The 60,948-nt window shown below is 35.9% G+C and overlaps 1 protein-coding gene and 1 long non-coding RNA gene across 2 annotated transcripts; both read left to right on the forward strand.

Annotated features, from left to right (window-relative positions):
• The first annotated feature begins 21,870 nt into the window (after positions 1-21,870).
• Positions 21,871-22,553, forward strand: LOC129788180 (uncharacterized). The gene is made up of 2 exons (XR_008750316.1): positions 21,871-22,115; positions 22,186-22,553. It is a non-coding gene; the product is annotated as an uncharacterized LOC129788180 (long non-coding RNA).
• A 6,515-nt stretch (positions 22,554-29,068) lies between these two features.
• On the forward strand, positions 29,069-59,230 carry LOC129788171 (uncharacterized). The gene is made up of 5 exons (XM_055824218.1): positions 29,069-29,848; positions 44,222-44,375; positions 47,933-48,144; positions 55,008-55,141; positions 55,423-59,230. Exons 1-5 carry the CDS (start codon positions 29,782-29,784, stop codon positions 55,759-55,761), a joined length of 906 nt encoding a protein of 301 aa, XP_055680193.1. The 5' UTR covers positions 29,069-29,781; the 3' UTR covers positions 55,762-59,230.
• The last annotated feature ends 1,718 nt before the right edge of the window (positions 59,231-60,948 follow it).

Genomic DNA, 60,948 nt, shown 5'->3' on the forward strand with positions numbered 1-60,948 from the left:
TCAGTTGATAAGTTGTCGAGTAAAAAATAATTTTCAAGACGAAAAATATCGCTTAAAGGGTACAATCTTAGAAAGTTTTAATGTTTAAGTCAATCTGTATGACTCAATTAATCTTAAAAAAGTCAAGAAATAATAAAAGAAGCATTGAATATTTTAGTTCGTTTTAGCGAATCACATGAATTTCTCTGAAGATCTACATATTTAACTTCACATTAATGTTTTACTAAATTAATGTTTTGCTTAAAGTCAAACAACTCAAAACTGAAAAAAAAATCGAAAAACGACTTTAGGACTTTTCGGCTTAAATTTGCTAATTTTTTACTTTAATTTACTACTTTTCGTTTTGAATTTAGTCCTGTTTAAAGACTTCAATTATTCTTTTTTTATTAAAGTTTTGTGCCTCAATCAGTTTTGTTTTAGAACTGAAAACTAAATATTTTTCAGCTTGAATTTAGTCATTTTTAGGATATTTTAGGATAGAATTTACTACTTTTCGGTTTGATTTAAGTGTTTTTTATGCTTGAATTAGACATTTTCAGTCTTAGACTTAATATTTATTTTTCCTTAGAGAATCATTCGAATATTTCCGAAAATACGAATAATTTCTTTCAGATTTTTTTTTCTATTAAAGTGGAAAGCTTTTGAGGTAAAATTGCAAATAAATATTCAGCTATATGTTTTTAGGTCTCTTAAATGGTGCACGTGGTGCACCAACTAATTAAAAGTACCTATCTCAATTTTATTCTTAACTTTCTCAATAAAAAAATGTTTTCTTTTAACTTTTATAGATTAGTAAAAGTTTGGCTTTAAAAGCTCCCTTTCTATTATTATTATTATTATTATTTATAAAATATGTAGAAAAACTACCACGATTTATCAATAAATTAATTAACTACATATTAAACGAATAAATTTTGTAGTTAAAATGAATGGGAGATAAAGAGCGATCATTCGAAAATTACAGATAAATATTTTTGGTATGGTATTTAGTGATGCATTAAAATTTTCCTTAATTAGATAGATTTTGGAAAATTGAGAGCTTTGCATTACCTACCTACATATATAATCTATTAATTTTGATAGATAGGCACTACCCTATTATTATGCAAATGCAGTTAACTCTTTTTCCCACCACGACGCGCCCGAAGATTATGAACCATACTCCTGTGTTAAAAGATAGGAATATGGTTCATAATCTTCGGGCACGTCGACCATCAGCTGGTGCAAATCATTTGAATGAAGATGAATATCGCGTGGAATTTTGTGATTTTGGGGACGAATAAATAGACAAGGTTCAGTGATTAGTAAATTATTGATTTGATATAACTGATAACATGCGCTTAGAGAGTTCAATTTATCTACCGGGAGGAGGCCGAGTGATTGTAATGGGAAAATTCCGCGGGGTTAAAATTGCGGTTCACTTCATTGGCAAAAGCACAGGCTAAATATTTGTTGGGTACGTGTACAAAAATATTGACTAGTACCCCAAGAGTTGAATGCTATGTTGGATTCATCAGTTGTTTACCCCTTGGGTAGTTTTGATTCATGCGCCCACCCCCCAACATGCAAAATATCAAACACAAAAAGCACCACGAACGATGTTTGTTTTTCATTTTGGGTGAAGAGAGAAGCACACACACACAAAAAAGTCGGCTATATTGGGGTCAATTTCGTGAAAAAGGGAAACGCGAATGCGAAATTTATGGAAAAGTTTTTAATGAGCTTTTTATTGGCGACAAGATGGGAGCTTTGTATGTTTGCAAAAGAAGAAAAAAATTCAATAGTAGTTTCAAAATTTATTTCTTGGAATCAGATCAAAAACGGCCAAAAAGGAGCTGTTGACAAACGTTCCGCATCCCCTCCCTATATTTATTTCATGCCTCCTTCATCCCCACCACCCCCTTTGCTTTTCCCCCATGGAAGGCATCATATTTGAATTTGTGACGGTTTTCTTTTTAGAAATTTCCATGAATTTTCCATTACACTATTTCTCAATCACATCCAACTATGTATATATGAGAGGGAGGGTGCGGGAAATGGGGGTGGCTGTATGTGACAAAGGGAAATACAATCTTATCATCATGCCACATCGTCTTGGAATTGTTTCTCACTGTGTGGTGGCTCGTTGAAAGCCAATTTCTGACTCAATGCAGCTCCGGGTGGGATACTATGTATGTCTAGAGAGAGAGAGAGAGGGATCTGGGGGATGGCGGAAGGCGCACAAACCGACAATTCCACCCCCCCTGAGAAGCAAGAGAATTTCGCTATCAATCGTAATCCGGCATTGAACGACATGAAAGAGAACATGACAGCGTATACTCTGGCGACATGGAAAAATTCTCTTATGTTTGGGGATGGCTTTGGGGGGTGGTTGAAGGAAATCCCAGAATTGGGGCCATCTCATTCCACCCCCTCCCATAAACTTGTGCTGGGGAGTGAGACCAATCTTACTGCCATGCAAAATTGAATGGAGTCAAAGAATTCTTCTCTTGTCTTCCATCCCCATCCATACACACCATGCCCAAAGAACTTATGTGCGGGGGTGAAAGAATATCATGCTGTTATTTATATGCGAGTCTACGCACGAAAGCTGGGTTCAGGCTATTCAGTGCGTTAACTCGAAAATTGAGGTTATCCCTCTGTGTGATCCCCCAAAGTACACTTCATCTGTCCCCCTCCCGGCTCAGGCGTAAGACTAAAAGAAGTAAAAATGTTGGCAATCATTGGCGTATTAAATGGTCAGAAGAAAAGGGTGCTCAATACCACTTTTGGTGCCTTTTGTACCGAGCTGAGATTCTTGGCGCTAATGGACGATGCTTTAATGATTAAGGTGGTCAAAAAGGGTATCCTTTTGCACCCCTTTCCTCTCTTCTACGACGATAAGAAAAATATTTTCATTTGGAAAAGGTTTGTAGAAAATATTCGCAAAAATCATTGAAATTCATCCAAAAATTAGACTTGAAAGTAATTTCGATTTAATTTAAAAAAAAATATCAATACATTGATTTTATCGATTTTATTAATTTTAAATCCTTTTTATTAAACAACTAAGGGTGAAATAATATTTAATTTGATAAAAATTAATAAACTTCCGCTACTTCGCAATAAATGTACCTACATAGCACATAATATTGGTCAGTTTATTACCAAATATCCCAAATATTTACCAAATAACCAATCAATTGGATTATAAAATTTATTTAATTTCACCTCCATCACATCCCCTCTTATCCATTTTCCTCAAATATGTGTATATATTTTTAATTCATTCATTGACCTCAAAAAATTGCCTTTTTGTGGTTAATTTAATTTTTTTTCTGCTCAATATTTGCCCAAATATTGGTCAATTTTACTTGAAGCGTAAATGTTTACTATATAGCTGCTATATAACGCATTAAATGTGCTTGTAATCTTCTAAAGAGGTCCTACCACACACGAATCCTAATTAGATCCACCCCCACCTGAAAGAAGGTAAAGTCACGAATGAGAGAAGAAAATCAATCAGAGCATTTTGGGTGGGAGAAGAAATCACAAGACAATTGGCAGTATAAGGAAGTTTTCATCAAGCATCATCGTTAATGAGAATGTGTGGGAGACATATATAGGTTGGGGAGTTTTGCTGAAGCTCGTAAATTGTGCTTTGCTAGCGCTATATAGGAGAATTATTGCAAACGGCGCAAAATACACGAGCATAGTGCGAAGTGTGGGGGTTTTGGGGACGGGAGGGGGGGGTTGTATTTGCCAAATGGGGGTGACAAGAAGGAGTAAAAGCAAAATAGACGTAAAAGCCACGAGACAAACGTGAAATTTATACGGTGTGGAATGTCAATGCGAGGACTGTCATCACCTTTCCTCTTCTTTTTTTCTTCTTCCTGGTCCAGGTTACAACCATCGTGTGAAGAAATTAAGATGAGAAAAAAGGAACTTTTCTGGCACTATGCCATTTTTGGGTTGGGTCCTGGTACACGTGGGTATATGGGGAGGAATACATACATATATATAATATGGGAAAGTTTGGCATGAGGCTGTCAGCCAAGTCATGGAGGGACAAAGTAGCAGAAGAAATGTACAAACTATTTGATGAGAATTGAACTTGACAGGATATTCGGGGGGAAGTGGAAGTTATATTAGAACAAAAGCATGAAATGCTACACCCCAACGACCACCCAACTTTCCTGAATCAAGGGAAGAGCAAGCACACAGAAGGAAGATGTTGAAAAAAAAAAAGATTCCAAATGAAAAATACACGGTGAGTAATGAAATTTTTAATAAGACTCTGACGTTGAGTGTTAAGTAAAGTGAAACCTTTTGATCTTTTTAGTCGCATTTGATACTTCCTGTGTGGGCCTGAGAGTGCAAGAGGGGCACGAGGGGCAAACGACAACTTGTCGTAGGTGCATGAGATTTTTTTTTCATCCTCTTCCTTTGGCATGTACCCACCATGGTCTTAGAGAAAACGATCAAAACTTAAGACTTTCTAGAATCCACATTTACAAGTGGATAACATTATATCCTATCCTCTTTTCGTCCTCTCAACCATTTTTAGATGGATAAGTAACACAGAGGCGGCCAAAGGGGTGGGAAAGAGACAGAGATGGGGAAAAAATGAAGAAAGCAAAAGAGAAAAATCCTCTTCCACTTGGAATCTCCATGAAGCTCCAGCACTGAGCGTCGTGGAAGAAAAGTGGGTGGCTAAGGCCGACTAGAGCAAAGTGGGGAAAGCATACACAAGAGGAATATCAGACGAGCATCCCATATACTTTACTACTTATACTTGAAGAAGGAACCATGAGATGAATAACATATCACACTCGGTGGTGAGGCAAATAGATGGTCGTTAATTCTGCATGAGGATGCCGACGACGACGACGATGGTGTGGGTGGCTAAAAGAGCCCCCACAGCACCCCAACTCCTCGCGTCGGGCTTCACAAAGTACGAGCAGATCCTCGCTCCTCAATAAAGAATATATCCACTTACACGAGTAATACACACTAAATTATATCTGTGTGGGAGAACGCGTGTATATATGGGTTGCTGGCAGGGGCTGAGGGGGATCCTAATGGTGATGGTGTGTTGATGGTGGAGGGTAGCTCATTAATAGTCGCTCCCAACTTTCGACTCGATGACAAAGCTTATTTTATCAAAATTTATTGCTCTCTGAACTCCACCGAAAACTTTCTGCTCCGTCTACGTTCAACGTGTGTAAATGCACTAAGAGGGAGGGAGTGGTTCAAAAAAAAAAAGAAGGATCCCTCCTCGCGAGGAATTTATAACGGTCCTTTAATTATCCAATTATTCACAATATGTGTTGAATTTATGCTACTCTATCTCTCGCGCTAACCCCAAACCTTCGCCTTTAGGCGAGGGGGTGTTACAAATTGAAAAGAATCCACAGCTGCGGAGGAAGGGGAAGTATAGGAGAATTTACGTGGGAGCCTCATTGAATTTTCCACCCGTATATAGCATAGCGACACCTCTAAATTTAATTATGGTGCTCTTAATTGCAAAAGCTCTCTCACGGATATCCATCGTGAACAGAGAATGGCTTTCCGAATCTATTCATATGTATCACCATGACCTGATTTCTTTCATGTTGAACTATTAAATCATGCTTTAGTGATAAAATCGTGAATACAGAATGGCTATTAAATGAGCCATGGGGTGAAAAAAATCTCGATTTTATGATTTTTTCTTTAAAAAAATTATTCTGTAAAAGAATTGTTAAAGTTTTTAGGGCTTTTTTTTGGTATTTTTGTTTAATTAATCAACTGTCTCAATTTAATTAGAATGGACAGAATTGAATAAATTAATTGAATTGACTACATATTGTGCAAGAATAAAATAAATATTGATAATATTCAATGTGTTCACTTAAGCTGATTATAATCCTTTAAATCAAATAAGGGATGGTCACGTTATTTTGGAAACTCTACAGGAACAAAATGGCCAAAATGTGAGAATTTCAAATAATTTTTTTGAGCACAAAAATTTATTTTCTAAATTGAAAATACTGAATTCTTATCAATATTTGGCCATTTAACTAGAGTGCAAGCAAATTTCGAATTTTTGGTTTCAAAATTGGCTTGAAAACCGCTCTTGAAAGTCCCCGAGTTTCCAAAATAACGTGACCATCCCTTATTAGGCAATAATTAACAAACAATTATTGTTCAATCAAAATGATTGCTGAATAATACTATGTACTAACTTTACGGAATTATTCTAAAGGTCTCATTAAGCAGGGGGGGTTTATCTGGATGAAATTATTCGGATCTTTGGGAAATATTCGAAATATTTGCTAATATTCGGATGATTCGCCAAGTATAAGTCTAAGTCTAAAACTGCTAAAATCAAGCAATAAAAACACTTAAATCAAACTGAAAAGTAGTAAATTCAAACAGAAGAGGGTTGGTACAGAAATTATGGGAACTTGGTTACATTTTAGAGGGAATTTTCAATCTTTCTTTTAGAGAAAAATTTAAAACAAATATCCTTAAATTCTCATTAAATGGTTAAAGGTTCCATCTAATTGCGACGCCAGAAAAAACAATTTGTGACTCAAGTGCCTTATATCATGACTCAGCCTTTGCCTTTTGTTGACTCAATTTTTAACTTATTTATACGACAAAATACCTAATATAGCGCCAAAATTTAACTTAAGGAAAAATTTAATTAAAATTTCGTATTTTAATTGTTTTTAACGATTTAGAGTTTTTATAATTTTTAAACTATCCCTATAGTTCTAAATACAAACCAAAAATTAGTAAATTCAAGCCGAAAAATATTTGGTTTTCTGTCTAAAGAAAAACTGTTTAAAACAGCTTCAATACAGGAACAAAATTGAAAAAAAGATAATAATAATAATATATTGAATAAAGTCTTAAAAAAGCACTAAATTCAAACCGAAAAGTAGTAAATTGAACCCAAAAAAGACTTAATTAAAACCAAAAGTCCTAAATACGTTTTTGGTTTTTTTTTCGGTTTTTATCAAATATTCAGATCTTCGGAAATATTCGGATGATTCGCTTGAAAAGCCAAAATATTCGCCAGATCCCCTTCTCATTAAGTTTGAACACCCCTTCTCATTAAGTTTGAAAGCTCATTTTAGAGCTTTTCTGCATATATTTCTAAAGGTATAAATACCTTCTCTTTCCTGTTCAATACAAATATTTTTTTTATAATTGACTCAATATTGATACTATCATTATGGATTGATCAATAATTGACCATAAATTGATCAATTGGTTGATAAAAAAAATTGAAGAACAATAATTGATTGAGTAGTAGTTGAATCAATATTGATAGTAGCAATATTGAGTTAATGTAGGTCCGCATAGATGATCAATTATTGAGCAATGTGAAATGACCAGAGATTGATCAATAACAGACTAATGATTGATCAATCGATTAAATGGTGCAATTGACTTATCAATTATTGATCAATCATTGGTCAATATGATTGATTCAATCGTGATTGAGCCTTTATTGGCTCAATCATTTGTTTACTGGGATATTTTAATTTTTCCGCAAAAAATAAAGAAAATAAATTCAAAATAAACTCCCCAAAAAACATTAAATATTAATAAAAAGTTTGACCTTTTTTGCAATAAATAAATAAATAAAAAAATCTCCAAATTAAGTCTTTAAATCAATTAAGGGATTTTAAAATTAGGAAAAAAAACTTTATACCCATGTGGTTTAAACATATTTGCTCCATCCATAATGTACATTGAGTGGTATAAATGTTGTCAGCAAACAAGTACAATGACAAAGGCTAAGGGGAGAGAATTTTCACGGTGGATACCACCTCCCCTATATCGTTGTACTGAAAGGAATTTTCCAAGGAAAACTTTCCAAGTTAATCCGCTTTTCTGTCTCTCTCCCAACCTAGGGTGTTGTATATATGTACACACACAAATAATTGTATTACACATCGAGATAAGCAATAAATAGTCCAATAATAAAGAACACGGTCGTACGGTTGCGGGGAGATGTGCTGCGTGAGGAAAAGGCAAAGCTTCCCCCCTAATGATTTAACATGAAATTAATTTTGATTTTGATTTATAAACTTAGCACTTAAGCTTCCACATGAGAAAGCTCTCATGGCAGCTATGTATGCGGAAAAGCCACATCAAGAGTTAAGTGTTGAGGAAGTGAAGGGGAGAGAGAGAGAGAGATTTAAAGCTGGATTATAATTTGCATTTAGGGGAATTGTATCAAAATGCAATATCAATTTATAGGGGAGGCGTGGGAGGAATGAAATAATCATTTTCCCCCACGTACAGGGAGTTGTTTATAAACCTCATCTTCTTTGAATGGGAGGCGAGAGGAGGAAGAAGTAGTGAATTTGTATGAGAAAAGCTTTCGTACTGTGAGTTGAAAGAAAATTATTTTGCACTACAAAAGGAGCTTGAACGTGCAGCGCGCTGAACTTTGCAAATGTATGGAGAACTTTGCAATTCCTCATGCAGGAACTTTGTAATTTGTACAGTTGCAAATAAGAGTATCTTATCGGTTGCACACTAAGCTAATAATTCTAGCTTACACGGAGAGTTTTAGCTTTATATTGATCGGCTTATGTGGAATAAATTTTAAGCATAATGTTTTCTCAAGAAGCTTTTCTGATGCTTTTTGTATTAATTGACTTCTTTTTGCTTGATGAAAAAAATCCCACCCCTTCCAGGAAATGAAAGTGGCTCAATATGGGTAATTAATTAGCAAAAGTTTCATTTGCATCTTATGAATTAAATTTTCACAACTAAACACAATCATTTGCAGAACAATTTCCATTGAAGTTAAAACAAATTATGGGGAAAGAACTTTCCATGAGGAGCTTTTTTTTCCTCTCAGTTGTTTGGGATCATGGAAGGGTATGGTGGGTGGGAAAAAAACTTCTCTTGCACTTGAGTACAGTGGATGCTCATGAATGCTAATTATATCCTTAGTTTTATAAATCAAATAGGGTGATTCTTCACACTCGAAGTTACGGCGGAGGAGGTGGAAGGCACACACAAGAGGAGGAAAAAAAACGAAGACACAGCGAAAGAAGGAAGAAAGATGAGAAAAAGTTTTGAGTAAGATACGAACGTGGATGGGGTTGGGGGGAAAAAACAAGTCTTTTGTGCAAATTTTCAACGAATACGGGGTGTGGTGCAGAATGTTTCCCATGGAGTGAAAAGTTTTCTTGGTGGATGCACGGCAAAGTCGGCAAAGAGTGGCATTGAGCAAATTTAACCCATTTTCACCGAGTCTAAGCGACTTGGTATTACATCAACTTCCCTCCGCCGCCGTTCCATTCTCTCGCCGTCGTGTGCGAGCTTTTGACATCCCCCCCCCCCCCCCCCCCCGAAAACAGCCCTCAACCACCCCTGCAAGCCCCCACCCACCACCCAATTGCCAATTTTCACACGAAACATCTTTCGTCAATGCCACAAGATCCGCCTCTCGTACCAACCATCATCGCACCTTTTAGTACACACATAATAATGCGAGACTCTTAGATAGCAAAAGTATAATTCTGTTTTATTTCGATACACATTGTATCTCTGCCCGAAAATTTCTCTTCGGTGGAATCGCTAAAAATACCAAAAACGTGCCAAGAATGCTAAAGACCACGGTGCTACCATGGTTGCTACACCCCGTAATGATTCACCGTGCTGCTGGGGTATACACTACCCTCAAAAAGTTTCCGAGCAAGGCCTTAATGGGGTATTTATGAAGGCAAATTTCAAGTGGCTATATCTCCGGCTGTGGTCAACCGATTTTCAAAAATTTATTAGTTTTGAAAAGGTACATTTATCACCTTTCCAAAACTGGCAAATTTTTGAAAATCGGTCTATCCGTTATTTATTGGCAGCCATTTTCGTAAAGCTAGGTAAAAGTGTTTTTTTTTTCACGATTTCACAAATTTTGACTTTGACCTCTTGCATCTCGGCCACTAGTGCACCGATTTTGATGAATATAGTATCGTTGGAAAGGTAATTTAATTCTCTTTCCAAAATTGGTAAATTTTTGAAAATCGAATAACCACAGCCGGAGATACAGCCACTTGAAATTTGCCTTCAAAAATACGCAATTTTTGCTTGCCCGGAAACTTTTTGAGAGTAGTGTACGTACAAGTGCGAGAGATGATGCCAAAAGGAAGACTCTTCACCTTGTTTCACCAGAGCATTACATACCTACATATACACAAAAATATGTATGCGAGGAATGAGCGAAATATATATACATTTCTTCTACTTAATTACATTTATAGCAGCAGGTTTCCACCTTCCTCGCAGTTATATAGTCACTTAAGCCGTATTAATCACGCACAGTTGTATTAAATGTCTTCATATTTGTTATACCTCTGCTCAGCAACTTACCCCAGGTATTTTCGGGGGTTGGGTGGAATGCTGTAAGTCCCCCCGGATTGGGTGGTGAGTCGTGTGCGACAGAAGAGCCGGAAATTAAAACTATCTTTTGGCTCTCATACTATGAAGCTTCAAAGCTTCAAGCTGAAAGATTAGCTGGTGGTGTCTCTGTGAGGTGAATTTTATGCCACACACATTGTGGTGGAAACCACCCCCCATCCCCCCTATGGAAGGAAAACTTTTTCAACCCACTCATCCAACTCTTTTGCCCACAACCAATCCCTCCCCGCGTGCTTGCCATCTACACCCAAACCCTCAGCCCAGAGATAGAATTCTTTTCTTCCACAGCAGTGTGTCTATTCCTCAAAGAGAGTGGACTTTTAGTAGACAATTTAATTTCTGCACGAGTTTCCCACATAACATGTTTTCCTCTTATTGCATAGCTGAGGTTAATTCTGATTGATATTGCTATGTGTTGTGTTAGTTTGAACCTCAACAATACTACCATTGCTGTATATTTCATGATTATATCACCGCACAGTGGTTTTACACGTTTACCGCACTTAAGAAGGGGTTGATAACTACCAAACAAGGAGTGTATTGAAAAATATATTTCAACCCCTATCAAAGAGTAATTTAATTATAATGAAAAATTTGAAAAATTTAGATTTTGGACTCACCTTTTTGTTTTTTTTTATGTTTTAGCAACATTTAGAGACTTTTCTTGGTGACTTTAGAGCTTTAAAGTTGGTACATAATATACCTGCAAAAGAAAACAAATATCGTGATTTATTAGTCATAAACTAACATTTTCGTTCTTTTTCATCCACATAGAAAACTCTTAAAAGCAAACTTATCGAATATCTGGAAAATAATTGACTTTTTTTGTATTAAAAAAAGTTTGAGTTTTAAAAAGTTTAATTTAAAAAAATTGTTAAATAATGTTTTTTATATGATTATTTTTTATGAAATTTTAGAATAAATAGTAAACTTTTCTTATGAATGCTTTCATAATTTAGGGACGTTTGGGTAATTTTACAATTTCTTTGTATCAGTTTTTAAAAAATTAATGAGCGTGAAAATTTCATGTCTATAATTAAATTCTCTTTAATATTATCAACGCATTTTTAGGTCACTTTTCCTTCTCATTTATTTACCCTTAAATTGTGTGGAAATTGCCCTGGACTCCCCTTTAGAAAACCGCAAACTTTTAATTTAAAAAAAAGTGCACAATTTGTTCGAAAGAAAACACGTTAAAGTTGGTATAAAAAAGCTGAGCTTTAAGTGATTAAGAAGCTTTTAAGAAATGACGTTTCGTTAACGCCCATCCATGTAAAGTAAACTAAAAGCAAATCAATTACACGAGGAGATCCCAGACGATCCAAATAACTTAGTTACCGAGAACCTCTTACACCAAAGTCTGGGGGGTTTTCATCCACTTAATTGGTAAAGAATGGATGACATGGTGAGATGTTAGAGCGAAGGGGCGGAGGGAGGATGCTACGTGATGAAACCTCAAAATTTATTAAATAAAATAATTTGGGAATAAATGTGCTCGCGTAGTGTGAAATTTGTCCCTTAAATGATGAATCAGCTACGTTGCAATTGCTAAAATATCCCCACACAGGAAAAGGACTTGGTTGTGATTCTGTGTACCCAACTGGGGAGGTTGGTGATGGCTTTCCGGGGGGTTGAGTAAAGAAAGCTTAAGTGGCTAAATGGGGTCGCTTTGGGTGTAAGTATTGAAAGCTCACACTCCGATGTGCGGTGTTGTCTGGAGAAATTCAATTATTTCGCCGGTATTGTATATATAGCACATTTGCAGTGGCTATATCCATACTAAGGGTGTCATATTGCTACATATATATATTGGTGGGTAGGACAGAGTGTTCTGGAGAGTGGTGAGGATATAGCACAGCATGCAGAGCATCTATTTCCGTATTTCCGAGAACCTAATTTGAACAATATGATGAAACCAACGCCCCATTTACTTTATACGAATGACTATGTGCTTTAATGCTATCAACGTTATACTCCCCCATACCCCCCCCCCCCCCCCACCCCTCTCTACCCTCTTTCGCGTAGCCACCCTTCGCGCCTCCAAAGCCACCACTCCTTCCATATATGGAGAGTATTACATTTTCATCTACATTATGCGCATCATGGCTCCAAAAAGCAACCCCCGCATACAAGCGACTAGCTGGATGATGAAACATTTACACCAGGGCTCGCACAGCTCGTCCTCTTTCACTATTCAATCCACTCTCGGGTGGCAAAATGTTGCGGACCGTGTCCCCACCTCACCCACCCCCAACTACCTTTTGTACCGAGCACCCAGCCAAGGCGTATTGCATGTGTGTGTGTAGCAACATAAAACTGGCAATTATCACGAAATTCATAGTGGGAAGAATCGTTAATTCCCTTCCATGGCAAAATTGTCCCATCCGCAACTGTGGCATAGACGAAAAATGGACTCAATGTGTATCCCCACACACACAGAGCTCCATTAGATGTGGTTATGATTCGTTATCACCTGGACTTAAACATGGAATATGCTCTACGGACCTCTGTCAACCTGATAAATTTTCAAATTACATTACTACGGATTGAATGTGAGAACGAGGGTATGTTGATGAAAGACTCTCATATGTGAATTAATTAAAATAAGTCTCCATGTGCAGCAGTTGTGCAACTAATAAGCTTAACCAACAGACGCCTGATTAATTCATACCAGCAGTGTCCTTACACATTGTGTTTATCATTTGTGCATATTTTATAATGGAATAGTAACTAATTAATTAGTTGCACCGGATGTAATTGGTGGATTAACATGCAATGATTTCATTTGATGCCAATAATTGTAAGATTTTTCCTAATCTTTGAAAGCTCTGAAAGCTTTCTTGATGTTATGTAATTTATCTAAATTCTAGGCTAATTTTAAAATCTTGTGGTAGATTCTGATAAAAATATTTTCTTTTCTTTTCTAAGTACTAAAAAAACAATAAAGAATTTGTTGTTCAGGAAAATTCTTAGAAAGATCTCTGGAAGCGGCTTGGAAAAGCAATTCGAGGGCTACACTGTAAAAACTGCTAAGTCGGTTGTTAGTCGGTTTGTAAGTTAACCGGTTTTACAATGTGGCCCTCGATTCTCCTTAAAAAGTCCGATTAAAGATAGAAATAAAATGTCAATTTCTTATAAGATTTTACCCAGAATATAAAAAAATCTTATAACTGACGAATTGTAAGAAAAGAAACGAAAAAAATTGTATCAGAATCTATCACCTTTTCTTAAAAACTGCCACAGCAAAGAGTTAATCACATCAATAGAGAAAAATTCCTCATGGTGACGTCATTTTCCACATTTTAAGCAAATATTTACCTGATTTTCCCAACTAATTTATTTGTGAAATGAGGATTTTCTTTAACAAATTATTATTATTTTTTGATGCCCTTAAATATTAACCGTTTCCTGAATGTTCTCTGAAATGAAAATTTTTGATATTCTGTGACTAAACTCCTTTTATGTAGCTTCAACAGAACCAGAGATATGTTTTTTTTTTAATAATTTAATATTAAGGGAACGTGGCCCAATTTCGACCGTTTTACAAAACTCTTCAAACTAACCTGTAATTTGAAAAATTTCCAAGAAATAAAAAATAAAATTGAAAATGTTTTTCCGCTATTTTATAGAGTTAAAAGTTTTTATGCTTATGACGACGCAAAATTTATTGCATGATTTTTCAGCATAATTTCCTCTGAACAAAAAAAAGCAGAAAAGCCAATATGAGGTAATTATTGCAAATTGCATTAATTTTCCAACTGGTGTGGAATTTTCCTTTTAATGTGGGCAATTAATTTTTACGCGAAAATATTTCAATTATGCTTTCGCATCATACCCGCGCGCGAGCACCAGCGATTGTTCGACGGAGGACAATTGGGCTAAATCGATAAATCCGTTTAATAAGTTTATGATTCTGAACGTGGAACGTGTGTGGGTGTGTGCAGTGCATGTGAAAGTGGATCGTATTGCACAAAAGGGGTTGATATTTAATTAAATAAAAGGAATTAATGGTTTATGTATTGTTGTGTGAAAAATATTTTCCTTTCAGGCATTTCCATGAGTGAACATATTTTGTGGAATGCTCATGAGAAGTTTTTTTTTGTGCCATGAAAATCCTCGGAATCTCTGCAGGGTTAGGGGGGTGGAGTGGTGTGGGTTGTGGGGAAAACTTTAAAGAGGGAGAATGAGAAGGTTTTGATCGTTTTTCAGAGGTTATATGGGGTGTGCAAATGGGGTGGGGAGGTGGTTGCCAAAGAGGGCATAGAGGACACCCGGGGCTCGTGGTTACTCGTATTCACTTCATATAGGGAGGAAAATTCCTCGGTGCGGCGATCCCCCAAAAGGCCATCTCGTGAAAAGTGACAATGGCCGAGAGAATCCCCCTGAATACGATTTTTACCATAGGCCAGGTTTTGTTAGAAAATGTCCCCTTGGTTAACCGTAGATAAATGAAAATGGTCTATGGTGGGTGGGGGGTTTTAGTGTACACGGCTCTTACACTTCCCGTATCATCATGGAACTTTGTTGTGCTGCCAGCAAACGGGCAAAATTCCCCTTTCAACAATAAAATGACCACATAACATAAATATGTGAGAATATATTAAATTATTAGATGAAGATACCATGTGAAGTTTATATTAACTATATGGTTTTTTGAGGGGGCGGCGGAGGATGGCTGAGGGGTGGAAAAACGCCAAAAAGGGATGATTGCTGGAAGCTCATGGTACTATAAGTTTGAATGTTCTCTCCATACCTCGATTATGATACTATACTATATACCTTCACCCGCAGTAGCAGCATTAACTAAGGACCCTCTCTCCCTTTTATGATGCGAAAAAGCCTCTCTCACAGTATGTGTGCAACCCCATATATAACAACAACCCCAAACCCTTGGAGATGCAAAGAAAAATTTGGGACAGACGATTATGAGAATCCCAACTCATACACCGAATAACATGCTTTTCTCTTTCAGTTAACATCATAATGTTGCTGTCTCCTCCCACCCACGGCCCTCCCAGAGCAACTCACATAAGATATCTTGTGCACACAATTCACAATATATCTGCCCTGTGTGCGTGTAGAGCCCCTGAGTGTCCCGCTTTGTTCATCTCCACGAGGGTGGGTGGTGGCGTACCACCCCTCCACGAAAAATTGGAGATCGTGAGTTGGTTATTTAAACAAGGCGCCATATCAAACTGTTTCGGTATTTGTTTACAGCGGCAAACAAAATGGAAACACAAACAGAAAACAGAATAACTCGACGCGGAGATTAAAAGCTCCAGATAAGGGAGCTTTCTATTTGACTGTATATGACGCTGATTTGCTTTTCCTTTTTGATTTTTTTCCCCCGCTCTACGTTAAGATAAGTAAATCGCATAATTTCTGCGTCACAATCACCGACTTTCAGTCCCATCTTGAGGGCCATTCCACAATCTGTTCACCCACACCACTCAATTGTATATATAGCATATTGCACCCCCATCCACCTACAATCCATACATATGTACGGGAGAGAGAAGGCACAGCAAAAAGGAAGGGCACAAAAAATTGATCCGATTAACTAAATTTCGGCATCAGGTGGACTTCCTTCTGCATCCCCCCCCTTTGCTCGGCAATCGAACTCGCCAATTCCACCCATTTGTCAGGTTTTGTATATGTTTTGTGTGGGTGATTCTAAGGGTCAAAGGGGTGGCTATTGACATGCTTTTGTTTCCAGATTACTTCCAAACTCCCCCAACTCCCAAAAAGTCGATCAATAGCCATTTTCTCATAAAGATTTTATTGGAAAGGAGACTGTGAGAAGATTTGGGGGTGGCTTCACTGCATGAAGGGAACTTCTTAGAATAGAAACATAAATTTGTTGTGGATGGTATGAAAGCAAATTTTAATGAGGGGTGTACTTTCAAGAAGGGAAAGGGCGATTTTTGTTTACACAGGACCCCCGAAGGCAAATCAGGGACATAAATTTTGAGGCAATAAATTGCCTAAAAATATGATAAATAAACGATTTTCCGTCAAGTATTCAAATATATGAGAGAGGAAGTCTCTAGAAGAAGAAAAAAAAGAAGAAAAGTTTCAGATTGCAAGGGTTGAATGAGAAAGTCAATGAGTTGGAAGCTCCTTTACGTCTTCTTTTAGAAGGAGGAAGAAAAAGGTTTATTCAGACTAAATTTTGGTCAATTGGGGAAGGGTTTTCATGGGGAAAAAATACATTAAAATACTTGGATGGTTAAAATTGTTAAAAGGTTAAGAAATTGGGGTTGATTTTGTTAAGAATCTTTCTTTATTTTCTTACAACTTTCAGAGTATTTGTCATTCTATTAAGAAAAATTGAAAGATTCTTACACCTTTGATCGTTCAATCATGTTACAAAAAAAAAGCTTTTCTTTGACTCTTTCTGACCTCAGGTTTTACGTTATATATTTAAGGGAGGTCTCTTGGGAAAACTGTTAGAATTTATCCATTTTTAATGTTGTCATTTTCTTAGGGTTTTTCTTAAACCTGATTTTCCGATGTTGGTTACATTTGAAGCCTAATTATTGAAGTTCAAGAAAATCACTTTTCGCCATCTTAAGTGCGACGCCATCTTGTGATTTTCCGAATTTTCCACAGAACTGCTCTACAACACAAAGCTAGGTTTTTCTCAGGATCTACTGGACGGATTTTGATGGGGTAAAAAGTAACTTTATTGTTTTTACCGACGTGATTATTCAAATTCAGTTTTCCGGGTTTTTCGTCGGATCGGTATGGATGGAGATTAAAACACCAGAGTTTTCATCCCAGAGCTTTCGGCTTTACACAAAGCCTTCTTCAGTGGCTGTGGAAAAGTTTTATTTGGACATTAGCAGCCGTACAATCATAAATATTTTTCTCAAAAACATACTCAAAAGGTTGGTGATTTTCTTCTTTCTCCTCAGCTCTGTTCGTCACACATCGCCCCAACAATCTGGGTCGCCACACAACAACATGGAAATTCTTTACAAAAACAATAATTAGAGAGAAAACACACAAAAAGCCAAAACCTCCTTCTCCCGCGCTTTGATGGAAAATGTATCATTCATTCATCCGCCGTAGGTGGCGCATCTGCATTATCCAAGTCATTCCACAGTGATGTCATCACTGACAGCTGTCAGGTGCAAAACCAAAACAATCATCAATGTGAATCATCCACTTTTGCTGTGTTCTATCAAGGAAGCATAAACTACGCTCACCCCAGCATAATCTGATCGTTTGTTTACTGTTTTGTGCTGGTTCCTTTTTATGTGGAGTGCTTCTAAAAGTAGTCTCTTTTCGTAGGTTTGGTGCGTGTCGATGATTTTCGTCTCGCCAAACTTGAAAGAATGTCCGGAACCGACACTGTGGGCACATAAGGCAGATACCTCTTTGTTCCTGACGGGGGGTCTGCAGTCACCTTCATGCTGGGAGACCCGCTTGGACAACATTTGGGATGTAGTACCAATATAGGTCTTGGGGCAACCTCCACATGGAATCTCATACACAACATGACGTCTCTGTCCCAGCGGGATTGGATCTTTCAGGCGACTGAAGTAATTACCCACTAGTAGTATGTGTTCAGCAAGTTCCCCTTTGAGGTAGGTCAGTGTTGTGTTGTTGTTGGGGAAGGTCAGTGCTGAGTGACGTCATAGTGGAGTGGGGAAGGTCGGGTTTTTGATGGGGAAATTGAGCGAGGTCAGTGCCGTGAGGTTGTTTTTGAGGAAGGTCAGTGATTTGTGGTGACGTAATGTGGTGGACGCCATCTTGAAAATTTTATTTTGTCGGCCATTTTGAATTACGTCATGTTTTTGTACGCCATTTTCTGTGATGTCACATTTTTGACGCCATATTGAATTTTAGCCTTCATATTGAATTTTATTCCGCCATTTTGAAATTAAATCCACCATTTTGAATTGTAATTTTTATATTCCGCCATATTGGATTTGTCCGGCATATTGTTTTTATTCCACCATCTTTGTTTTGTCCGCCATATTGAATTTTATCCCTCCATTTTGAATTTAAATCCGCCATTTTGAATTGTGATTTTTATATTCCGCCATATTGGATTTGTCCGCCATATTGTTTTTATTCCACCATCTTTGTTTTGTCCGCCATATTGAATTTATCCCTCCGTTTTGAATTTAAATCCTCCATTTTGAATTGTAATTTTTATATTTCGCCATATTGGATTTGTCCGCCATATTGTTTTTATTCCACCATCTTTGTTTTGTCCGCCATATTGAATTTATCCCTCCGTTTTGAATTTAAATCCGCCATTTTGAATTGTAATTTTTATATTCCGCCATATTGGATTTGTCCGCCATATTGTTTTTATTCCACCATCTTTGTTTTGTCAGCCATATTGAATTTTATCCCTCCATTTTGAATTTAAAATCCTCCATTTTGAATTGTAATTTTTATATTTCGCCATATTGGATTTGTCCGCCATATTGTTTTTATACCGCCATCTTTGTTTTTGTCCGACATCTTTAATTTATGCCCGCCATTTTGAATTCTGGATTTTTATCACACCATCTTGTTTTCTGTCCACCATTTTAAATTTTATGCCGCCATTTTGAATTCTGAATTTTTAATTCCACCATATTGGATTTGATTTATTAACCGTTTTTTAATTTTGAATATTCAATTTGACCGTTTTGATCACCGTCATATTGATTTCGCGCCTTTGAATTGATTTTAAAATGTTTGAATATTTAAATTATTGTAATTTTTGTAATGGAAAAAAATCTTGACCTTTTATGAGATTTGAACATGCAAGGTTTGAGTGCCCAGTACGGAGCTCTAACCATTGGGCTATAAATGACTTGTCAGGCAGCCCACCATAATTGTGAACCGTACATCCGACCCCGATCTTGATGATTCATATCACACACATTAAATGAATGAAGCGTGGACGAGAAAAAAATTGCTCAAAGGAAATTTGAGCAGACACTTGGCAACGAAGAATGGGTGAAGCGACACTGAGAAAAATTTCGCGGACTAGACATTTTTTCGCGATCACTTCATGAAGTGTATGAATTATGTGGCTTTTATTTGAGGAGAAAAAGACAATATATTTTCAATGTATAAATATTGGGCTTTGAGTGTTGCATTAATTGTATGTGGAACTTTCGTCTTTTTCCTCTCTCTCTCTATGATCACCGCTTATGTGTCTTAATTGTGTGGGGAAAAATGCAATTTACTCCCATGCATAATTTTCACATGTTTTTTTGCCTGCTTTATCACACATCGTTTGTGATCGGGGCTTAAAGTTTTTTATGAGTATATGATTTTGATTTTTTTCAGAAATAAACAACTTTAAAATTTTTTATTGCTATAGATTTGTGTTTTTAAAATTTTCATTGCAATAAACTTGCGTTTTTGAAATTTTCATTGCAATAAATTTGCGTTTCTGAAATTTTCATTGCAATAGATTTAAGTTTTTGAAATTTTCATTGCAATAAATTTGCCATTTTCTCATGTTATGAAATTTTAAAAGAGACTTTGCGCATGCAAATATTTGTCACTATTTTTTACATAGCTCAATAATTCGTGTTGTTTGTTTTAATGAGTAAAACATGAACGCAAAAATTTGATCCTCCACAATGCATAGAGTTGATGACTTTGTGTAGTGAGTAAGTAAATGAAACGATTGCACATTTCCATTTAAAAATTAAGCGTTCACATGAGGATGATACCTTTTATGTATGTTGTGATAAAAATAAATATGTATATTGATTTCATTGTCTTTATTTTAGTAATTCTTACATAAGAAAACATTTTCTAAGTATTTAGTTTAAGCTAAAACTTATTCTAAGATTAAATATTGGTGTACATTTACATAAATATTATTAAAGTAATAGCCTAAAGGTAAGGAATCAAAATTTTCGGCACATTTCCTTTTCATTAATGCGGTCTTTGTGCGTGGATCGTAAATTCAGAGAAGATGTCAAATACGGAATTGATTTGAGCTATCGGTTTGATCGAAAACACCCAAATGAGTTCAGAGACATTGCCTATAGCGATTATATTCGGTATGTTACTTTCAGATGAAAACAAAGATGAAATGAACAAAAAACTTAAAATTTACAAAGAATACCCTGCTAAATTAAACAGATTACATAGTCTTATAAAAGGCATAACAATGTTTTTTTAAATTCTAGTACATTTTTTATTGTAAATCATTGAACTGTGATAACATAGAAATCTCATGGAAAATACGAAAATAGTTTAAAGGTTGTTTGTTTACATTTAGAGGTGCCGTGAAATGTGAAGTATTCAAACGCGTTATGTTATTTAATTGACATGTCTCGAGATATTTTTCATAATATTCTCTAACATAATATTCAACAGATTTATTATAGACAAGAGTTATATTCACGAATTCCAAGAGATAGAACAATTTATCGAATTCTTTCTTTGTTAATAAAATAGTTGTATCGGCTTGAGTTAAAAGCAATGTAGGAGAGTTATTAAGGTTCATGAAATCTACTGTAAAATTATTTTCCAAATATGAATTTAACTGATTTATATAACTTGTTCTATCAACGACAATATGTTCTTCCAAGTCAAATAGTGAATTTAAGATTTTTTCACAAGCACTAAACAGTCGCCAAGATTTTTGATTGAAAATTATTGCATCGACACCTAACCAGTAATTAATTACGCAAATTTTAACAATCGATGTAAAATCTATTGCCGAAAATCCAGTTGTTACGTAACTCGTGTTTGAGCTGTTCAGGAAATGGGTGTATGTCCCGATCATTTCAACGTCGTTGCTTTTGCGGGGTCCTCGTGCATCAGCGGGCGTGACATCTGTACCCTGAAGATCCTTTTCATCCTCATGTGTAGAATTGTCGTCCACAGATGTTTTTTTAGTTTTCTCTGGTGATACAATCTTTGAATCAGTTGTTTTGGGCTTTCGTCTTTTCTCTTGCTTACTGCTTTTCTTAGATTTAACTTTCACAATACCCATTTCGTTCACTTTTTTTGTTGAAGTTTAAGAAGTGTAATATTCGACTTTGATGACGTAAATGAATTTTAAAATAAGATTTCGACCTTTATATTTTTTTAAAATGCTATCGGTTTCTGAATCGTTTACCGAAGTTCTCCGAAGGTTTTTATGCGGTTCCGAAGGTCAATTAAGTACAAAGAGTTAATTTCACAACTTAATGAAATATATCAAATGAAAAAGTATAGTCAGCAAAATATAACAATTTCACAACAGCTCTCAATAAAAATGAATTGTCATGAAAAATTTGTCCAGACACGTTTTCTTATAGAATTTCACAATGGGCCTAATTCAGCGACCAAGAAACCCTTGAAATCTTTAAATTTTGTACTGAAATTTCAAGATTTCAAGCGAATTTCAAGGGTTTCTTGGTCGCTGAATAAGGCCCAATGCTTCACTTTTTTTTAAAAATGCAATAGAAGCTATTCAATGCAATTCAGCAAAATTTGGTGAGAGAATGATGATGAGTCGTTTCCCACACACAGAAATGAAAAGAAGAGGGGGGTTTTGTCAACGTAAGCTTAATTTGGTTATAAATACTGAATTATTTCCATAATTTTCATATTCCACATCAGTCTCTTTGAGAGTTAAATCAGCCATCTTTAAGTGCCCCACATCTACTTCAACATATATCATCACTCCTACAAGAGTTAACTTTTCGTGAATCATCAAAGTATATCTTCAAAAACTAATAAAAATGGTAAGTTAATGCAATATCTTTTTCTTATTATGATGTTTGTTCTTACGATAGAAAATGTTTTATTTATTAGGATCTGAAAGCAGCCTTTACCAAGGGGAACAAAGTTGCAGAATCGATGGCAGCCACGAAACTGGAACCTTTCGTCTATCATCCGATAATCTCTATGAAGAGATTAGAAACAAAATACGGTCCTCAGGTGCTCGTCGAAATAGAGGACAACAAAAAGGTGTGGCTGCCATCGAGCTTCTCAAAGGAGCTAACGGATGAAGTAATATCAACCATCAGACCATATGAATGGCTTATGTCATTCAAAGGAATGAAAAAAATAGGCAGATTCACCAAAGCAGAATTTGATGTTAAGCTGAATAACCACAACGATGTTTTATAACAAATTATGTACGTTCATGTTATTTGGTAAAATAAAATTAATTAAACATACTTTATTTTTTATTTAAATGAAGAAAGGGATGCTTTATCATCGTTGAATTGTACAAAAATTTCCACTCGCTTGTCGTAAATCAACACAACGAATTTTTTTATCAAATTCCTGTGGAAGACTTCGGATGTTCTGGTTCAAAATTTTAACCCAATTACGATCAACAATTCGTCAACAACACAATTCAACATCTGGAAAACGACATTGAGGAGATTTTGGCACTAAGCGAGATAGGAGCAACACTGCATAGAGGATACTGTGAAGGCGATCTCGATGTGAATGAAGACATTGATGATAATTTGCTGAACATGGATAGTAGACATCCGGAATTTCTACTGCAGCAGCCCCAAAAGGAACAACTACCGGATGAGCAGGTACTGAAAATGAAGGGGGAAGGGCTACAGGAGCAGTATCCAGGGAAAATTCAGTCACAGATGATGCATCAAAAGCAGAAGCGGTTGAAGCAATTTCGAGAAGTGTGTGAGAAAATAAAAGCTCAAAATCGCGAGGCCCTTAAGGCTAAATTGACACCATCCCATTTCAGTATTGGTTGATATTTCTATACGTTGTAATGCACAAACGAAAAATTCAAAAACGTCAAATTTGTGAAATGAAAATTTCAAAAACCGTAAATCAACACAACGAAAAATTCAGAAATGAAAACTTGCGAGAATGAAAATTTTAAAAATGCAATACTTTTCAAATGATAATTTAAAAAACGCAAATCTTTTGAAATGTAAATTTTAAAAATGCAATGCTTTCAAATGGTAATTTAAAAAACGCAAATCTTTTGAAATGTAAATTTTAAAAATGCAATGCTTTCAAATGGTAATTTAAAAAACGCAAATCTTTTGAAATGTAAATTTTAAAAATGCAATACTTTTCAAATGATAATTTAAAAAACGCAAATCTTTTGAAATGTAAATTTTAAAAATGCAATGCTTTTCAAATGGAAAGTTAAAAAACTCAAATCTATTGCAATGAAAATTTCAAAAACGCAAATTTATTGCAATGAAAATTTCAAAAACGCAAATTTATTGCAATGAAAATTTCAAAAACGCAAATTTATTGCAATGAAAATTTCAAAAACGCAAATTAAATGCAATGAAATTTTTTAAAGTTGTTTAATTCTGAAAAAAAAATCCAAAATCTTATAGGTACTCATAAAAAATTTAACCCACAATCACAAACGATGTGTGATAAAGCAGGCAAAAAAACATGTGAAAATTATGCATGGGAGTAAATTGCATTTTCCCCCCCACAATTAAGACACATAAGCGGTGATCATAGAGAGAGAGAGGAAAAAGACGAAAGTTCCACATACAATTAATGCAACACTCAAAGCCCAATATTTATACATTGAAAATATATTGTCTTTTTCTCCTCAAATAAAAGCCACATAATTCATACACTTCATGAAGTGATCGCGAAAAAATGTCTAGTCCGCGAAATTTTTCTCAGTGTCGCTTCACCCATTCTTCGTTGCCAAGTGTCTGCTCAAATTTCCTTTGAGCAATTTTTTTCTCGTCCACGCTTCATTCATTTAATGTGTGTGATATGAATCATCAAGATGGGGGTCGGATGTACGGTTCACAATTATGGTGGGCTGCCTGACAAGTCATTTATAGCCCAATGGTTAGAGCTCCGTACTGGGCACTCAAACCTTGCATGTTCAAATCTCATAAAAGGTCAAGATTTTTTTCCATTACAAAAATTACAATAATTTAAATATTCAAACATTTAAAATCAATTCAAAGGCGCGAAATCAATATGACGGTGATCAAAACGGTCAAATTGAATATTCAAAATTAAAAAACGGTTAATAAATCAAATCCAATATGGTGGAATAAAAATTCAGAATTCAAAATGGCGGCATAAAATTTAAAATGGTGGACAGAAAACAAGATGGTGTGATAAAAATCCAGAATTCAAAATGGCGGGCATAAATTAAAGATGTCGGACAAAAACAAAGATGGCGGTATAAAAACAATATGGCGGACAAATCCAATATGGCGAAATATAAAAATTACAATTCAAAATGGAGGATTTTAAATTCAAAATGGAGGGATAAAATTCAATATGGCTGACAAAACAAAGATGGTGGAATAAAAACAATATGGCGGACAAATCCAATATGGCGGAATATAAAAATTACAATTCAAAATGGCGGATTTAAATTCAAAACGGAGGGATAAATTCAATATGGCGGACAAAACAAAGATGGTGGAATAAAAACAATATGGCGGACAAATCCAATATGGCGGAATATAAAAATCACAATTCAAAATGGCGGATTTAAATTCAAAATGGAGGGATAAAATTCAATATGGCGGACAAAACAAAGATGGTGGAATAAAAACAATATGCCGGACAAATCCAATATGGCGGAATATAAAAATTACAATTCAAAATGGTGGATTTAAATTCAAAATGGCGGAATAAAATTCAATATGAAGGCTAAAATTCAATATGGCGTCAAAAATGTGACATCACAGAAAATGGCGTACAAAAACATGACGTAATTCAAAATGGCCGACAAAATAAAATTTTCAAGATGGCGTCCACCACATTACGTCACCACAAATCACTGACCTTCCTCAAAAACAACCTCACGGCACTGACCTCGCTCAATTTCCCCATCAAAAACCCGACCTTCCCCACTCCACTATGACGTCACTCAGCACTGACCTTCCCCAACAACAACACAACACTGACCTACCTCAAAGGGGAACTTGCTGAACACATACTACTTGCATTTTTCCCCACACAATTAAGACACATAAGCGGTGATCATAGAGAGAGAGAGGAAAAAGACGAAAGTTCCACATACAATTAATGCAACACTCAAAGCCCAATATTTATACATTGAAAATATATTGTCTTTTTCTCCTCAAATAAAAGCCACATAATTCATACACTTCATGAAGTGATCGCGAAAAAATGTCTAGTCCGCGAAATTTTTCTCAGTGTCGCTTCACCCATTCTTCGTTGCCAAGTGTCTGCTCAAATTTCCTTTGAGCAATTTTTTTCTCGTCCACGCTTCATTCATTTAATGTGTGTGATATGAATCATCAAGATCGGGGTCGGATGTACGGTTCACAATTATGGTGGGCTGCCTGACAAGTCATTTATAGCCCAATGGTTAGAGCTCCGTACTGGGCACTCAAACCTTGCATGTTCAAATCTCATAAAAGGTCAAGATTTTTTTCCATTACAAAAATTACAATAATTTAAATATTCAAACATTTTAAAATCAATTCAAAGGCGCGAAATCAATATGACGGTGATCAAAACGGTCAAATTGAATATTCAAAATTAAAAAACGGTTAATAAATCAAATCCAATATGGTGGAATTAAAAATTCAGAATTCAAAATGGCGGCATAAAATTTAAAATGGTGGACAGAAAACAAGATGGTGTGATAAAAATCCAGAATTCAAAATGGCGGGCATAAATTAAAGATGTCGGACAAAAACAAAGATGGCGGTATAAAAACAATATGGCGGACAAATCCAATATGGCGAAATATAAAAATTACAATTCAAAATGGAGGATTTTAAATTCAAAATGGAGGGATAAAATTCAATATGGCTGACAAAACAAAGATGGTGGAATAAAAACAATATGGCGGACAAATCCAATATGGCGGAATATAAAAATTACAATTCAAAATGGCGGATTTAAATTCAAAACGGAGGGATAAATTCAATATGGCGGACAAAACAAAGATGGTGGAATAAAAACAATATGGCGGACAAATCCAATATGGCGAAATATAAAAATTACAATTCAAAATGGAGGATTTAAATTCAAAACGGAGGGATAAATTCAATATGGCGGACAAAACAAAGATGGTGGAATAAAAACAATATGGCGGACAAATCCAATATGGCGGAATATAAAAATCACAATTCAAAATGGCGGATTTAAATTCAAAATGGAGGGATAAAATTCAATATGGCGGACAAAACAAAGATGGTGGAATAAAAACAATATGCCGGACAAATCCAATATGGCGGAATATAAAAATTACAATTCAAAATGGTGGATTTAATTTCAAAATGGCGGAATAAAATTCAATATGAAGGCTAAAATTCAATATGGCGTCAAAAATGTGACATCACAGAAAATGGCGTACAAAAACATGACGTAATTCAAAATGGCCGACAAAATAAAATTTTCAAGATGGCGTCCACCACATTACGTCACCACAAATCACTGACCTTCCTCAAAAACAACCTCACGGCACTGACCTCGCTCAATTTCCCCATCAAAAACCCGACCTTCCCCACTCCACTATGACGTCACTCAGCACTGACCTTCCCCAACAACAACACAACACTGACCTACCTCAAAGGGGAACTTGCTGAACACATACTACTCCCACTTTCTCACGTGTAGAGAATGCTGGGGACACATTTGTATCCCGCGCGATGAGCTTCCGCATCTTCTCGGACACCCCCCTGATGTACGACATCGATTTGTATGTCCTCGGCTCATTAGCGCTTCCGGCAGCAGCATCCCTCGCCGGAATTCTCTCGTTGGGTCTCATAATCCTGCGAATGATCTTATCCGGGAAGTCGTTCAGCTTGAGTATATTCCTCAATTTCGCATCTAGACGACCATCATCCTTCGTGGTAAGTGCACGAGCTCTCCTCACTAGATTTTTGCCTACATTGATCACTGTGTTCACAGGATGGCCACTCTTGAAGTTTAACAATCTGTTTGATGCACAGCTTTTCGTGTACCATGTGGTGCTGAGGGACCCATCGGAGGCCCTGTGGATGGAAACATCAAGGTATGGAAGGATGCCCTCTACCTCTCTCTCCATCGTGAATTGCACCATGCTATGCTGTGCATTAAACCTCTCCAGGATCATGTCAACATCATCACGGTGAACTGCCAGAAGGAGATCATCCACGTACTTGCGTATGAAGTCAATCCTCAGTGGTGAATCCGGATCATCGACGACATCCCCAATGAGCTTTTGCATCACCACATCGGCCAGAATTGGACTCACCGGCGAACCCATGGCTACGCCATTCAGTTGTAGATACGTATTACCTCTGAATTTAAAGTAACCAGAATCCACACACAGTTGTATCAACCGGCGTTCCACCTCCCTCAGAGCCAGATCAGTGGGTATATTGGTAAATAATGCAATCACGTCCAGGCTAATCAGAATGTACCCCTCCGGCAGTCGTCTGTTTCTCAAAAATTCCACTAAATTCAGGGAATTTTTCACATTCAGATCATTCTCCGCGAACGGAGAGAGAATCTCAGTCACCAACTTGGCGGAATTGTATGTTGGGCTGCCCACAAAGGACACAATTGGCCTCAGGGGAACATCCTTCTTGTGAATTTTGGGGAGGCCGGTAAAAAGTAAATGAAAGAGGAAATTCCAATGCAGATTTTGATGTACCAGAATTTTGAATTTCCATCCTTGGGCTGAGAATAGTGAAAAAACGTCAAAAATATCTGAAAAAAGTCACATTTTTCCACTTTTCTCTGCCCTACGATGGAAATTCAAAATTCCGCTACATCAAAATCTGCATTGGTGTTTCCTCTTCCATTTGCTTTTTACCCCATCAAAATCCATCCAGTAGATCCTGAGAAAAACCTACCTTTGTGTTTTGAAGAAAATATCAAGATGGCGTCGCATCTAAGATGGCGGAAAATGATTTTCTTATTCTTCAATAATATGTCTTCAAATGTGACCAACATTTGAAAATCAAGTTTAAGAAAAATAAAAACATTGAATTTCATCAGCTCTCAAAAGAGACCCCCCTTAAAAGGACTATTCTAGATAATTTTCTAGAAGACATTTCCTTCCCATTTGTAATGTAGCACACAGCATTTCATCAAAATCTCCAACCTTATGACCTCTCTATGTACCTACGCGTGAAAAAAAGCTCAGAGAGATGAGATGACCTGTAACGAAGTATGAATTATTAAAATTGCTAAAAAGATTAATTTTTTTTCAGCAAAAAAATCTGAAAAAACTCCCCAAATGTTTTTGAAAGAGAATAATTTATTAAAGGAATTCTGAAAGCGAGAGCTGTATGGAAGGTCACTTTTAGGAATATATAGGCGAGCTTCATGTAAAATGTAGCTCGATATCAAAAGTCTTCGGAAGCCCAATCACGGATTTTCTTTCTTTTCTACGCGCTGATGCTGCTATGTAGCACAGTAAAGCCGCCAGAAATGAGCTTCCGGAGGATGATGAGAAAAAAAAGAGGCGCCAATGAGGAAAAAAAACGATCCTGGGAATAATTTTACGACCCTCCGGATGGATCATGGGGGTGTGAGGGTCAGGGAAAAATCTCGCATGGATTGTGGGGTGAATTTCGTCGATTCGGTAAGTGGACGAAGAGCTCGGGTATTTTGGGAGCATTGAAGGAAATCCACTTCACCAGCTGATCACTCGCTCCTGCGCTGTTTGGAATAAAATTTCTCCGCCAGAGATTCATCTCATGGGGTGGATGGTGGTTGGTACAGATGCTGTGGCTGACTCTTCAGTCGCATCGTGACCGTCATTCGCATACGGTGTGTGCATATCGCGTGTAACACACACGGAAAAACCGACAGGAAGGTTTTTGACTCTCTCACTAAAAAATTCACCACCCCCGCTGTGGTGCGGCGTTATAGAAGGGATTTTCCCGCAGAATTCACAGTGCTCCCGTGTGATTTCACCACGCCCTCGTTTAGATGTGAATTGCCAGGAAAAATCAGCCAGAGTCAAGGGCCTATGAAGTGAGCTTTTTTTTTTTTTGAAGCGGAGGCCCCTCTCACACAAATACTCCCGTAGAGCCACATTCTGCGGAGATTTAAATTGTATTTCCCAGTGTGAATTATGGACTTTGCGATACTATTGACCACATCGTGTATGTAGCGTGTCAAAATTGAGGATATCAGTGTGATTTATATGTAGCAATTGTGTGGCTTTTTGGGGAGTGCCAACGACTTTTTCCCATCAACCCCATAGGACCCTGGGATCAAACCCGTACCAACTCTTCGGATTACAATTTTCTCTCGTGTGTGCTGTAGCCCGTCTGCAAGGAGCGGAAGAAACCGGAGAAGGAAGAGTGTGTGTGTGCTACCAAAGGGGGAGGTGAAAGCTAAAAAGACGTTAAATCTCGATGAGAGGATTTTCATTGTAAGAGGGGGCGGGTGAATTTAAATGCTTCCTTCTTGGCGATAAATCAATTGAAATCGGTGAATCTATCAATAATGTGGCGGACAACGAACCTCAATCGGATATCGTTTATCTTCACGCTGACACTGATCTCCTTACTTGGTAATTTTCTTCATGGGGCTTTTTTCTCTCTACTACTTCTTATACTACATATATCTCTCTTAAGTGTGGCGTCTGGTGTAGCTGAGGCTATATGCTTTTGTTGTGTGTGCACGCCTTGTGTTGGCTTTTCGTGTGAGAAGGGACACAACATTATCGTTACTTATGCGATGCTATCTTTTGAGCAAAGAACATCCTTACACCTCCCTCCCAACAAATATTCCTCCACACTGTGTGAGCTTTTAGTGTGTTTCCAAGAGTAAATCCACCGTGAGAGGGAGCTTTGAAAACATTCAACTGGAATAATCATCATATTTTATCTCGAATTAAATTTAATGCAAATATCGCTATAAATATTCATGATTGTTCTAAATAAAATCAGATGAAACATGTCTCGCACGGCACAATCTATTTTGCAAACACCAACATAGGTATCCTAGGAAAATATACATATATAGCTTCACATACATATTACACGGTGGGGCCTAATGTTGAAACTTTCTCCCAACGTTCCCTCATCCTCCCGAATGCGATGAGTTTAATGAAGAAATCTCCGATAAGGGTGGTTGTTTCAAGAAATTTGTATTAAAATAATCTAGAATCTCATTGAGATGCTTTTCAACTAGTTTTAATGAATTTGTGGGAATTAACTGGGGAATTTCTTGATGAATTTCCTATATGTGTGGAAATTCAGAGAATTCTCTGCAATTAATTTGTGTTTTGATAAAGAAAATCAAGGGAAAATATTTTATAGTGAAATTCAGTGCTAAGTCTATTAAATATTTAGTAAAAGCTTAGGACGTGGAAAATCTGGATATAAATTTGGATTTAAATTAACTTCAAATTGACTTAATTAACCCAATCTCTTCTATAGTTGTAACAAAATAACCAAAATCAACATGTTGCATTAATTTTTTGAGCTTTTTGAACTTTTTCTTGACAATTGCTTCTCGTTTTTTTTTCAAATAAATATTTTTTAAAACCTCACGTGTTTATAAAATTTTATTCTTTAATTAAATGACAAATTAAATTTAAACTTCTTTTCAGCTTATTTTTTCTTTTAATTTGGGAGAGAGTTATGGCTTTTCTTTCCTCAATGTTGGCATCTTACCATTCACTGGGGTGAATAGGAACCGCATGATAAATGACGACACCTCTTATTTCAAAGCTTTTTTTGATTAACGATCATTCTCAAAATGCTAAAATTCCTGAACAAGACTTAATCTGTTTGTTTCAAAATTCCTTGTAATTTTGAATTACAAAATATTTTTATTTACATCCCTGCAATATTTTATTTACAAAAAAAATATTAATGTTTTCATTTTCCTAAAATAGGCAAAAGTTTATTGAAGCAATTTGCAAATTATATATTGTAGTTTTATGTAATATAGAGTGGATGTGGCAAATGGTTTGTAAATTGTATCAATTCGGCGCTTTGATGATAAAAATATAACAAATTGGCGTGGTTATTTGTACTTTATTTATCAGTTTTGTGTATTGGTGAATTAGTGGTTGTCCTTTTATGTGGGAGCACATGGTTATTATTTACAATGCACAACCAAATGCCATATTTTACCACACGCCAGGAAGCAATAAAGCGGCCCTAATAAAACTTTTCTCTATTTTTTAATTTCCGGTATTTTATCGATAAATTTTTAACGTTTAAATATTTATTGTCGCCTCGTTTTTTTTGTAGATATTTTTCGTGATTTTTAAATGTACTTCTTCATTTTTTGAGGGCTTTCAGGCTCTACTTAGAAGCATAGAAACTGTATAAAATCAATATAAAAAAGCTCTAAAAGCTCGAACGTGAATAAAAGAATCTTGATAAAATTTTAGCACAAAGAAAATACTTTTCCTCCCCTAACTTATCACTGTGTACTACTCGAACAAAACACGATTTATATATTTAAACTAAACTATAACCACGTCAAGCTAAAATCATTGTTCAGTCAATGACATACCCCAGGCAAAGTAATCATATTAATATCAATATAATATAGTTAAACTGATCAAAATAGTTTAACTCGTTTAACTATTCAGATATATAATTATCTCGTCTAAATACAATGATGACTCCTTCCCTATAAACAGACTATAAACTCGATAATAATCAACCATCAAGGAAATTATCGCAAAGCCTCACTTACTTACAAACTAAAGAAATTAAAGTTTTCAAACTATATACAAGTTTTATTAGCAGAAAAAGCTGAAAAATCAATTGAGAGAGCTTACTATTTGCTAAAGAATTGAGGAAGTTTTTTATTTAAGAAAAAAATATATTGCTGATATTCAAAGAATGGAAAGCTTTATGATATTAACGATTTTATATGGGATATTTCAGCGAATTTTTCCACAATTTCCTTCTCAATTGCACATCCCCTTCTTCACCCTCATTTATTTCCCTCAAATTCACCCACAAATCCTCCACACCCACGGATAAAAGAGAAGGGTGTGTGAAGGAGATCTTCGAGGATGGGGTTTGGTGTTGTTACACATAGCGCGTGAAAAAGATATAAGAAGGGAATTTTTCTGATGGTGGTGCGGCAAACTCTCAAAAGTTTTCGCAGCCAGTTAAAAAATTTCCATTGCTGGCCAAGAAAACTTTTCATGAGAGCAATTTTATAACTTGAATAAATTATCACACAATAATTCTTCGAGATTGGAAACGCGCGCTTCTTACATTATGCAGTGCCATGAATTGAGAAATGTTGCCCCCTGCCCCTTTTATGGAAAGTTGTCTTCCGGGAGGGGACACACATCCCGCGCGCGCCTTCTGTGCATTTGTATTTCATCCAAAGAACAAAAAGATGGGTATGGGGGGTGGGGGTGGATGTGGAGAAAGCTTTTTGGGGTGGAAGTGAAGCACTCATGAGATTCTATTTTAAATATTTCATGGGGCCAAAATGAAAATTTAAGAAGCATTAAATGTTCATATACAGACTTCATCCACCCACAACCACCCCCCAAAAACTCTCTCTCTCTCTCAGGCCACAAACAGCATTTCTATATATTGTGGTAATACCCAACTCTTGGTGCGTTCTTCTTCATGGTGAAAAATAGATTATTTTCCGTATCTTGACGAGGCGTACAAACGGGAGGGGCACTCTCTCCATGCGGCGCAAATTCCACAATATATATAGGAATGTCTTGTAAATCATGGTATATTTCTCCACTTTTTTTCCCACCCCCACACCCCGTGTGCGTCTCAAGCTCCTGTGTGTCTCTCTTGTCTCGCAATCTTCTCTCGCACACAGGGCTCGTCACAAAAGAGAATGAAATGACAAACACAAATCAGAATAAATGTTGCGACATTCCAGCACCAAATGAATGAGTTGGGGGTGGCTGGCGGAGGAAAAAAAAGTCAAGGAAACGAGAGAATGGGGAAATGGCAACAAGATGATGGTTGTTCACATGGTTATAAGATTGTGATCTTTAATTCAAATTAACCGGACGAGAAAATTCCCAATTTCAACCATCAATTTCCCCCTGATTTGCGGTTAACATTAATTATATTCATGCGTGTATTATATGTTTTCCTTCTGGGGGAATACTTAGGGGAGAGGAGGCTCAACAAACTGCACCCTCTAACCCTCCTCCTTCCCCGGAGGCATATGCCAGAGCTTTTCCGTTCTATTGTCTCTACTACCGCCACATCTCCCCAATCCTCCCCCTCCAAGCTGTATCTCTCGCACATCAAACTACATTTGCATACATAATTGAGACCCTTCTGTGAGCTATACACTCCTTATCTCATTACAATGTCAGATGGAATGCCAGTGGGAAATATTTTACGATGAAATATGTGAATTGTCTCCTTGGTCCGGGGCATATTGGATGGACAAGAAGAAGGCAAGAAGTCCACAGAATTTGTCCATCTTATACCAAAACGAAAAAAAAAAACGAAGAAGAAAAAATTCTCTCTTGAAACAATAACAGAGAGGGAGGGTTGAGGAGAGATGGTACACCGATAAAAATAGAATGACAATCCCAAATGGAATGTATGTTTCATCAGCTAAGAATATTTCTTTTTTTTTATTCAACTTCATCAGAGATTGATATGAAGAAGAGATTTCTTACCCCCCATTGAGCTATCTGTGATCATTGTTTTCATTTTATTTGAAAAACGTGCCCATGGGGTGGATTGTTTTATTTGAGATTTTATTTGTGGATTTGTTAGGTCAAAAATCTGATTTTTGTGCGCAATAAATCATTTGAAGTAAATTAGAGGTCACAGTGGAGACGCCTGGTTAAGTTAAATGCATTTAATTTGCTTTAAAATCAGGAGTAGGTTAATACAAAGGCTTTTGGTTGTTATTACGTTGAGACGTTTGGTGGTTATTTAGTGGAGGTGCCTTGTGGTTATTTAGTGGAGGCGCTTAGTAGTTAGTGAAATGAAATACCTTGATAATCAGATAGTGGAGACGCCTGGGCATGAATTCTCTAAGAGTGAAAAACTCCCGTGATAAACTCCTGAAGGCTTTAGCGCTTTAAAAGAAACATGAAAACCAGGAAAATCTTACAGGAGTTTATCACGGATGCATAATTTATCTTAGAGGATCATGCTCACGTGAAGTTTTCCTCACATTTTCCCTGCAAAAAGCCTTTGGGAGTTTATCACGAGAGTTTTTCACTCTTAGAGAATACAGCCCCTGGTAGTTGCTTATCATATTTTAAGAGATCAGAAACGAATAAAAATTTAAATTAAATAAAGGAAAAACCTTTAGCAATGACAACCCTTTTTTTCACAATAAAATACGAAAATAAATAAAATAATAATTTAAATTATCCGATATACATACATACATATTCATTGAACACGATGTACTGAATGGGATTTTGATTGATTTCATGTAATAGTGTTGTGAGTGAAATAATTAACAATTCCACCGGGTAATTCAGTAGGTAGCATGAACGGCATTTGAATTATTAATTTATCGTTAAATAAATTATTATAATTTGTAATGGAGACTAATTTACGGTGATTGAGTGTACTACAGATGAATTTACAATAATTTCCGGTGCAAGAATATTTTGTATTGTAAAACAAAATGCATTTTGTAAATCATTTTTGATTTTAACTTCGTCCATATCGGAAGCAATCATTCCGCAATGGGCTAATGCCACATCCGATTTTGTTGAGTGTGTCCATCGTGCTCCCAAAATTGTTGTTGGGAAGTGCCAAATGCGAGATGGAATCACACAAAAAGCAACAACTTCCATGTGATTTTCCGCCAGCAAATAATCTCCTTTTGCCATTTATTTGTTTGCAAATGGGCAACATAGACAATTTGTGACATAAACAAGCGTAATTTCATTCCATAAAACTACTATTTTTGCTTTTAAAGGAAAAATAATGTTTATACTTCCCCCGCTCTTTTGGAGGGAGAACTTTCCTCCGTTAAAATGGAAAACTTTCACATCCACGAGCTTCCTTCTTGTTGTTGGTATATATTATGCTCATATGGGAAGAGGGAGCTCTCTTTCTCCATTCCATCCGTTTATGTATCTAAAATGTGTCGGGGACACGACAGAGGAGGAAAAACAAATGAAAGAGGGAAAAAAAGCTTTCGAGGACGCGGGTTGAAAGGTGGATAGAGGAGGAAACTTTGATAATAACCACATACGACGAACACGAAAAGCATTCCCTACTGATGCACGTCTTTCTGTTGGCTATGCTGTGTGGTGGTAGAATTGCGAGCACAAAGTGCAAACCGAGTGACTTCAAAATTGAAATCGAATGGAATTTTATTTTAACGTTGCACTCCACTGAATGGGAACCCGCTGTACTTGTAAGCTTTATACCCCAAGGGGCAAACAACTACAGCGAATATTTGAAATACGATAGATAATAGAATTTATTTTTTAATAGAATCTTTTATATGAAATTTGCATTTAAAAAAGGCATCTATTTACTCTCCTGCTGTTCTGAGCTAGTAGGATAATGAAAAATTTAACCCTTAAAGGTCCATTGGGTCATACGCTGACCCAAAGGCTCGATTTTGAAAATGTTTCATTTTGTAATAGTTATTTTATGAATATTGAGTCCAAATTAGTACAAGACTATGTCTTTATAATCCCTGATCATTTTGTGACCACAAATGGACATCCCCAAGGACTCACAAGATCAGGAAAGACAAAAAACCGAAAATTTTTGAGTTGGGATTTTTTTTGCCAAAAATGTCTTATTTGAGCACAAAGGAACCCCTAAAAATTATTTTTAGTGCAATCAGCTTGCTAGATTGATCGCGGACCTTAAAGGGTTAAAATATTCTGCAAATATTGCGAATATTGTCTTAAAAATGATTTTTCTTGCAATTCTTTCTTAACCTGCAGGAAGCCAAGATCTTTGAGATTCTTTAGAGCGCCAAGGTGCGGTCGATGAATGATCCCAAAAAGGAAGTCGATTTTCTCGTAAACTATACAACAGGGAGTTGTCGGGTCTCTACGTTTAGACTCCTTATATAGTCCTCTTGCCCCCTGCACCACAAATTTTCCACCACAAAACACGTAGAAGAAAATATTATTGAAAAACATTTTTCACTCATTTTTCACAATTTGTTCTCGAGAAATTTGCCACGAAGTTGACCGCAACAACTATTTTTTCCACTACAAAATGATAATAAATAAAAAGTGTTAAATGATAATATTTCTTGAATATTCTTTATTGTTTTGCACATTTATATGCTTTTAACTATGTTTTATGCGATTTATGTTACTTATTCGCGATATTTTTTTTCACTGAGAAGGTAAAGTGAGCAATATAGCCGTTGTTTCACTTTTTGAATTCTCTTCTTCTACATTTTCCTTAATAACTTTTCTTGTGATGGTCGGATTGAGCTGAAATTTTTACACAACCTTCTCAGATAACAAAGGAACTTATTTCCAAAAGATGGGAATAGTATCTTTTATATTTATGGAGATATATCACGAAATATAGCGCTGGGGTCGTTTAACGACCCCGCTTGGCCTCCTAGAGGTTAACTTTATTACAAAAATATAATTCATACAGAAAGCTAAAAGCCGAAAGATCTGAAAATTTTTTTTACGAAATTTCATGACAATTTTAATTATTTTTACTTCAAAATTTACAAATAAATTCTCAAATGTAATTAAAAGACACAAAAAGTACCAATTGTAACCCTTCTTTGGGTTTTGGTGCATTTTTGTTGGGTCTTGTGATCACATTTTAGACTCTTGGACAAGTTTCCCTTTGTCGAAGGGAAAAACTATCAAACACATTAGTCTCTTGACCAAATGTACACATAGTTTGTCTGTTACTTTAAATGGAACGGGATGGTACTGCCGATGGGAGTTTACCGAACTGCCGTATATACTTTTCTCATTCAATTTCAATCGCCTCAATGAAAGCCCGAAAGCTTTCGAGTTTGCTTTTTTTTTTCACCGACATTTCTCTTCTAAAAGCTTTCAATGACTGCTAAGCGGATGTCTTTTATCGTTCTTTCCACCAGAAATTTAGCTTTGAAAAATCATTTTGATACCAAAAAGCAATATTTGCGATATTTTTCGCACTCAAGTGTAAGCATATTGGGGATTCTATGTCACTGGAGGGGATGAAATTATATAGCATTTTAATTATATTTAATCACCAGTAGTGCAACATGTGAATTTATTTAATAATCATCAAAGAGGAAAATGGGGAAAAACTTTTATAAAAGAATCAAAACATCTGCTGGTTGAGACTTCAATATATTCATGGTCATGTTTCCTTTTGCGAAAACCTCAAGGAAATAACATTTTAACATTTTATGTGGTAGAAAAGCTTTGTATGTCTGAATGAGTCAATAAAATCACCTCATAATAGATTTCACGAGCTTTTCCTCAATTTCATTGTTTCATCGTCAATTCTGCAAATTATATGTCTCATGTTGATGTATTCTTCTCACCAAAGCTCACAGTTATTTTGCAATAGATGTCAAAACAGAAGAAATATAACCAATTTATTGTGTGTCAAAGAAAAAAATCCAAAATATAGTAAAATATATGGGAAGGAAGAAAACTTGCGGGATGAGAAGTTTTTCGGTGAGTGAAAGGAAAAATTGTGGGTAAAGTTTAAAATTTATGAGATCTACGAGATTTATTTATGATGAAGAGTGAATTCGCTTTAAGGAGACATGATTGCGATTAAGGATGATTCATCGGTGGATTCCGTGTGCTCCAATAGGGTAATTCCGACTAATATGGGGTATTATCTTTTGTTGAAAAATTATTTTTTATTTCAAATTCAAGTTTGAAATTTGATTAAAAATTTGTTTGTAAATTTTACAAAGTTGTTCAAAGAGCTGAAAGAAAAAGTTTTTCAGAAAATTGATTTTTTTAATTTCTTTTCTGATAATTTTTATGCCAAAATTGAGTGAATAAATTGCAACAAAAAAAAACAATAAATTACAAAATAAAATTTGGAAAGACAATTATCAAATAAAAAACAACTAAACTCTACTCCATATTAGGCAACGTCACCCTACACTATAAGCACTTGTCGCTGAATGGTCTTTTCCATGAAATGAGCTTTCGAAGATATCCCCATTTGATGGTAGACTATATACAAAAGCCATCGAATGGAGCTTTTTCCCTTTAACGTTCTCTTCTTCCCTTTTTGCAAAACTTTCCGTGTGAATTCCATTCTGAAACATCTGCATGAAATATATAATGTTATTGTCGCATTCTTCCTCCCCCATTTTGGATGGAACGACGATCGACAACAACAACAAAAAATTCCACAATACAAAGCCATTGTATATCCTCGGGGTTTACAATACTTTTATGATTGTACTTCAACTTTTGTTGTAAAAGGAAGTAAAAATGAAAAGGTTGACACGGGAATTGTTTAATTTCCTGTTTAAGAATCGCTTTTTGCTTCAAAACAAGAGACTATCTTTTTTTTTAATACCAACTATGTATAATGTTGGGGGTTTATTGTTTTTAAATATTAGTTTTTCTCTCTCTCTTAGAGAAAATTTTCATTTTGTGAAAATTGTAAATTAAAGTTTCATTCATAAATAACTCTTCAACTTCCCAAATGACACTTTGTGACAGAGAATGAGCTAACAATGGCAGAAAATTATAATAGAAGAGTGGGAGAGAGTGTCTTGAGGTGTCTGAGGAATTTTTCATCCTTGAAGGAATCTCATAAATTTCCCAATATTTTCATCCAAGATTTGCTTTTAAAATTTTATTACCACAAAAATCCTTTTAACGGTCTAACGGCTTTATTTTTGAAGTTGACTCTTTTAGCATTGAATTGGCATTTGGAAAACAAACTTTCCTTTCACATTTTCCCCCAAAAACTTCCCCTTCTGAGACTTTCTTTTGGCTTCTTTTTACAATAACCTTTCCATTCAACTGTTGAGTCACATGCGGAGTTTTCCATCAAATGCCACTCCGCGACTTTTGGTAGTTCAACTTTTGCCCAATATAGGTACAGCTAAAGGGATACTTTATGTCGAAGTTCATATAATTTCACATCTTCCAATAACTTCCGAGGCGTGTGTGTAGAAAGGGGGGAGGTGGTGAAAAAAACTGAAGAAGAACGAAAAGTTGGGAGGACCTTTTCACAGTCCAAAAGAAAAGAAACATTGTTGTCTGAGGAAATCCGGTGAGGCAATTTATTTCCCGGAACAAATAATACAGAGTTTCCCTTGTTGCCAATCTCGCCCCCCCCTCCCACAAAGTCAACCCCGTAATTCGCCTTTGACTGGGAAAAATATGTGTGTATATTTCGTCAATTTAGCCCTCTCATGGGGTGAAAGACAAGGGGAAATGAAAAAGTTGAAATGTGTCCATCACACATAATAATATTATTGCTATATTATTCTTTTTCTCACCATCACAATCGAATACTCCAACAAAAGAGACATATCTCCACCCTCATGCGTTACCTCTAGCTTGACCCCATACCCCCTATTATGGTGATATGTGTAGACTTTTGAAGTTCTGTCCGAGCGTGAAAAGTTTTCCATTTCCTCTTCCCCGGGAAACTCGTAGAAGAAAAGTCTTCTGCTCACGTAGGAGAAATCCCTCAAGAAAACTTCAAGACATTACACACATAATCGAAAGGAAATTTTTCCGGTAGGGGATGAGGGATATACCACAGATAAAGCCCAAAACAAAATAATAGTGTTGTGTGCGAAAAGCCTTCAACAGAACGGGGGAAAGCTTAGAATGGCAAAAGCTTCATATATATGGGAAATTGTATGTATACTAACAACGCCATAGCTGCTGGTGCTTTTTGCCAATTGCCATTTTTTGCCACCACTTTTGCAATTTCATTATTCACAGAGAACACCGGGCGTCCCCACTTGCCACATAGAAATCCGAATATGAGCTAAAAGACTCTCTGCGGAACATAATTACATGTTTTTGGTGTGGCGAAGAACCCACAATGAGGATAGAGAAAAAAAATACTCCACAGCCTGAGTTTGTGCTTTGGAGTTCTTATACCGGGCACCACCATCTACCAAATTATCCCTTTCAGTTTTACGAAAAGGCATTCAACTGCGCTATTTGTAGGTTCATTGTGTGAATTCTTCTATCTTTTGTGTTTTCTTGAAATTTCAGTTCCTTTTGAGGATCCTTAAGTTTATTAATTTTTTAGAAACAGTTTTTAATTTTTATTGCTTTACTTTCGAAGTAAAGGTATATAATTTTCGGCTTATACTGAAAATAAACAAAATATTTATTTTAAAAGACGAAAATTCAAAATAATAATCAATATTTCGCCATATAATGAGAAAACAACAAAATATTACAATTTGTTGATTCAAATGGGTTGAAAAATAAATCGAAAGAGTCCCCAAAGTTTCCCAAATTGTTCAACCATGCCTCAATTTCCCAATTTTCAATTTATTTAACCATAAATTCCATAATGATGGGTATTGTGGGTGGCTCAATGTGCACTCAACCGGGTTATTTTATTGCTGGCGAATAAAGTTAAAATATATTTGACCACTAAGAGAATAATTAGAATTTTTGTTGAGGGAAAATAAATTTAAAATATAACGAAATGATAGGAATAAATAGTCTGTTCCTACAAATATAATTCTAAGAACTTTTTCACAGTCAAAGTTCAAAATTCCAAAGCTTTTCTTTTTTTTTTGTACTGCAATCTCCCCGACAACAATACCGCATGACACAAAAACTAAAAACTAAATTCTAAATCCTCAACTATGCCACACGAATGAACTTTACAAGATTATTGTGGGATTGTTTGAAAGCTTTAACTCCAAAAGTTTCTTTTTCTATCCCATTTGTGTGGCGATAGTTTCGAAGGAAGTATCTCTTCTCGAAGGTGGGAGAAGCTTAATTTTATGGATTTTATAACCCTTCTGTGTATATACTGAAAAGTTTAAAATGTAATATGATGAGACAACAAGGCTGTACGTTGTAAAGTTTTGAATTTAGTGCAAGAAAATCCGTGCAATTGTAGAGTATTAGAGATCTTGAAGAAAATACCCAGATTGGTCTTGATATTCTTTGTAATTTTATCGACGAAATAAGTCTTCACTTGGCCTTAATTAATAAGCTTTTATTAGCCGGAAAAAATCAAGAAATTACCAAGAATTAATTATACTGAAATACATACGAAAATTCGCTGTTATAGAATTAGAAATATGGATCGTATTTGAATTTATTAATAACGTGGCTCTAATAAACAAACAATTTTTTTTCCTAGAATTTAGAATTTACAAAAAGACCATTCGTTAAATGTCTCAATTAAAAAAATAAAATGTCGCAAAGTTAGTTTTGCTCTGAAGTCATTTTCCTTAAGAGAAACGTTCCCACAAAGGAGCTTTTAAACGGTAAAAATTCCAGGAAAAAGCATCGTCTATCATTTTCAATTTCCTCGCAATGGATGATTTTAAATTGTAAATAATTTGATGAAATTGCCTTCTGTCTGCAAAATGTGATACCTATATACAACATAGTTGTTTAGTATTGAGCTTTATAGGTATATAGCGTTATATAGAAAGCTCCAAAGACTGTTCTTTATACATATGTGTATGTGGGAAGCGAGGCTGATTTTGTGGATGCTTGGAGTTGAAAGAGGTCATAGTCAGCTAGAGGGAAGTAATGAGATTCTGTGGGAATTGCTTTGGTATATATTCGGTAAGTTAAATGCCCCATGTGGCAGCATCCACAACAAACTGAGGCATTGTACCCATACTTCATACATAAAAGCATCTCCTTATATTTACTCAATTTCCCCTACTCTCTCTGATAGCCCCATTCGCCTCTATACGTACACACATTTTACTATTAAACGCACATAGTATATGAGACGGGGGTGCTTTCTTCCCTTCTTCTTTTTTTCTCTCTATACTTCTTCCTTCCTTTTCATCTCACCCACAGCTGTAGGTTCGTCTGGTGAATGCGAGAAAAGTGCGAAGCAGTTCTTTTTGGCCCAATAAGAGTCCCTGTAATGGAGTTACGAGGACTCTTACACATTTACTCAAACGACTTAAGCAGACATAAAAGGTTTTTCTTCCCACGTCCAAGACACAATATACACATGAATCCAACCATTCTCTACCCTCCATTTCTTCTCTCGTCCTTCGTTCATCACTGTGTGAGTCCCCGAGCGGCCATGCGGAGGGCGTAGGGGGATGGAGGAGGGTATGGTGGATACGGGATGAGATGGGAACGTGGCTGTGGGGCGCATTTGAGTGGAAAGTGGAGGTATTTCCACATACGACGATCATACAAAAGATTGGGTGATGTTTTTAAAGCCAACCATCAGCCACCACCTTGGCATTCCGTAGCCATACCATTTTGTGTATATACCACACACTTTTTGTACCACATCGCCCCTCCCTCACAACAACCCATCGTGTGCCTGAGCATAAGATAGAAAACACAGTCATTCCAGAAAATTGAGCAGCATATATTTTACTCCATGTCTCCTTGAGAGGAGGGAGTATGCAGTACACAACAAAAAATAAAGTGTCTCGAATAAACATTCAAGAAAATTTCCTTCGCCTCTTTTGCCAAAGAGTACCCATGGGGAAGATTAAAGTATGGAAGCATATCAAAAATGAGTGCTCTCGCACAGAACTTTCATCTTCATGAACACCGAACATGTCGATGCTTTACGCAGAATTTAGAGCTTGCTTTTACGCATTTTTTGCGCTCTGTGACACAGAAAATGTAGCAGCTTTTTTTTTCTTGTTTTATTTTTGGTGCTAAAGAAGGAAGTTTTGGGAGCTTTTCTTCTTTTTGTGCTATATGTAAATTTTTGGTAAATTAACAGATCGATATTTCTTTTGTAATAAAAACTGTTGCATTTAAAGCTTCAAAGCTCGTGAAATCAATAATTTTTCAAAGCTTTTTTAACAGTGAAAATATGCGCATTTTCCTTCATTTCAATTCTAAGTATTGTCTACATTTTTTTCCTCCCACAATACAGTAAACAATCTCTCTCTCTCAGTTTATTTAACTGACATCTCAAAGCTCTCTGTCGGCCAGAGTTGAGGCAGAGCTTTTCACAGTTGTCACTCTTCCTTCCCACATCATTTTTGACCTTTATACAATACAAGGATATGCAATGTAAATGCTTTTGAAATGTAAATCCATTCAAAAAGTTCAAAATTATAATAAAAAAAAGATATATAAATAAATACCCCCGGAAAAACAGATAGCGATAAATAATAAAAGTTTAAATATATAGAATGACATTTGTCAGATAATTCCTCTGACATGAAAGTTCATGGAGAGAATGCTGGGGGTGTAGGATGAAAAAGCATGTGCATGCCTTATATTATGCTATCAATCATAATTTAACATGAAAGCGTTTGTGGAATATGATAAATCTTCCCATCAGTGTGATTAAAGCTCTCGGGGTGATGCTATATGTTATACATTCTCGGGGATATGTATGTGGTGTGTGTGTGTAACGTGAGAAGGTGAGATGTAGCACATTGAGTAACTAAATATTTTATTTAAGCTACATTACCTGCAATTTGTACTAAAATATCTCTCACTTTGTGTGTGTGTTGGGATTGCATGGAATATGGTTAGCATGTGCGATGAAGAAGAGGAATTGAGTGGAACAATATATGTATATATAGCACGAGGGGGTTAAGCTTTGGCAAAGAAAGTAAACCCTCAGGGGGGAGAAAAGCTGCAAAGTGTGTCTATGGGAAATATGAGTAAATATAGGATTTCACTCATTTCCTCCTCTGCATGGTATTCGAAGCTTCTTTTTTTTTCCCCTCCAACCCCAAAGCTCTCACTCACACATTGCTCCCTCACCCCCAAAGCACATTCCATCCTATTTGCACATCTTTGCCAACTCTCTCACCTTCTATGTGATGTTGCCTTTGTGCACCTGGGCTGACTTGTATTTGATTATTCCGACAGGATGCCGTCAAATTGAGGCACTCCACCTGACAGACATCTCTGTACCGAGGGTAGCCGATGTGCGGGACACGGTAACACTTTCATGCACGTACAACATGGGAAAACACAAGCTCAACTCTGTCAAGTGGTACAAGGATGGAAGTGAATTCTTTCGGTGAGTCCCTCCGCACAGTTGTATTTCCCAATGCTAGCTACCCCCTCTAGCTAAATACACGTCGCCACACTGAGTGGATTGTAGGCTCCGACCACCACACAACACTGCTGTATAGAACGTAAATTAAACTATAGAGAAAATTGAGTATTATTGCACTCTATGGTCTCGTGAACAAGCAAACGCACTCCACGGTGCTCAAATTGCATTTTTCATTCAACACCAGAGTTGAGAAATAGACTTAAAAGTAGATTTGAGAGCAATAAATTAAATCTTTTAATTATTTTAACCTCATATTTTTGTTTATTTTGTTGCATTATTGGAAAGATCGTTTAGTTTAAATTTTTGAAAATTAAATTTCTAAAAATTTAAATTATGCCTTAACGTATTTTTCATCCATAAGATTTGCAAAGGGATTGAAATATGTTGCTTTAGAACCTTAGAAAAGTTATATTGACTTCATTCGAATTTCATAACATTCAACCCTTGTTTAGTTAGGATTTAGCCTATTCCATAAATTTTAAAAGGTTAAAACTAATGTTGACGCAAAACCTTAATGTGACGCAGAAAAAGACTCTCTTTTTGCAACTCAATTCTTTTCTTATTTATACTCAGCCTTTGATTAAAGTAGACTTAATTTTTAAATAATGTAGACACAGCCTATACCTTATGGTGACTCAATCTTTAACATATCTTACTTACTTACTTACTTACGTGTCCTGACCCTCCATGGAGGAGGATAGGGCCGACACGAAAGACTTCCACCGCTGACGATTCCCAGCCATTGCCCTGACTTGTGGCCAAGACAATGAACTGTCAACGGTGCCAACCTCCTCAAACAGGCTGCGTCTCCAGGTTCCTCTAGGCCTCCCTCTTCTACGGGCTCCTTGCGGGTTCCAATCGAGGGCCTCTCTGCATATTTCGTCCGCCGGTTTCCGGAGAGTATGCCCAATCCATCTCCACTTGCGCTCACGAATCTCCAACTCAATGGGCCGTTGATCGCACTTGACATGGAGGTCTCGATTTGAGATCCAATTGTGCGGCCACCAGGCTCTAATGATGTTGCGGAGACATCTGTTTACAAACGTCTGCAGTCTCCTTATAGTGTCCGACGAAGGGCACCACGTCTCGCACGCATAGAGAAGAACTGACTTGACGTTTGAATTGAAGATCCGGAGCTTCGTCCTCAAGCTGAGATGGGGCGATCGCCAGACACCACGAAGACATGCAAAGGCACCTCTAGCCTTCCTGATCCTGGTCTGGACATCAGTTTTGGCACCGCCATCAGACGTAATCTGGCTGCCCAAGTACTGAAAGGCCTCCACATTCTCGACCACTTGCCCCGCCACCGTAAAGCTGGATGCTGGCGCATTTACAGACAAGGACTTCGTCTTTCCGACATTGATTTTGAGACCTGCAGCTCCAGAGCGAGAACTGAGGTCGTCAAGCTTTGCCTGCATATCACTCTGCCTTTGCGACAGAAGAACAATGTCATCAGCGAAGTCAAGGTCGTTTAAGTGCTCCATGCGGATGGGATGCCATAGCAGCCCCCGATTTGGTGTGTCATCCAGCGATCCAAGCAGAATCTCATCTATGACGATGAGAAAGAGCAGCGGAGACAAGATGCAACCCTGCCTCACTCCAGCAACGACCCTGATTGGGTCAGATAGTACGCCGTCGTGCAGAACTCTGCAAACAAACGAATCGTACTGGGCCTTTATGAGACCAACGAGGTTCTCCGGAACTCCCTTACGTCTAAGAGCATCCCAGAGGTTGCCATGATCGATCCTGTCGAAAGCCTTCTCGTAGTCAACGAAAACCATATGGAGGGATTCATGGAATTCAGAGACCTGTTCCAAAATCACCCGCAGTGTGGCAATGTGGTCCACACAGGATCTTCCAGCACGGAACCCGGCCTGTTGCCTCCGGAGCGTATTATCGATCTTCTCCTGAATCCTCCCCAAGATGACCTTGCAGAGGACTTTAAGGGCTGTACAGAGGAGCATAATACCGCGCCAATTATCACACACCGTTGGATCACCCTTTTTGGGGACTTTCACTAGAATGCCTTGCAACCAATCGGAAGGAAACGTAGCCGTCTCCCAAATTGTCGCAAACAAACGATGCAGCAGCTGCGCTGAGGTATCGATGTCTGTTTTAAGCATTTCAGATGAGATCCTATCGATGCCAGGCGCCTTCCCCGATTTCATGCTCAAGATACTCAACCTGACTTCATCCAAAGACGGTGGACGGGTGTTCACACGGTTGATCCGCCTCACCCCCGAGCCACTCCCCTATTGATTTTTTTCAAAAGTTTTTAATAAAACTTGACAAAAGCTTTCATTTCACTTGAAAAAAAATTCTTTTAAAAATTGTAAATAGTTTACAAAAAACTTTTCTCAAGAGACGGAAGAATTAAACCTGGAAACTATTAAAATAATAACTATATGGATTTTTTTAATCAAGATTAAAATGCAATCACCACGTACAGCAAAAATCAATTTAAAAACCAATTAATTGTTTCTCCATCTCTCTGCAATTTCCAATTCATTTATAAGTTTTTCTCATTGAGAAAGGAAAATTATGTAAACTTCCCATAACATCTGAGTGGGACAAATATCCTTAACAGAAACCTTTTGAGAAAAATCCTTTTAAGTGAAGTAAATGAAAATTTTTAATTTCTCTTTTAGTAATGAAAATTATTATTTTCATCTCTCTCTTTACGAAAGATATTACAGAAAAAAATCCGGAAAATCTTTGTTAATATAAAATAGTTTCATTTATCTTAAACTTTATTTTTTTCATTATTAAACGAACTAAAGCTTTGAAACTTAAATATAAGATCTATCTCAGATCTATGTCTTTCAATACAATTTTCATGGAATCCTTTGAAGGCATCATATGCTTCATTATCAAGTGGTTAGGGTGGTTGTGGGAATGTATTTGTGGGAAAATGCATTCTAATTTTAATTACACTGCGGTTAGTAATATGAATGGTTCACCTTTATTGATGTGTTTGGCAATTGAACCCTAAACTCAATCACTTAAGCAATCTATCTTATCAAGAAGACCCCAAGAAACCAAATCTTAATCATTTAATTAGGGACTGTTGCACAGCTGAAGTAAGAGCTTTCAATTAAATCCAAATAAATCTTTTTTTAATCCATAGTTTTTTTGTGCAACTACAACAACAAAATTAATTTGAATTTAATTCAGAAACTTCCCCCTGAATAATTCTTGGATGTGGATAGAAAAGTTTTCACTGGAAGTACTCTTAATTATCTCCCAAAAGCCGAAAATTCGATTAGTATTGGCGGAAGGAAATGAATTGCAGGAAGGATACGGACATCACTATCAATTTCTTTTCCATTGAAATACTCGGCAATTATCCTTCTTCCATACCCACCACTACTACACGTTAACGTTTCCCCAAACTCTGTAGACGTGTTTTGTTTCCCCAAAAATCGAAGAATTGCTACATAATAACATAGAATAAAACAAGTTGTACAAGAATTGAGAAAGAAGAATGGAAAATATTATCAATTTTTCCATTTCCACAGCTATGCACCAATGATGATTCCTCCAATCATGACATTCCCCGTGGTTGGTGTCACCCTGCCGAAAGATCAGACGTTTCTATGCACAAAAAATACATGTAGTGTAATATTGGATCAGCTGGAGCCGAGGACAAGTGGGTCGTATCGATGTGAAATCTCAGGAGATGCTCCGGAATTCAAATTAATCAGTGAGACTGGAAATATGACGATTGCAGGTAATTTTTCTGGCTTATTCTATTCATATTTATCGATATCCTCTTTCATGCATTTTATGAATTAATCCTGCATAAGAGCTTCACTATTTGGTGACACAGAGGAGGCATGATCGCCAATAAGAATTAATCCGAGCTTTTAGTTATATATTCTATCAAATTATCTGTTTTACCACTCAGATGAGATTCTAATTAAGTTCAATTCAAAAGGTGAAACTTTGATGCAAGAATGGTTAGAAATTATTCTTTTCCTGGAATTTTGAAATATAATTTTGAAAAGCTTTTCCCCTTCATATTTCATTTGAGGGAAGTTTATAAATAAGCAAAATAGTTGTGCAAATAAAATACCAACTATTTGCTAAAATTCATGGAAATCGTGCCATATATGTATCGTGCATAAATTATCCTTTGATGTTTACCGATGCAAACATTTAATTAAGCTACCATCGAATTCAAGGAAATTAATGGAATTTTAATTAAAGAAACCAAAAAATCATTCAAAAACATAATTAAGAGATATTTCCAAAAATTAACGTTTAGTTAAATTATTTTGTTTGGCTAAAGAATTAATTGATAGTACAAAAAAAATATTTTTTTTTAAATTGATGTTTTCATTAGAATTAGTAGGTTTTATTCAGTCAATTAATTATTTTTTCAATGTTAAATTTCTCTTCTAAAAACCAGAATATTCTTTAATGATCAATTTGCATAAAATTCAGTATATTTTTGGAATATTTTCTCGATTAAACTGAAAATGATTGAATATTGAAGGAAAAGTTCTGACGGGAAATAAAATATTTTTTCGCTATTAATCACATTCTAACTCAAAATGAAATTTAATATTTGCTTCTCCAAAGATTTTTTTCTTCTCTCTCTCTTTCTTCCTCGATTTCTTGCACTTAAACTGCGGGAAGAAATGGCAAAAGAAAAATGCATAAAAGTGTCAGAGTTAAATTGGCTGCAATGTTCTGCAAGATGTTGGTCGTCGTTAAGGTCCTTGTTGAGCTTTTCACTGTCAATCTCTTCACATTTCCATCTTTGCAAAAAGGAGGGAAGAAAGGGTTGACCCCAACGCGCCCACACTCCTTGCATTCATTTCCATGCAAGCTATTCCATGCAATAAATAGAGAAATGGAGAGAGAAGAAAGTTCATTCACCTAACGTTGAATTTTCCTCGATTCGTCCAATTTCCCATGAATCTTGTGTATGTAATTTGTGCTACATTGTGATGCATTTCCTTGCCTCGTCTGCAAAAGAATTTTCTCGCATGATGAAACTCCCCATATATACTCTCTTCTACATATATCGCCCTAAACTAGACTCCTCTACTATATACGATGAGATCTGTACCGGGAAAATATTTACAAAACATACATTGGGTTTTGCTAACGAAGTTCCTTTTGCAAGGATAAAAAAATTCACAAAATGCACCCAAGAAAGTATATATTTATACAAACATTTTTCTCCATGGGGTGAAGGAAATGTTAAAGACAATATATCACAACTTGTCGTAAGTTTTCTCGATTTTTTTTCTAAACACACACACACACCGCTTTCGCATCCCTTATCATTTATTTTTTCACCCTAACTTCCTTAGGTTGGGGATGGGTGCAAAGAAAAACAAGAGGTTCAGTGTCACGATGAGAAAAAAAAACAGCCGAAGAAACATTAAATTCAATGTGATGAAAAATTTTATAAATGACTCCTCAGCGCGAAGAAATCGTGATTAATGAGATTACACCCAAGGTTTAATTTTAATCGGAATTTATTTTTTTCCTCCTTGTTTTTCCTTTGCATGAAGGAAAAATCGCAGTGTGGCAAAAAGAAGCTAGAGCGGGCCGCCCCCTTCTATGGATATTTTGTGTATATATGTATTTAAAATTAATTAAAAGCACAAAATTAATGAGAAAAATGCTCACCGACTATATCCTCACACTTTAAAACCAAAGAAGCATATTTGCAACGTTAGGAAATTCCCCTGTGCCGGAGGTTCTTCCAAAGGGAAATCATATAAGACAATATGTGGTACACCACAGAGTTATTGTTGTGTGTCTTTCGGAACTTTATCATGAGAGGAAAATTAAGTAACGTTGTACTTTATGTGGGGTCTTTAGGAAGTATATAAGTAGAAACACATGCTGAGCTTTTGCACTGAACTTCTAAATTGAGTTCCCAAGTCAAATATACAGCTACAAGATTAAGTAAAGTAGGAGACTCTTTTTATTGATATTTCAAAGGAGAAATAGTTTCATAATGAATTCAAAAAATTATTTAGAGAAAGCTTCTTGAAAAAAAGCTCAAGAAAATATAAATATTTATGATTGATCAATAATTAAACTCAATATTGAGTCAATGTAGGTTTGCATAGTTGGTCGACTATTGATCAATCAGATTGACAGAGAATTATTGCGCTTAATAGTATCAATATTGAGTCAATTTAGATCCGCACAGAGGACCAATTATTGAGCAATCAGAATTGACCAGAGATTGGTCGATTTTAGGTCAATAATTGATCTATCGATTGACTGACTCGATTGATTTATCAATTATTGATCAATCATTGATCAATTTGAGTAACATCTCAGTAAACAAAACTTGCCAATAATTGATCAATTATTGAGTGATCAGAATTGACTTGAGATTGGTCGATTTTAAGTCAATAATTGATATATCGATTGACTGAATCAATTGATTTATCAATTATTGATCAATCATTGATCAGTTTTATTGACTTAACTATAATTGAGCATTATTTGGCTCCATCTTGTTTCCATTTGAATATCAATTTCAGATCAGCAGCTTCACTCAACCTCTGACCTTTTCTAAAAACTCAAAATTTCCCTAAAAAAAGAGAAGATTTTCTACACTCCAAACGTATTCACATTTACCGGAACATCACGGCAAAATTAATGTCTTCCCCTTGAATGGGGATGTTGGTGGATTTGTGGAATAGGCATGAGAGTGAGAGCATTGGTGTCGTGGGGTGAAAGGTGATGCAGAGAGGGGTGAGATATAATAAATTGCCAGCAGCAAGATCTTCCCTTCTCGCGGAGCAATCTAAATGGATTGGGCAAAAAGGAACCGAGAGAGCGAGTATGGTTGCCCCAAGAGGGAAATCGTGCTAATTTTATTCTGATGTCCAATAGCCGATATCTGACTTTCCCTTCATTTGTTCACGCCCAAAGATTAGCAGTTAACTCAACCATGTCTGTCATGCACTTGGGGCGCCGCGCTGGGGGTGTAGAGAGAGCCTCATCTAATTTATTGGGGCATGATTAATGTAATATCATTTGTTCCGCATAGCTCCTGTGAAAACTTTTCCATGGCAATTATGCAACTACGTGGCTTTCCATCGTGTGGAATTTCCCATTTGGGATGGAGGGAAAAGGAAGATTTTTCATTGCAAATTAAAATCCAATTGATAGAATGTTTTCCACCCACACACCCCATTTTTCTTCCTTTTTTTTCGGGGAGAGATTGATTGGTAAGAATTTTCATTTGAACGTAACAGAATAGAACACTTTTCCAACCTCACGATAAATTTTCTCAATTTAATCGTGAGAAATTTCAAAACTCAAATTAGCTTTCCAAAACAAAGATTTTCCACGCCAAATTTTCCAACACTTCTCCCCCATTCTTCATCTAACCAATTTCTATTGGGAAAACTTCCATCGATGTGTGGGAAGATATAAAAATAAAATTTAATGTGGTGAATGGGGGGGAGCGGTTAATTAGGCATCGTTGCGGTACATAAAGTTTGATTTTGAAACACAATCACACAACGCATGTTTTGGGGGGAAAATTTTGCAATAAATCGTTTGTTAAAATTAACCAAAAATGCGACAATGTGGTCAAAGTCAGCCAATTTTGTGGGGAAACCCACAAAATACTGATAGCCCATGATTCTCTTTTATCACGTCCCAACACACATAAATGTCACACAGACATGTAATTAACACCTCTATAGCACAAAGCTTAATGACCAAAGGATAAGCCATAAATCAAGGATTTTTCTCACCTACCATCTGCAGAGCGCTTAAACCAAGTGAAATCCTTTGCACGATTTCCGAGGAAAATCTCAAGCGAATTCTTTTGCTCTATATATAGGTAGTATAGGGGATGGTGTGGGGAGTTGCTTCGATATACAATTTATGGGCCATTTGGGGATTTCTCTGCGGGAATATTGGCTCAATTTAGTTCATTTCACGTGGAAATCGATACATTAAAGAAATCCAGCTTAATTGAAAATGAGAGTTAAAGCTCCCCTCTCACAACCCCACAAAATTCTCTGCTAAATTGACCACTTTGAGCTTTTATGGATAATTAAGTTGCTTTTCCACATCTCTCTCCTTTTTGATAAGTAGAAGTGTATTGAATGCAATTTTAATGTTAAAAACACGAAAAGAGAAATACTCTATTTCTATTTAAATAACAGGAAATAAACATATTAAATAACAGAAAAATATTTATTTATTTTTCCAATTTGCAGCAGAAACAAAAGTTCTTTCAATTCAATACAATTTAATTGAATAATTATAAAATAATAGTTCTCTGTGTATTATTGTTGTTCTCAAAAAAAGAAAATTCTTTGATAAAAAATATATTTCCATTAATTTTATTTTGAATTGAATTATATAAGGATGCAATTAAGTGAGCTTTCCAGCTCAGCTCATGATGGGAAATAATCAGCAAGAGCACATTATCTATTTATCCTTTGATGCTCTATGTTGTGCGAGAAACTTCAACAATATATGTATATTCACATTAAGAAAGGCATAAGGCACCCCCCTCCCTCTCTATCCTTCTTTTGCCATGGTGGAGCCCGTACTGTGTGAGAGAGTATGCTTGCTTCTTACAATGGTCTTCAATTCATGAATTTCCATTCTCCTAAGTTATCTTAACAGCATTTGCGAACTTGGCATGATTTAGATAACAATGAGGGGATTTTTCTTTCTTGAATTGCAACACACACCCACCGCGATGGAATAGCCCCTACGGGGTGAATTTGCTCCTGCGGTCTTTGTCTCTAATAAATAAGAATTGCTCGCATTTGGTGTGGGGGCGTCCCTTTTGTGGTAAAATCTCTGCAGGTGGTGAGAGAGTATGAAAAGTTCTTGTGAGTAAATATATTCAAAAGCTCAAGATCTTATTGCAAAGGGGTGGGATGAGCGGTGTGTGAGGAGATGCTCTTAGTATGCCTGGTGTGTGTGTGTGTGTGGACTACATACTACACCATAATATCCAATTGAGGGACCCCCCTGTGATGATGTTTGTGGGCGGGAGGAATCGTGGGGTGTGATGTGAATATCAGTTTCTGTCCGAAATTTGTTCGGGGTGCGGTTTTGGGGTTGTTCCCGCACTCAACCCAACAAAGAACAGTGTTGACACAAATTTACGACTCAATTCGTAGGTGTGGGAAGCCCAGTAGAAAGATATTTATTGGTTTTCGATTACCCTACATAGATTTGTGCACGGTGAACTACCCTACTGTCAGCTCATGTGAACATCACTCTCCTCAGCTTTGCATGAAAAGCTTTCATGCTATATATTATTCGTGTTGGGTGTGTATTGGAGCACAAATTACAACATCCATGCACTTGTCAAATAGTGTTTCATTGACTGTTTTTATCACATTGTCCATCAACCCTTATTCGCACCCCCATGCAGCATCCAACTTGCGAGAGATTTTCTCTTCTAGATGAGTTAAATTTATTTTTATTCTTCTTCTGACCAACAAATATTCCTCAATTAATGTTCCGAAATAAATTTAAAGAGAAGTCACACAAACTATGAATACCAAAAGGAAGAACAATAAGTTAAAATAGAATGCACAAGAAGTCAAAATTGAGTCATTTTTCTCAGCAAGTTTAATGGAAGAAATATTTAATAAAAAAAAATGAGAAAAACTTTTCTTAATTAAAAGTATGACGAGATGGATTCATTCTTCGTTGATTCATGTTGTTTTTCTTTACAATTATTTTTAATAAAAGAAGTTAAGTCATTATTAAAACACTTTAAAAAAAAATGATGTAGAAGTTCATAAAATAATTTTTATTGAATATTATGGCAAAATTGATTATAATGCAACTTTAGAAGAAATATGCATTACCCTCTCTACCCCAGTCTCCCCTATTTGTATTAATTTTTTCAAAATGAAAATCAATAAAAGCAATTATCTCAACAAATTACGTCCAAAAATTAACGAAGTTTTCATAGAAAAAAAAACATGATTCATTTAATTTCACAAACTGTCGTTGCTTAATTTGCATTTTTTTGATGCACAACAAAACTATTAACACAGTAGCATAAATAGAGTATAACAAAGCAGTTTAATTTCATAATCTAAAATTAATTGTACTCAATTATTGCTCAATTATGCAGATACCGCAAATGGATTTTGCATTTTAAAATATGCAGATGCAAAATTAATTTTTAAATCGCAACTGAATCCCAAATGTTCATTTGCTATGTACAGTACACGTATACTTTTTATGCGCTATGTATGCCAATGGCATCAAAGTCAAGAAGTTGTGAGGGCACTTTTTTTTTGCCTGTACTCCCCCACAGAGTGTCTGTGGCTAAAAGGAGAATTGCTCATTTTGGTGAAAAGTTATCCTCAAAATGCAAATTGGATCTCTCTGTGTGATGGAGGAATCCAAAAGCGATCTGGCCCAGTTGCTGAAGTTGAGGCTGCTGCGGGGGTGGAAGCATCAATTTTAATTATGAAAGTGAATGTGGCATGAAATGCAGGGAAAAAAGGATATGCGATGGTGAGGGGGGATTTTGTGATGGAGGCAGATGTTTGGTGGGGTTTTTGAATGAGTTTTAAGCGAAAGTTTAATTGAATTCTCGGTGTTTGATTGCAGCTCTACCCCGGCACGATCCAATCATCACTGGTGTTAACCACAGCTACGAAGATGGTGACTTTTTGCTGGCCAATTGCACATCCGACATGTCAAGTCCACCGGCTATGCTGTCGTGGTACATCAACGATGAGAAAGTAATCACAATTTTTTTTCTTTTCATTTCTCTTACAAACTTCCTTTTCGCGCGCGAGCTTTTCTTCGCAGATCCATTTGGGGACTTTTCATTCCACCCAGTCCCCCCTGCCCAGACCACCCTTGTCGCTTCTGTCAAATATTGCATTTTGATTAAAAACTTTCGCGCCCCCCACCTCCAAGCTTGTCACGGAGGAAAAAGCTCCACCGTGGAATACCCATTCGCAGAGAATTTATTCGCATAGCACCCTCCCCTGAGATCTCGTGTAATTTCTCCCCACAGGCACCACCGGAATACCTCCAACCGCTCCGTGAGACAACGATGGAGTCGGATGGTTTTCAATTACGCTTCCGGAGTTTGGAGCTACGGTTTCATGTAGATAAGGCACGGCACGCAATTGTGCGAAATAGCATGCGACTCAAGTGTCTGGCCCGTGTTGAGCAGATCCCAGCAGCTACGCGGGAGTCAAGTATCGTTGTGTACATCACGTCACAGGATGACTTAACCAATCAAAAGTTAATTAACTATTGGACTAATTCGGGTCACCGCAAATTTACGGCTACACCACATCTCTACGTCTCACTAGCGCTACTTGTGTGTCTCATGTTGGCAACGAGATAGTGTATTAAATATTAAAAAGCCCAGATACTGTGCTGAATACAGTGAGATTGGGGCTGGGGTGCACCCTCCCCCCAAGAAATGTTGAGGGGTCTTGTACCACCACCACACACCCCTGCAACAAAATGTGCTCAAGTTGAGGCCCATCTGAAAAGTCAGCAGGAGCCATGTACTATCTGGGGCGATGAAGTCATGTATTTGTAATAAAGATTTAATGAGAAAACGTTGGTTAGCTGATTTAATATTACACAGACACATATATTTACTAAAGAAAAAAAAACGTACTGTGTATTAAATTTTGTAAATCTCTTATTTAGTTCTTAATATAAGTGGCCTTATTATTTTCACGTTTGCTCACGGCGTGATGTGTTCTTAACAGAGATTATGGGTCCTAAAATTAGGTGAGAAAATTTTGAAGAATTTCCCTTTTAGGAAATTTCAAGGAAAAATCATTTAGTTGACCGAAAATTGCGAAAGGAAATAAATCCGGAGGCCCCTAGTACAACCCGGCGTCTCCACTGTTTTTATTTACTTGTCAATTAAACCACCAGGCGTCTCCATCTTTAAGTAAATTTATTTTCAAGCAAGACATGGATGCTGTTATATTTAATTTTACTTTATTTAACGTATTTGGGAACCAGGCGTCGTGAAAAAGCTTTATAGGTAATCTTGAATTACAGTAAATTCCTTCAATTATTTTTCAGAAGCTTTCGGCTTTTTCAGAAATTTTTAAAAAAAAAAATGAAAGGATAAAATATAAATTAGTGAAGAATAATTCTGTTTTTTTTCAGCCTCCTCAAATGAAAGCTCAGAAAAGGATAAAAGCTAAAATTCTTGAAAAATCTAAATAAACTGACAATCTTAGAAGAACTCTTTTTTTTCAATCTTTAATATGCTATCTTTAATTGTTGTTTTAAAAAAAAATTAAAAATTCAAACCAAAAAAAAACTTGTGTCTTTTTTTAAAAAGGAATTTGAATATAAAAAAAACTTTTATCTCTTATTTCGCTCAAAGTTTTTCAATTAATCAAATTAAATATTCAGAGTAAAATATTTCAAAGTTAAAAATTTCTTCCTTTGTATTTTATTTCATCAAAATAATTATTTTATTCAAAATGTTTGCTAAAAGGTCTGCAAAATATATCATTTTATCAAAAGCTCGAAGAGGAAAACGTAAATTTTCGAATTTATCAACACACACAGATTAATTCATTGCATTCTAGTGGGGGAAGGGGGTGGGTGAACTAATTTATTACGATGAATTGGAGTAAATTTATAATGTGAATTAATAATGAAATTGAAATTGCATGTAGAAACTCCATTTTGATTCATCAAATTTCAATCAAACGACTTTCGATGAAATTAGTCAACAAGTTAAATTAATTTTTGGGTATTTTGGGTTTGACGCAACGGCTCGGTCATTGGCACTGACACAAAATTATCCCCATATTTGGGGGGTGCATTTCAACTTCAGTGCTGCTTTATTGAAATTCACTTCTAAATTCAACTCATCCACATCACTGGGTCCATGTGGAATGTGTGTGTACGCGCGCTCTGTTCGCGCGAATAAATTCAATTTAAATATTTCATCATGATACATTATCAATTTGCATCCACTTTTTCAAACGAAAGGCATTTAATCAAAATTTGATTCCACGTAATCCACACACACACAGCCCAAAAAGAACGTAGAGGTTCACTCTCTCATTGTATGTGGGTTGGATTCAAATATTGATTTACAGGAAAAAGGACTAACATACGGAAAACTCACGAGATGTTAATTCAATATTCAGGGAGATTTTTCATTTTCATTTTTTTTTTGGGTAAAGTAAATGCTCTGAGAGGAAAATTCTGAAAAATTTTCTCACTCTCTGTATCTCTGTGTGGACCCAAAGGCGCTTTTCGCGGAATTTTCCATCTGCTGGAGTGACGTATATATAATTAAATTTTCCCCGATAAGAAAAGAATGATGAGACAAGGTCAGCGTGGGAATATTTGAAAGAAGAAAAAAAATGTAAAATTACAAAAAAAAAACATTACAGAGTTGTAATATTTAAATGTATAACATAACGCATATCATCGTCAAATCCTTATTGAGAGAAAAAGAAAATTAAATTATTAATTTCCTAATGAATGGCAGAAATCTTAGAAGAGAATGAAAAATTATATAGTAAAAAGAAAATATAACGACACAACCACATGAATTGTTCTTTATCCGGCCGAATGTTGAATTTAGTGGAAAAAAAAACTTTGAATTTACGCATTTATTGTAAAATTAAGTAAAAACTAAATGTATTTGCAAAAAAAAACACCACAACTCTATTTTCATGTATAAAAAGAACTTTAAAAAGTATCTTTAATAAAAATTAAATTAAAAAAAAATTGCCCCATAGAGGGGAATAAGAAAAAAAAACTACTTAATATATTTAATTTTTAGTGCATAGTCCCTGATTGAGAAAAAAAAACAAGTGGAAAAGAAAAAATGTTGTAAATATTCACAGAGGATGAATTATGTCAGCAGTACGAAAAAGCTCCTATAAATGCAAAGAGAAAGAGAATATAAATCAAAGAGTATTATATATACATGTAAAAGGTAGCGAAATATGTATAATGGCAATTCAGATAAAAAAGAGAACATTATAGAAAAATTAATGTATAAAGCATAAAAATGAAAGAGAAATTAACTTTAAAAGCCCTATTTGAACTTTTTTTTTGTGTTGAAACACCCAAAAGAGCGATAGTAAAACAGAGAGAAAAAAAAACCCATAATCGTTGTACATATAGGTGAAAGTGAAAAATCAAAATTGAATTCCAAAATGTAATTAAAGAAAAAAAAACATTAAATAGTGCATAAACACACAAAATTGTATTGAAATTAAATATTTAAAACTAAACAACAAAGAATGAATTTAAAACCTTAAAAATGAAAAACATGAAAAGTCAAAATATACACGAAAATTTTGCACTAATTACATGATGAAACATTTACATAGTTGTATTACATATTACGGCATTTTAAGGGGGCGGGGTGGAGAGGTCGGCATGACGATGAACGTGCTGAAGGCCCCAACAAGGGATCCCTCATTCATCCACAAAAACCCATATATAAGCAGAAAGTGAGAGAGACCCAAATCAAAATTGTAATATCCCTTGTGGTGCAGAAGATGAGGATGTTCAGTCAATAAATTATTCAAAACACACACATAAAAAATAAAAATTCACACAGACACAACACCATGAAAATTAAGAAATAATATATATGCGGAGATAAAACATCAAACTTACCATGACTAGTTAAATTTACCACTGAATGTACTAATGTATAATCATAAATTTTAACAAAAAAAAAGAGAAAATGAATTGAAGAAGAAGAAAAAAAACCTAAATGATAATCTCCATGACACAACTAATAGAATTGATATTTTTATGTTACATAAATTGAACCTTTAAATAAATCATTTTAAAAAATCTCACCTCGTTGTTGGATATAAAACCTACACACACACACACACGCGCCTTTGGTGACCTTTTTTTCGGGGTTAAATGAGGGGTGAAGTCAATGGGAAAAAATATTGGAATTATCAATCATTTGTCAATAAATGAAATGTAACAATTTGTTTCCTATTTTCCTCCCCATTAACCCTGTCCCGAGATATACTACACCATCCCCCGTATATGTGCTCAAACACTTGCTCAAGCAGCATGGGGTGCTTCTTTCTTTCACGCCTTTCTGGGGTAAAAAGAATCATTTCATGAGGTCCAGATTTATGCTGGAATTTCCTGTTGGAACTGGTAAGTGTGGAAACTATACTGCAAAACGGGGTGAATTTGATCAATATAGTGGTGGATAAGATCAATGAGGATGGCTAGAATAAATGCGGGGATGAATGAGGCTTTTAAATAGAACTAGAATAAAATATCTTAAATAGAATTTATTTAAAAGAAGCATTATGAATTCATTCTTATCGAAAAATTGCGTAAATAGAAAGAGAAAAATTAATTGGTTCTAAAAGTTTTTTCCGAAAATTTAAAAGAAAAATGTTTTAAATGGTGTTATTAGTCTAAATTTAAGTTCTAATTCTAGATTTTCTATTCTTTTCAAATCGAGGGCTAAATAATAAAAGGTCGTAAGTCCATACGGCGCCCTTTTATTTTTTAGCCCTCGAAATGTTTTAGGAAAATTTTTGAGATGAAAACGATCAAAATTTTTCAACTCTATGTATTGATTTTATTTATTACACATCCCGTAAATATCAATTTTCTAATTTTGACTTTAGGCTCTGGAAATTACTTAAGAATTCTTTATATGAAAATTTCAAAATTTCTTATTTAATTCTTCTGTTGCCTTTAATAGGGGCGTAGTCAGAGAGGGCACTTAAAAAATTCAGAAAGTTCAAACTTTTCTTCAGAGGTCAAATGAAATTATTTTCATGCTAAAACGTTTGAAAAAAGAAGACTAACGTTCTAAAATAAAAGTCAAACCTTTGTGAATAATTGTCAAGTCCTATTTAATCCATTTTCTACGTCAATAAAAATCTCAAAACACAGATTTCTGACTACGCCCCTCTGTCCTTAAAATACTTTATAAAATAATTTCTAATTTTTCTATTAACTTTTAAGCAAAATGAAAACTTTCTAAATCATGAATTTCCCATCTTTCTTTAAGATTTTCCATCAACGATATATTATAAAAAAAAAAAAATATAAAAATGTAGTCGTCGATTTTTTTTATACACTGAGAGTGACTGTGATAGCCAACCCTCTTTCAGCGTAACTGGTCCTCTCGGCATAAAGGCTCACGAGAGAATGACCAACGCATGATAAGCACCGCTAGGGCAACACTTATCAACCATCACAGCCCTCTCCTAAGAGATTTACTCACACAACAGACCATGGCACGGGATAATATTTTTGGCCTTCGGTCTCAATGCCTACAATTCGGCCAGCCCTGACATTGTTGCCGTCCCTTGGCAACGTCATGGGTCTAGGGTGGCATGTATGGCAGTTCAATGGTGGCATTAGGGTCCTCACTAATGCCTTAACTAACTAACTTCTACTAGGGTCCTCACTAGCAGATCGCACTAGTTCCAAACTAATGCTTTCCTCAATTTTCCATTAACTAGGGTCCACCCTAGGAGTTAACATTAGGGTCCACACTAATGTATTAGTCACTCACGTTATCTACGAGCGT

The sequence above is a fragment of the Lutzomyia longipalpis genome, chromosome 1 (assembly GCF_024334085.1).
Source record: "Lutzomyia longipalpis isolate SR_M1_2022 chromosome 1, ASM2433408v1".
Taxonomy (NCBI): domain Eukaryota; kingdom Metazoa; phylum Arthropoda; class Insecta; order Diptera; family Psychodidae; genus Lutzomyia; species Lutzomyia longipalpis.

Excerpts from the sequence above, each read along its gene's own strand:
- LOC129788171 (XM_055824218.1), top strand. The coding sequence starts at position 29,782 with ATGTGGCGGACAACGAACCTCAATCGGATATCGTTTATCTTCACGCTG. Across the intron at positions 44,376-47,932 it reads GATGGAAGTGAATTCTTTCG|CTATGCACCAATGATGATTC; the intron begins GTGAGTCCCTCC and ends CCATTTCCACAG. Across the intron at positions 48,145-55,007 it reads TGGAAATATGACGATTGCAG|CTCTACCCCGGCACGATCCA; the intron begins GTAATTTTTCTG and ends GTTTGATTGCAG.